The sequence below is a fragment of the Falco rusticolus genome, chromosome 8, assembly GCF_015220075.1.
Source record: "Falco rusticolus isolate bFalRus1 chromosome 8, bFalRus1.pri, whole genome shotgun sequence".
Lineage (NCBI taxonomy): Eukaryota > Metazoa > Chordata > Aves > Falconiformes > Falconidae > Falco > Falco rusticolus.
The window spans coordinates 1-59,017 of NC_051194.1; the positions used below are offsets into that span (position 1 = coordinate 1).

Consider the following 59,017-nt stretch of genomic DNA (forward strand, 5'->3'; position numbering starts at 1 on the left):
TCGCAAGGTGGCAGCAGCGCTCCACCAACCGGGCGGCTGCAGCACCCAATTACATTTCGCTAGATGGCAGCAGCGCTCCATTAAGGGCGGCTGCAGTACGCAATTATATTTCGCTAGATGGCAGCAGCGTCCACCAACCGGGCCGGCTGTAGTACCCAAATATTTCGCTAGGTGGAAGCAGTGATCCACCAACAGGGCCGGCTGCAGTACCCAATTATTTCGCTAGGTGGCAGCAGCGATCCACCAACAGGGCCGCCTGCAGTACCCAAATATATTTCGCTAGATGGCAGCAGCGATCCACCAACCGGGCCGGCTGCAGTACCCAATATCTTTCGCTAGGTGGCAGCAGCGCTCCACCAACAGGGCCGGACGCAGTACCCCACTTATATTTCGCTAGATGGCAGCAGCGCTCCAACAACCGGGCGGCTGCAGTACCCAAATATCTTTCGCTAGGTGGCAGCAGCGCTCCACCAACAGGGCCGGTTGCAGTACCCATTTTTATTTCGCTAGGTGGCAGCAGCGATCCACCAACAGGGTCAGTTGCAGTACCCATTTTTATTTCGCTAGAGGGCAGCAGAGATCCACCAACAGGGCCGGCTGCAGTACCCAATTATATTTCGCTAGATGGCAGCAGCGCTCCACCAACAGGGCCGGCTGCAGTACCCATTTTTATTTCGCTAGGTGGCAGCAGCGATCCACCAACAGGGCCAACTGCAGTACCCAAATATATTTCGCTAGGTGGCAGCAGCGCTCCACCAACAGGGCCGGCTGCAGTACCCAAATATATTTCGCTAGAGGGCAGCAGCGCTCCACCAACAGGGCCGGTTGCAGTACCCATTTATATTTCGCTAGGTGGCAGCAGCGATCCACCAACAGGGCCGGCTGCAGTACCCAAATATATTTCGCTAGAGGGCAGCAGAGATCCACCAACCGGGCCGGCTGCAGTACCCTTTTATATTTCGCTAGATGGCAGCAGCGCTCCACCAACAGGGCCGGCTGCAGTACCCACTTTTATTTCGCTAGGTGGCAGCAGCGATCCACCAACAGCGCCGGACGCAGTACCCATTTTTATTTCGCTAGGTGGCAGCAGCGCTCCACCAACAGGGCCGGCTGCAGTACCCAATTAAGTTTCGCTAGGTGGCAGCAGCGCTCCACCAACCGGGTGGCTGCAGTACCCAAATATATTTCGCTAGATGGCAGCAGCGATCCACCAACAGGGCCGGCTGCAGTACCCATTTATATTTCGCTAGATGGCAGCAGCGATCCACCAACCGGGCCGGTTGCAGTACCCATATATATTTCGCTAGGTGGCAGCAGCGATCCACCAACCGGGCCGGCTGCAGTACCCAAATAATTTCGCTATGGCAGCAGCGATCCACCAACAGGGCCGGCTGCAGTACCCAATATATTTCGCTAGGTGGCAGCAGCGATCCACCAACGGGCCGGCTGCAGTACCCATATTTCGCTAGATGGCAGCAGATCCACCAACGGGCCGGCTGCAGTACCCAAATATATTTCGCTAGTGGCAGCAGAGCTCCACCAACAGGGCCGGCTGCAGTACCCATTTATTTCGCTAGGTGGCAGCAGCGCTCCACCAACAGGGCCGGCTGCAGTACCCAAATATATTCGCTAGAGGGCAGCAGAGATCCACCCAACCGGGCCGGCTGCAGTACCCAATTTTTATTTCGCTAGATGGCAGCAGCGCTGCCACCACAGGGCCGGCTGCAGTACCCATTAAGTTATTCGCTAGGTGGCAGCAGCGCTCCACCAACAGGGCCGGCTGCAGTACCCATATATTTCGCTAGGTGGCAGCAGAGATCCACCAACCGGGCCGGCTGCAGTACCCTTTTATATTTCGCTAGGTGGCAGCAGCGCTCCACCAACCGGGTGGCTGCAGTACCCAAATATATTTCGCTAGGTGGCAGCAGCGCTCCACCAACAGGGCCGGCTGCAGTACCCACTTTTATTTCGCTAGGTGGCAGCAGCGATCCACCAACAGGGCCGGCTGCAGTACCCATTAATTTCGCTAGTGGCAGCAGCGCTCCACCAACGGGCGGCTGCAGTACCCTTTTATTTCGCTAGATGGCAGCAGCGCTCCACCAACAGGGCCGGCTGCAGTACCCATTATTTTCGCTAGATGGCAGCAGCGCTCCAACTATGGCAGCGCATGCGCAGAAACGACGTGACGCCAAAGGGGCGGGGCTTCCGGCCTCGTACGTATGGGCTACGCATACGGCCCCGGAAGGTGGGTTCATTTCCGGCCCGCGCGGCGCGCTGGAGTGGCTGTGGGGTGCGGAGCCTTCGCCGGGAACCTGGAAGAGTTTCGGGCCGGGACGTGCGGCGGCGCGCTGGGTGAGCGCTCGGGCTGGGGGGCGGGGGCCGGCGGGCAGCGGCCGAGTCGGGGGGATGTGGCGGCCCGGCGCTCGGCCGCGGCAGGGAGCGCCTGGTGCCGGCGGCGGGCGGGCTGAGGCAGGCGGGCGGCCCGGCCCGGGACCGGCGGGGCTGCCGCCGGTTCTCGTCTCCCCGGCAGGGACGGTGGTCAGCGGGCTCCTCACGGGGCTGCCCTTTTTGGGTGGGTGGTTTTTTTTTTTTTTTTTTGTCTCTCGGAGCCGCGCCGCTACCTCGGCGAGGAGCGGCGGCGGGGCGGCCCCGGTGCTCGCTTGTGGCGGCGGCGCCCGGGAGAGGGGTCGGCCCGCAGCGCCTTGCCGCCCACCCGCCGCCTCTGGGCTGCCCGGGCAGTCGCTGCAGCCGCCGCAGCCCTGCGCGGGGCTTTGTCTTTCCCCCAGCCGCTGGCCTGAGCCGTGGCAGCCGGCTGGGGCTGCCGGCCCCCGCGGGCCGCAGAGGCTGCCTTGGGGCCTGCGGTAACGCTGTCGCGGGGTGGGTGGCTCAGGAGCCTCTTCCCGCCCCTGGGAGCGGCGCAAAGGCAAGAAAAAGAAGCCGGTAGCAGAATCCCCAGCCCGTCGCCCCCGACTGCTGATTTCTCCGCAAGCGTTTACCACCGGGATGGGCTGGGAGGCAGCAGCTACTCAGGTGTCTGGCTGATCTTGTGTCGTGACAGTCAGCTACGGGTTCCGGAGCAGCCGAGGGGAAGAGGCCTTTTGATTTGCTTCCCAGTGAAACGGGGGTCTTTTGTTTTTCCTTTGTCCCTAGGTTCGTCTGGAATTGTACATTGACAAATCAAGGGGAGCGGAACCGAAGGTCAGTCGAGATGTTACTTTTCCCGTGTGCCTTGTGCTTGTGAGTCGGACTGCTGACTACGGAGGGATAACCTTTGTACTTGCCGAGGGCCCGCGAGGCTCCGTGTGCCCGCTGCTTCCGAGTGCTGCGCTGCGGCTCGGGCAACGGCCGGGGAGGATTGTCGGTCCCTCGTGGTTACGCAGCCAGGCCTGCTAGGCGCTTGAAGCAGCGCGTCCGGTCGGGCAGTATTATTTTTCTAGATTGTAAATGAGCCCGAGGTATAAACCCACTTACGTTTCTGTATGGCGGTGTACTTTGTCAGAGAGCTCAGGTGTACTGATGGAGCTGGCACAGAGTTCCCTTGGGACTCCAGATTTGACGTCTTGTTGAAAGGCTCCAGAGCCTGCTTTGAAAGTCGCTTGACAAAGCACAGCTTTGCCGTGATTTTTATACTGGAATTCCGACTGTAACGCCCATGCCACGTGTTAGCCTTTCTCCAGCAGCTCTTCAAAGCCAGAATGAGCCTTAAGATCTGATTACTTTTAACTAAATTCAAAACAAAGTGCGGGGTGAAGCGGACTGGAAGCGTTCCTGCCAGTCTGACGTGGGTTATCGCTGCCGTGCGTGTTTTCTGCCTGTCTACTGATCGCTCCTGCCTCTTGTTCTGCTGTGGTAATTCCTTTGGGTAAGGCGTTGGGCTCTGACTGCAGCGCACCCCGACTCCCTCCTGACCCCTGCGAGACGTGATCGGTGTTTGCCTTCCTCCCCTTTCACAGGGCCTCGGCTGTTGCGTGCAGAGAAGCTGTCAGCCTTGTGAGAGAGCACGCAGCCGCAAGCGCATCGTGGGGCTTCGGTACGAGCTGAGACCGCCAGGCGTCCGTCTTTTGTTTGCGAAAAGGGATCGCGAGGAACGGTGCTGACTTGGAGGGGGAAAGGTGGCGGGAGAAACAGGTCGGAGGCAGCTTCACCGGTTTTAGGCTTAACTCCTGTGTTCCTGAGCAAGGTTCTGGGCTTCGAGGGGTTTGCTTTGGCTTTTTGCCTTCAGCGCGTCCTCCGTCACCGCTGTCGGCGCTGCGCTGAGCTGCTGCTTAGGGAACTGTGGCGATACAGACCTGTGTGCGTGCCAACCGTCCTCCAGGCTATCTCTGTATTCTACCCTAAAAAAAGCTTTCCGTAATACTATGCTTCCGTTAGGACGCAATTTTCTCGAGTTCCCCCCACCTCAGGGTGATTTTCCCACACCCCTAACCCCAACCCCTAAGCCCACCTGCAACACCCCATTTCTCCTAGGCTTTTAGGAGTGGCCTGAGAGGTGCTTGCAGGGTATTCCATTTTGCCTTAGACAGCTTAGGAGACCAACCACATGCCTGGAGATCTGTATCTATCCTTAGGCTCCTAGTGGGATTCACACAAAACCAGTATGTGTGGGCACGTTCTCCTAGCAGCTCGGTGTCTTTTTGCTGTTGCAGAGGTGATTTCCAGGCGGAGCTGACCAGTGGGGTTCTCTGGCTGAGGGGAAGACCAGCAGTCAGCTGGTGGATGTGCTTCTGGAAGAAATAGCAACGGGAGCTCTAAGAGAGGGAAATGGCTTCCCTGCATGGGTATGTGGAAGCTTTCTTCACTGCTTGTTTCCACTGAGATTAATTGGTAATAAATACCCATTAGGAAGGTGGGAGAATTACTTTCGTGGCCGGTGTCTTCAATTCACCTTCTTCTTAGTGTAAACACTGAAAACTTTAAAGCCAGGGAAACTCAGGTGCACTAGAAAAGCTGAAACGGTGAGCATACTGAAGACATAGCTGAAGTAGCCACACTTTACAATGATGCCACGTGAACCACGGACATGCAGGTATTTCTAGTGGGCTCGAGCCCCTGCTAATGCTGCGCTATATGGCCAAGCCAAAGTAACAGCTTCCTGCTGCTGAAAAGCCTCATCCTCCTCCCCTCTCCCTGCCCCGGTACTGGTGGCCGTGACCGGGAAGTGTCCAGCAGAGCAGTATTTGGGTTTCCCGGGTTACTCTCTGCTGACGAGATTAATGCAGACAAGCGCCTGAATGACTAAGTAGCAAGACTTACATGTAAGGAATGACTGCTTCTTGTGGCATGAGGAAGTTCCTTCAACCTCACAATGTCCATTGCACCGTACCCCAGCACATGGGGAAGCAGGCAATGATACAGGGACCAGGAAGCGTTGCAAGAATTCTTCACGTCATACTAAGCACGACTGTATCCGAGGTTCTCTCTGGGAGAGGTAGCATTCTTTGATCCTTCGACATCTTTTCCTCAGCCTTTCCAGAAGCTTGAGCCGGTTTCTCCTGCCATTCCTGAAAGGTATTTCCAGGAAGATCTTTCCTTTCTGGTTTTGTTGGGCAGACCCTCTCAGGAGAGTCCCATTTTTTTTCCACCCTGGAGCACTCGAGACACGTTTGCAAAGGTGCTGACAGATGTGTTTGTAGTACCTCGCGAGACCCACACAAATGACCTATCCCTAATTATCCCTAATCCCTAAACAAATGTAATCCTAATTCAATCTCTACTTTAATCCCTAAAACCTAAGTAACGTCAGTTTAATTCTTTGAATAAGGATAAGTTGTCAATGAGGTCTTCAGTGCTGTACCTCTTGCATCACTAGTTCTTGGATTGGCTCTTTCCTTTTAGGAGCATGGATTACATTAGGGATTAATTAGTTTTATAAGACTAGCTGGTTTATCAGACTAACAAGCTGGAGTGCCCACCACAAGCTCTAACACCTGAAGGCCCTCTGCAGACAATGGCAGTGCAAGCTTGTGCCTTTTCTGTGATGGAGTTTTCCCATATCTTTCTCTCTCTTTCCACTCTTTCACGTGGAATTCCCTTTCTAGGGAGCCGCGTTATTTTCGGCACGTTGAGAGGCAGCTCCTGTGCAGACCGGAACACATGTTCGGTGCTAACACAGCTGTAATTTCTTTCAGGAGGAGGCGGGGAGCGCTGAAGCTTTCGTGGCCAAGCCCGGAGCCAGGATGTCAGGGGGGAAGCAGGAGTTACTGAGCCAGCTGAAGAACAAGCTGGGAGATCTACTGTAAGTATGGAGGGAAGGGGGCTGATGGGACAGTAGCTCAGGACCGCGCGTGCAGAGGGAACCCCGCAGTGACGCAGTGTGCGTGGCCAGCGCAGGCCTCCCTGCGCTACAGGGCTGTGCCCGTTGCAGTGAATGCCGAGACCTGGCTGAGCCCGGCTCTGCGGAACACTGCGAGCAGCAGTCCCCGACCCAAAGAACTTGGCGTGGCAGACAGCGAGCAGAGATCAGTTTGTCCACTAATCCCCTTCGGTACAGTGCTCCTCTGTCCGCGACGGAGGGAAGACACAGTCAATCAATATGAGTGATCAGCAGACTTCGTTTATTGTGCCTTACAGTCACCTTTTATGCCTTGTTATAATTAGCTCATACGTATTACAAAAGTTAAGCTCATTATTGGTGAGTTGCCTAAATATCAGCCCACCCCTAGTTTCTCTTCTGTAGTTATCTGTTCCCACCTGCAACATCCCTTTTCCCACCGAAATCTTCCTGTTATTGTGTAACAAGAACAGCCAAAGGCAGCGTATTGTGCTTTACTTCAGATAAGCTGAGAGCGATGCGCATTTTTGTCCAGCCAGCTAGACTATGTTTATGTGAACTTTTCCAGCTAGCCAGTTATCCACACTCCTCAGCTCTCCAAAAATAGCGGTAAAATCCTGTACGTCTTCAGAGACTGGTTCTGAGGAGTGGGAAGAGCAAATAGGACTGACAACGGGTGCAAATCTGAGAAATAATTCCACCTCAAAACGAGAGGCAATTACTGCATTGAAAAAAAGTCTGGTGCCACACCGAGCACCGAGGAGAACGCCAGAGGTGGGCAGGTGCCTGTGAAGTGAAATCCTGTCCAACGTGGGCGCTGGATTAGCAAGAAGTACAGTTCTGTAATAAGGGATATCAATGCACAATAGAGTGAAATTAAGGTCTTCCCAGGTTATCCATCAATCTAAGATTTCTTAACTTCCGGTCAGTGTTAACGTTTAGCATTCACCAGTCTTTATTGCACATGTGTTTTAACAACGGATGCTAGTAGAGGCAGAGATGACTGTATCAAAAGACATCTCTGCTCTGCATTTCGGGCAACATGGATTCTCAGTGTGACACAAGTAAGTAATGTTCTTTTCACATACCACAACGTAATGGTGACTGTGTTGTTTTGGAACAGAGGGGGGAAGGCAGATGATCTGAAGACTGCTTTCTGTGCGATTGATCCCGGTATCGACGATCAGACGCTAGATACCTACGTTGACCTGCCGGATCAAGAAGATGTGCCTGTGGAAACTGCACTCGAGAGGCTGCTTGCTGGATATGCGAGACGAGTAGGGCCCTCGCCCAGGGAGGGAAGCACGACAGGCTTTGGAGGGAGGAAGGAGACTTCCAATAATAAGAATAAATGGACTGCTTGATCTACGGGTTTGGGTGCCAAGCCGAGAGTTGGAGTTACTGCGTTAAATACTTCTTCCCATGGCATATGGAGGTACAGCTCGTAAGAGCTGAGTGGGCGGCTAGCTTGAGCTATCGGAAGCACTTCATCTTAAGCAGCACAGCACTCCGAGACAATTTTACAGCCTCTGCAGAGTCATTTAGCTCAGCAAGACCTGTGGTGGGAGGCTGCCTGATCCCCAGACAGAGGCTTCACACCCCCGGGGCGCCGAGGCACTTCAGGGTGTCAGGCGCTCTGCTTGGTGACACAAGAGCTGTGCTCCACAGCCATTGCTGGAACCTGAGAAGCCACCGTCGGGCTCCAGGCTGCAGCGTGGCTGCTTTGGCCCTTGGCCCTTACAGTCCCTTGTCTCAAAGAAAGAGGGTTTCAAAGATTCCTTTGCAAAATAAGGTGCCGGTTGCAAGCAAAAGGTGAGGTCAGCCCACACGAAGTCTGCTATCGTGTCTGTCCCCGAGGAGACTTTTGTCTGGGTGTGGCTGCTGTTGTCCAGTATGGAATCACTCAACAGACGTTCAAGTGCTGCCCCACGAGTAGATTTAACCAAACTCTGAGCTGCGAAAGTCATCCAAGCATAGAAAAACTGAAATCAGTCCCTTGCTGCGAGGAAGGCACCACGGGCCCTTTGGTAACTTTACTCAGTCGTCCCTACTCATAGTGTCCGCTTTGCCCTGCACATAGCCCTCTCTAGGGAGGGGAGGGAGGATTCTGGAAACAAAAAAGACTGTAGGAAAACAGCTCTGCTGTGGTCATGCCTGAATTGCCGAGTAACTGGAGCAAACCTGAGAAGCAAACCCCTTTCTTTTTCTTGCGATGTAGGCATATGAAAAGTAGAAAGGGGTAAGCTGAAATCCAAAGACACCTTCCTGATAAAGCACTAGTTTTGTAAACTTGCCAAAACTGATTGCATTTGTAAAGCAGGAAGGCACCGTAGCTGGTGTGACACAGCATGTACCACCCAGAGGTACGAGGCCCTGGGGCTTTCTGCCTTAATACTCGAACCTGGTGCCAGGCACTTCCAACACAAGTCACAAAATAGCAGGAAAGGACCTCCACCAACCGGGCGGCTGCAGTACCCAATTATGTTTCGCTAGATGGCAGCAGCGCTTCACCAACAGGGCCGGCTGCAGTACCCAAATATCTTTCGCTAGGTGGCAGCAGCGATCCACCAACAGGGCCGGCTGCAGTACCCAAATATATTTCGCTAGATGGCAGCAGCGATCCACCAACAGGGCCGGTTGCAGTACCCATTTATATTTCGCTAGATGGCAGCAGAGATCCACCAACAGGGCCGGTTGCAGTACCCAAATATATTTCGCTAGATGGCAGCAGCGATCCACCAACAGGGCCGGCTGCAGTACCCATTTTTATTTCGCTAGGTGGCAGCAGCGATCCACCAACAGGGCCGGCTGCAGTACCCAAATATATTTCGCTAGAGGGCAGCAGAGATCCACCAACCGGGCCGGCTGCAGTACCCTTTTATATTTCGCTAGATGGCAGCAGCGCTCCACCAACAGGGCCGGCTGCAGTACCCATTTTTATTTCGCTAGGTGGCAGCAGCGATCCACCAACAGGGCCGGCTGCAGTACCCAATTAAGTTTCGCTAGGTGGCAGCAGCGCTCCACCAACAGGGCCGGTTGCAGTACCCTAATATATTTCGCTAGGTGGCAGCAGCGCTCCACCAACAGGGCCGGCTGCAGTACCCATTTTTATTTCGCTAGGTGGCAGCAGCGCTCCATCAACCGGGTGGCTGCAGTACCCAATTATATTTCGCTAGGTGGCAGCAGCGCTCCACCAACAGGGCCGGCTGCAGTACCCATTAAAATTTCGCTAGGTGGCAGCAGCGATCCACCAACAGGGCCGGCTGCAGTACCCAAATATATTTCGCTAGATGGCAGCAGCGATCCACCAACAGGGCCGGTTGCAGTACCCAAATATATTTCGCTAGATGGCAGCAGAGATCCACCAACCGGGCCGGCTGCAGTACCCATTTATATTTCGCTAGGTGGCAGCAGCGCTCCACCAACAGGGCCGGCTGCAGTACCCATTTTTATTTCGCTAGGTGGCAGCAGCGATCCACCAACAGGGCCGGCTGCAGTACCCAAATATATTTCGCTAGATGGCAGCAGCGCTCCAACAATCGGGCAGCGCATGCGCAGAAACGACGTGACGCCAAAGGGGCGGGGCTTTCGGCCTCGTACGTTTGGGCTACGCATACGGCCCCGGAAGGTGGGTTCATTTCCGGCCCGCGCGGCGCGCTGGAGTGGCCGTGGAGGTGCGGAGCCTTCGCCGGGAACCTGGAAGAGTTTCGGGCCGGGACGTGCGGCGGCGCGCTGGGTGAGCGCTCGGGCTGAAGGGCGGGCGGGGGCCGGCGGGCAGCGGCCCGGTCGGGGGGGATGTGGCGGCCTGGCGCTCGGCCGCGGCAGGGAGCGCCTGGTGCCGGCGGCGGGCGGGCTGAGGCAGGCGGGCGGCCCGGCCCGTGACCGGCGGGGCTGCCGCCGGTTCTCGTCTCCCCGGCAGTGACGGTGGTCAGCGGGCTCCTCACGGGGCTGCCCTTTTTGGGTGTTGTTTTTTTTTTTTTTTTCTCTCGGAGCTGCGCCGCTACCTCGGCGAGGAGCGGCGGCGGGGCGGCCCCGGTGCTCGCTTGTGGCGGCGGGGCCCGGGAGAGGGGTCGGCCCGCGGCGCCCCGCCGCCCACCCGCCGCCTCCGGGCTGCCCGGGCAGCCGCCGCAGCCCTGCGCGGGGCTTTGTCTTTCCCCCAGCCGCTGGCCTGAGCCGTGGCAGCCGGCTGGGGCTGCCGGCCCCCGCGGGCCGCAGAGGCTGCCTTGGGGCCTGCGGTAACGCTGTCGCAGGGGGGGTGGCTCAGGAGCCTCTTCCCGCCCCTGCGAGCGGGCAAGGGAAGGAAAAGAAAGCCAGCGATGGAATCCCCACCCCTCGCCCCTGACTGCTGATTTCTCTAAGAAGTATTACAAAGGGCAAGCGTTTAACTACCGGGGAGGGTTGGGAGGTAGCAGCTCAGGTGTCTTGCTGATCCTGTGTCTTAATAGTCAGCTCCTGGGCCAGAGCAGCCGAGGGGAAGAGTTGCCTTTGGATTTGCTTCCCAGTGAAACGGGGCTCTTTTGTTTTTTCTTTGAGCCTAGGTTCATCCGGAATTGTATGTTGACAAATCAAGGGGAGCTAAACTGAAGGTCAGTCTAGATGTTTCTTTTCCACATGTGCCTTGTGCTTGTGAGTCGGACTGCTGACTACGGAGGGATAACTATTGTACTTGCTGAGGGCCCACAAGGCTCCGTGTGCCCGCTGCTTCCGAGTGCTGCGCTGCGGCTTGGGCAGCAGCCAGGGAGGAATTGGTGGTCCCTGGTGGTTACGGAGCCAGGCCTGCTGGGCGCTTAAACCAGCGCATCCAGTCAAGCTGTATTATTTTTCTAGATTGTAAATGAGCCTGAGGTATAAACCCACTTACATTTCTGTACGGCGGTGTACTTTGTCAGAGAGCTCAGCCGTACTGACGGAGCTGGCACAGCTCTCTTGTGACTCCAGATTGGACTGTCTTGTTGAAAGGCTCAAGAGCCTGCTTTAGAAGTCACTTGACAAGGCACAGCTTTGCTGTGATTTTTGTACTTGAATTCTGACTGTAATGCCAATGCTACGTGTTAGCCTTCCTCCAGCACTTGTAAAAGCAGAATGAGCGTTAAGAATATGATTATCTTTTAACTAAATTCAAAACAAAGTTGAGGGATGAAGTGACTGGAAGTCCTGCAAGTCTGACTGGATATTACTGCCATGCATGTTATCTGCCTGTCTACTGATCGTTCCTGCCTCTTGTTCTGCTGTGGTAATTCCTTTGGGTAGTGTGTTGGGCTCTAGATGTAGTGCATCTTGACTTCCTCCAGAACCCCCCCGAGATGTTCTGGGTCTTTGCCTTCCTCACGTTTCACAGGGCGTGGGAAGGCCAGAGAGACTGGAAGCCTTGGCTGTTGTGTGCGGCGAAGCTGTCAGCCTTCTAAGAGAGCATGTAGCCAGCAAGTGCATTGTGGTGCTTCGGTACCAAGCTGATACCACAGGCCTCAATCCTTTTTTTGTGAAAAGGGATCACAAGGAAATGTGCTGATGTTGAAGGGGGAAAGGTGGCGGGGGAAGAGGTAGGAGGCAGCTTTCAACCAATTTTAGGCTTAACTCCTGTTCCTAAACATGGTTCTGGTCTTTGAGGGATTTGCTTTTGGCTTTTTGCCTTAAGTGTGTCTAGCTTTCAGGGTAACGTTTTCTTGGAAGTTGGAAACGGTCCTTCTGGGACGCCAAGGCAAACCCCATACCTGGGAGGGCCATTTAGCGTGCTGCACCGTGCGTTTTATTCCCTGTGGGTCACTTGGCCCTAGCTGAACACGCTCTCCCAGTATGGCACGTCCTTACCCTGCTGGCTGAAAAATTCTGTCTTTTAATTTCCTCAGGTTGCCACAGGCCATAACACTTGTGTGTTCATAGACCGCTTTCCTTGGTCGCTGCTTTCAGATTTGAGCGTCGATGCCATGGATGTAACAGGAGAGCAGCAGCAGGACGTAGAGCACAAGCCGTTTAAACAACGCTTGGATAAAGCTGCCAGTCTTTGGATAAAGTCGTGTGACTCCAGAAGCCGAGAGACACAGTAAGATGCTATTCTGCCATTCTTGGATGGATGCTCTCATAGCCTTTCCGTCACCGTATGCCTGCTATGATATTCATGGGAACAAGGGACGGCTCAATTTACAGCGTTTTACACACCACAAACTCTTGAAGAGTTTATAGGACAGAAATCTATTACACTGGCGGATCAGACAAGCTCCTCTGTGTGTGTGTGTGTATATTATACTCGGTACTTTTGCGAGGCAAGTCTTTGCCTCGTCCCTCTGAAACTGGGACAAGGACTCATTAATGCATTTCAGGAGCAAAGCTGCTGAGTGAACAGGCTTTTCCTACTAGAAATCAAGCAGCTGCTCTGGCAAAACTTGACTTTGGTTGCATCTTTGAATCCTAGGAGGCTGACAAACGGGACGAGCTGGTTAGAGGAAAGAGCCTCTCTCCAGGGAAGGCTCCACTGACTTGACCCTTAAGCCTAAACTTGTGTCTTACTACGTTTGCTTTGTGTGTGTTAATGCATACCCGATTAATAGATTTCAGTTGATTTATCAGTTACAAGTTGGAGTAAGGGGTCCTTGGCTACATAAACCTCTCCTCTGTATTTTTTAACATGTTATGGCTTACTGTTCTACTTAATACAAATCAGGAACAATTCTGGTAGTGTTGCAGTCTAACAGTAATACTGTCCTGACTTTGTCTTTCTAAAACGTGAGGTTCTTATTCTCTGTTCTGGGAGATAGTGTAGTTCTGTGTATTGGCATGAACTAAACTTGCTGATTTGTTGTAACTCAGATTTAGCTTTTCTGTTCTTAAAGCTGAAAGGCTAAACTAAGCCAGGAACTGAACAGTGGGTACGTACGAGAGCTTCTCCTGTTGTCACAGACGTGTGGTGATAACCTTCTTACTGTTAAGTCACTTAGCAGCCTTTCTGTATTCAGAGGCTGTGGTGTTAAGAATGTAAGGTCTGGGGACAAACCCTGCTTTTCTGTATCTAATTCTCTGTTACCACATGTAGGCCTCCTGCCTTAGTTGTGTTGCCAGCCTCCATTGGGATTACTTGGTCTGAACCAGTTGCTATCGCTCCTTATATTATCAACGGAGAGGAAGAGAAACTTGCAGGGAGCAGTCTCGTCCAGGAGAGGCATTTTGAAAGCGATCAAGTTGCGTTGCATGCAGCGAGCAATTTCTTCTGCTGTCTGGAAAAAGGACATGGCTAGTTTGATTTCCATCACCAGTGTGGCAAGTTGGATTGGAAGTGTCCACCCATCTTCATGAAACTCTACGCTTATCAAGTTTCTATTAGTAACACTTGATGTTCAGTCAGTTATTTAAATGGCAACTATAGCAGTATTGACTGTTAAAGGAAAAATTTACACAGATGTATGTACCGCTAGGCTTGATTTAGTCACAACTCAGAGCTGGGCCACCACCCCAGTGAGTGGCAGAGAAACAAGGGGTATGGCACAGCTTACACTTCTCAGATCAATAGTCAACATCTGAAGTTTTTAGAAGTTTCCTTTAGTCCTGTCAGTTCTGCGAATCCATCACCTGACTCTGTCCCAGTTGATTGATCTGTTCGGTTCCAGTCTCTGCCTCTGTTCCAGGCTCCTCCTTGGATCGTGATGTTCTTTCTGCCTGCTTTAACTCACACACTCCTTCAAGCGTGCTTAGTCTTTGAACAAGCAGTTCCTATTCACATATACCAATTTTTCTAAAAACACCTGTGTTTGAGAGCACCTCTGTGCACAAATTGATCATCTATTGTTTCTCTGTTCTCCCACTGATTAACTGGACTGGGTTTTAAACCAGCCTTGGATTAGGGCTATATGAGGGATGAGTCCTGGTTCTGCCATCTAGCAGCTTCGGCACTTTAAATTTCTTAATTCAAAATATGTTTTCTTTAACAACTTTCTGAATTACTCTTGCTCAGGCTAGATGGCCTAATTAAGCAGTGATTTGCCTCCAGCTGGCCCCAAAATGGCATCCACACAAACTGTTTCAGCAGTTCTTCAGGATACATTCCAGCATCTTTCCTGAGGACATGTACAGTTGCTTCTTATTTCAGTTGCTATGACACCTGCATTCCTCCCTGTATCTCCAGCGTTTCTCAGGGGTCACTCTTTGAGGATATTCCTGACTAAAATCATTTATGATTCCTGCTTCTCCTTCAACACGAGAACTGCGATGTTCACTCGTTTCACTAAGACATTGGTGAACTATATACTCCTGCGAAGGCAAAATACAGAAAAGAAAAAAAAACAACACCCCAACCTGATTGTGGTACTGAATAATGAGCACTGAGGCATGTATTTATGATGGAGTATGCAGGTCAAAACCATGCCCTGGGGCTTAAATGCTTGGAACTGAGTTTGCAGCTTGGAATCCCAGCAGGGCTGATTCAGCCTTCCTCATCCTAAAGCTGACATACTCGATTCTCACTGACCTTAGGGACTGATGTGGGTAGTTTTGTACCAGCCTGACTACAGTTGAACTACGCACATAGAAAATAAAGGTTCTACAAGCTGGAAAGTCTCTTAACCGATGTAATATTCATTGCAAAAACACTCTGAAAAACAAACTTCTATCTCTGCATGGTTTCCTACACATGCTTCTTCTGGAATGAGATTTTGAATCTGCAATCTCATCTGCTTTATGTGGGTATGAGAGATCTGATGCCACTTTTGGGGTTGGCCAACATGTCACATTTGCTTCAGCTGCAGTGCAGCATGCTGCAGGCCTCTTTGCCCATGCAGGTACGCTGCTAGGGACAGTGGTGTGGGCACATGTCAGCACAACAATGTGGTGTTGGTGATGGGCATTAGGTAATGGGTATATATCACAGATTCACAGGATGGTTTGGGTTGGAAGGGACCTTAAATATCATCCAGTCCAATGCCCTGCCACAGGGGCAGGCATGCCTCCCACTAGCCCAGGTTGCCCCCAGCCCCATCCAGCCTGGCCTTTGAGTGCTGCCAGGGGCGGGGCACGTACAGCTGCTCTGAGCAGCCTGTGCCAGCACCTCACTGCCCTTAGGGTAAATAACAAAGAGTATCACCAAGGCTTGGTTAACATGGCTCAAGACTGTACCAGTTTCTGTGAGTGCTGGCCCTGGTGGGTCCTCGCTGAGGCAGCATTGTTTTTCAGCCTGGGTCTATATCTGTTTTCTGACTCCCTGTGTTTCTTAACACTTTAAGTGAAAGCCTTTGCTCTGAATTAATTATACATGCAGTTCCATAAACTACACTATATGTAGCGCACAGAACTTGTGGGGTCACTGCTGCACTGCCACGAACTGCCAGGGAAGGTGCTTGGGGCAGAGCTGCCTCGGGCCCCTCACGCTCTCACCCGCGGCCCGCTCCGCCTCTCGGTCCGGAGCCGGGCCCCCGCAGCTGGCTGCGGGCTGCTTTCAGTCTCCCTCCAGGCAGTCAGCGGAGCCGGCCCTGGGGCCACCCCGCCGCCGAGAGCGGCCTCGGCCCCGCGGCAGTTCCCGCTGCTGTGGGGACGCGCCAGGCCCGGCCCCGCGGGGCGGCCCGGTAGGCAGGCGGGGCCGGGGGCGGGCGCGGACGCGACAGAGCGTGACGGGCGGAGGGCGGGAACGGAGCCGCAGCGAGGAGCGACCCGACTGCCGCCGCAGCGCCCGTCGGGAGGCGGCCGGGCAGTGCCGCCGCCTAGGTCCTCCGACTCCGCCGCTCGCTCTCTCCCCTGCGAGCGTCATGGCGGCCGCGGCCGCCGAGCCCAGCAGCGGCCGATACCAGCAGGTGAGGGGGGCGGCGGGCACGCGAGCGCCGCGGCTCTGTAGGCCGCGCAGGGGAGTGGTGGAGTCCAGGGCCGGGCGGGGACCTGCCGCCGCTGCGCTGTGGGGCAGGGTGACGCTGCCGCCTCCTGTGCCCCGCGGCTGTGTCCCGGGGAGTCAGGCGGTGGCTCGGCCCTGGCCCGAGGCAGGGCGTCTCCCGGGGCGGCGGGCGGGCCGGGGCCCGGCCTGCGGGCGCCGCTGTCCCGCTGCGGAGGGAAGGTGGAGAGCGGGGCGGTGAATGGACTCGCGGCCTGCGGAGGCGGCGGCAGCAGCGCCTGGGGCGGAGGCCTGGGCTGCCCGCAGGGGCGCGGCGGGCCCCGCCGGCGGCCGGGCCGGGCTCATGTTGCGGTGCTGTTCACCGCCGGCTGCGGGGCCGCGCCGCCGCAGGCCTCACGCCGGGGCCGGTGTCTGCCGGGGCCGGCCTTGGCGGGAGGCGCGGCGGAGGGGCCGGAGCGACCTGGCGCGCAGGGGTCCGGCCCTGCCGGCCGTTTTCCTCTCTGGCCTCCAGCGATGCTGCGGAGACGCTCCGCGGCCCCGGTTCCAGCCCGCAGGTGAGCGAACTTGCTGTGTTGTCTCTAGATCACTGTCAGTTTTACTTTATGTTTTACATGAGATGCATATGAAATCCCCGTAGGCCGGAGGCTGCCCTTAAAGAGCTCTCCCATAAATTTGAGGTTGTTCTTCCTTCCCTGCTTCCTGAAGGAAAGGATGTGTCTTTCCAAGAGCGTCAGCCTCACAGAATTTGGGGTCATTTGGGCCCCGCTGTGTGACCCAGCTCCCACTGGCACGCATTTCTGATGTGCAGACGTGGAGGCTTTTCTGCTTAAAGTAAGGGAGAAATCCCTTAAAATGGTACCCATTTCTCTCGTGTTTAACCAAGGCTCTTGTGAGGAATAGCTGTGTTATGACTCTGTCTTGGTAGCAATTTCAACTGTGGGTGGGCTCGCTCCTTTTAGCATACAAGATGCCCCTTCCCATTGGGATTATGACAGCTGGAGGCTTCTGCTTTTTACGTACTAGAAAGTTAAGTAAAACTTAGGGGGTTTGGTTTTTTTTTTTTATATTCTCTGCAAAACAGATGTGTTCGCTTACAAAGACAAATCTCTTTGTGGTTGTTCTCGGAAATGATAGGTACAAATAAGCAGGTCTCTTTACTAATCATCTTTCCCATTGGAGTCCTGTGACCCTGACAAACATTTTCACAAATGTCTTTTACAAAGGGATCTAGCTTTGTGTCCAGTCACCTTGTGGCTGTGGAAATTGGTGACAAAATGTGCTGAAGGACTTTCTTGCGTTGCTCTTCAGTGACTCTGTACCTGACCGATAAGCACAATCCTGGTTTCCTTAAAGAGAAATGTGTAAAGCTGTTGTTTCACCAGATCCCACTGACACATCAGGCAGACACACAGCAGACATCACTGTTGCTCTAGAGCATAACTGCATGGTACTGCAGAGATCAGGGAGGCAGGCTGTGCCCCAGAGGATTTATACTGCTAAAGACAAACAGGTAACGGAGGCCCCACAAAACGAGTGGTTTAGCTGGAGTGTGGAATCAGAAACTCGCATGTAAATAAATATATTTTTATGTAGCTATTTAGAAATTGCTGTTTTTCCCTCACCCTCTGCCAGAACCATGGTATTTGTATGTGTTGTAAAGTGTGTTATTGCTGAACTGGCTCCTAATGCTTGTGTTGCTCCAATAAACCCTGCAAGCTGTGAAACTAAAGATGTGGATTTGGTATTTAGATGAAGAGGAGATGAGAGGGTGGGAGAGTCTCTCTAGCATTAAATGTATCTATTTTCTTTCCATACATTGAAACCTGTTGTGTGTATGCATGTACAATTAATGAGTGCATCATGTGCCAGCAAATAAAGACTTGCAGTGAATTGGTAACTGTAAGGACTAGTGCTGAGTTACAGGGTCCAGTGTGTGCTGGAGGTAGCCTGTAGAAATTCAGAACAAGCTCATTTAATCTTCTAAATTATTGGATTCAGAGGCAGTGGAGGAGAACTGAGAATTTTACAACTTGATAGTTTGTGTGTGTGTGTGTGTGGGTGATAAGGGTAATACATTAGCAGATTTTGTTACATAGTTAGGCGATTCCTGTACAGCTAAATGGGACCTACCATCCGAGCATGCCAGGGTCACATAGCTCCTGCTCTGGAAAGTGTTACTAGTGTATTGACCTGTGTGTAGGAGCGGCACTGTTGAGGTGTGGGCACTATTTGAATGTGTACATTATTTGTAGGATTCCCTGAATGTGTGTATTTTCAGGGGAAAAAAAAAAGGTGTTAGTTAATGAGGATGACCTCAGGACAACGGAAATTGATAACTGAGTTTGAAACCTGTGTGTTTCTTCTTCCACCCTGTTCCGCAGCCCGTGCTGCCCTGCAGATGGGGGGTGCTGCCCCAGCACCCCAGCAGCCTCTTTTGCTGCAAACTCACAACCTGTGTCCGTTCACTAATACATGCAGTGTTAAAAGGGTGTTCAGTGGCATAGGATTTATTTTCTAAAGCTGGCTTTCTAGCACTTGTGCTTTGTTTTGGCATTAGATAATCTGATAAAAAATAGCCTGTGATGACGCCTATCGATGGATGTGGCAGTCTGATCTAATATACTGAGGAAGCGCAGCTTGATGAAGAGTAAAGCTAAGACTCCAGAGAAGAGAGCTCTGCTTTTCCAGCCCCTTTCTGTCAGGAGCGCAGGCTGGGGCAGTGTGCAGGAGCCAAGCAAGGTGGCAAGGTGGACCAGGGCAGACTGCTGGTTTTGGTTCCTCCTCTGTGGACTGGCTAATGGGGCCTTGGTGGGAATGGGAGATATTTGGGAGGAAGAAAGGCTGCAGCATGCCCTGGTAGTGTTATTCTGGGTGGTGTTGCATCCCAAAAAGGGACACTGGGAGGCTGTTGTCATTTAGACCTGCCTTTGGGAAAGCTGAACAAAGATGTTGCTGGGATTTGGTGGCTTAATGTCTTTTGAGGATAACCCCTGGATTGTGAATTCAGTGGCAGAACTGCATGTCGTCCTTAGCATAGAGACTAGTCTCCATTCTGCAAAAAACAGCCAGACTTTTAATAGGTTTATTTACACTGTGTGTTAACAGAGGCATGTTTTTTACTTGAAGCATTTGAAAATGTATGTGATTTATGTAATGTAAACCCACCTAGAAAAGGTAGGTGTGTTAAGTAATGAAGGTGTACTCCTTTTTAAAGTGGCATTTCTTCCTGTTCCACTTGTTGAAGGTTTACATGGATCAATTATCATTTTGTAAGGGGAGGTGTCTATGAGAAACATAAGGAAGAAAAATTTTGCCACTTGCTTGGTTTTCTTTCAGTGAAACTGTAGAAGAAATATGTTTCTGAAGATCTAGTGTGAATACGGTTTAAATCCATGAAGGATCTCAATACTTACTCAGTATCTGGGAAAGCAGGGGAGCAGACATCAGTTGCCACCTTGTGCTTACCTTAAGCTTGTATTTAATTTTTCAGTTGCAAAGGGGCACACAGATTGAAACTAAAAGATTAAAATATACCAAATCTTATAATGTCAGCAGTTAGAATTAGTGATGTTAGTGGCTATTTTTTTCCAAGGTACTTGTAGTATGCAGAGATGTGCTTGCTAAAGATACAGGCAACTGATAAGAAAGGAAATTTTCAGGGTAGTTTGTTTTTACATTTTTTTTATTTTCTTGGTTTTTGTATTCAGACCAGTAGAATAGAAGATGTCAATTGACATAAAAACAGTAAAGATTTTTTTAAAAGTTGTGGAATAAAATCACATTTCTTGCACAGCTGCCACTCTGAGGTTCTGCTGCAGATTGTCTGAAGTGGCCCATGTGCAGGCTGATCTGAGCTCAGGTGACTAAAATCTCACCGCTTTGTTCTGAAACACCCATTCTGTAGGCAGCAATACCTGTCAGGTTGAGTTTGCACAGGTTTTAGTGATTCTGTGTGAAAAAGTAATTACAGAATTAAAACGCATTCTGTCTCTAAAACTCAAAGGACTCAGGACAGGCAGTGAAACGGTAGTAGTCCAGTATTACCACATAGCTAGTGTAACAGGAGAAAATAGCCTTGCATGCAACCTTTGTAATAAAATACTATCTCGAGTATGAGGATTGCGCTGGACTCTTAGTTGGACTTCTTTGGTGACTTTTTCTATCATCGCTAAAATTCAGTGGGGCTCTATCTCCATCTGGGGAGCAGATGTAGGAACAGGCCCTCAGGCCTTTGGGTTCTTAAGTGGCTGTCAGGAATGTGGTACCTCTTTATGCGGCCTTGGCATTGTGTCTTAAAAGTAATCATACCAAAAGCAAGTTGCAAAGGTTCCATGTGTGTGTGAACTCTGCTTCTTTGTCATTGGGACTAATGAGAAAAATGCAATATTAAGGTATATCCATTCTGTTCTTACTGCCTCTTGTGAAATTTCCAAATTTGATACATAGTGCCACAATGGGATTTTTTTTTTCATGAAGGTAATGTAACATTCTTCATATGACAGTTAAAAAATGTGATATTTTAAAATGCCTAAAAGATGCAGAGGTTTTTCTGTTATGTCTTAGTCCAAAAATGTTAATCTGATCCTAAATGTTATGGTATGGCCTTATGCTTTAAGTGGGGGAAATTGTTACAGCTATCTAAGATTAAAACCTACTTCTTCTGCATTAAGACCTTGAACACTCAAATCTAAGGACAGTATGTAGGCGCAGGTTTGTGCTGGCCCAAGTGCTTGTTTATGGTCTAGCCAGACCAGTATAATTCCCCGTTTAAACAGAGGCAAGGGAATTGGATCACTCTGTTTCCCAGGTCTGAGGTGTTATTTCCATGTTGTCAGGCCATTAACTGCAGTGAGTCAGTGAATAACAACACCCTCGTGGGTTGTATTTTGTTGGACACAAAATACATTTTGATTTGTGTTTTTTACCTTGGTAGCTGGGAGGGTTGTTGCAAACATACCCTTCAGGTGGATGCTCCCTCTGGTTTCTGGTCCTTGCCCCGTGCCGTGCGTCCTGCTGTAGCTGTGTGCTCACTGTGTGGCAGGGAGCTGGTCCAGCTGGAGGAGGGGGGGGGGGGGGCGGGATGGGGAAGGTATGTTTTGGGAAGGGGAGTGGGGAGTGGAGGCATGGTTTTCAGTGCTTTATTAAAATGGAGTAGCTCAGGTTGGCAGGGACCTCAGAAGGCGCCCCCCAGAGCTGGGCTGTGCTTGGGGCCCTGGGGAGAATCAGTTCCCCAGCACAAGGCTTGGGCAGGAGCATCAGCATTTCCCCAGTGTGGGGAGAAGCCAGGGAAGAGTTTGCTTAGACAGCATGCCCCCCGTCCCCTCGCCCTGACGGCCCGGCCCACCGTGCCCCGGTAACGGGTGAGTCACCTAAAACCTGCACAGCCCACCCCATGCGGTGGTGCCTGAGCGGCAGGGAGCTGGAGTAAACAACGCTATTTGGGGCTGTCACTCTCCTTTGGTTAAATGAACTGGAAGTGCCTACGGGAGAAAACAGTTATTTGCTTGTCAAGTAGAGGGCTGATGAATGTGGCTTGACTTGTGTAATAGCTTATCATTTTTCCTGCTGATTAATAAGCTGATATTAAGATATAGGAGTTTGCAACAGCATTGGGCAAAAGTCAGGATTTCGGATCGGGGTACGTTTAAAGTGAAGCTTAAGTCAGTAGAAATAATTCTCTTCTTCACAGTTGGTAGCAACTTTTTGTCTACTTCCGAAAGGTCAGAGACAGGGAAGGAAAGTAAGGGGTGTTGCAATGGGAATGAGTGGTGTAAGCTTTTTGTGGGCAGGCTGTTGTCTTGCTGGGGTACTCTCAGATTTAGTGGAGATACAGATTTTTATTTATTCTTTTTTTTATTTAACATTTGGCTTGCAAAGGTTACGATTTCATTGTTCTGAAAAAAATCAATTCTGACACCTTTTTTAAAAAATGGATTCTCTTTCTGTCATTAGCCTAAATATCTGGCTTTTTTAAATCTCAGAGAAACCATAGTAACAATAACAATGAGATCTGATTAGGGTTATCTTCATTCTAGAATTCCTGTGTGGGCTTTCGGTGCAGTTTTACTTTGCGTGCACAAAGAAAATAAGAACTGAAATGCAGTAAACATTGATGATGTGTGGCTGAGGTGACATTTACTGATGATACATTGCTAAAGGCGAAGCTTGTAGTAATGCTGATTTAGTGCAAAGAATTTTGTATGCAGCCTAGGACTTGGGGCAGGGAGAGGTTAAAAAAAATATCCAAAGCTGTGTCAGCAGCCCATGTGCTAAGTGTAGAAATTTGGAAGAAATAACAAATATATTTTTGGGAATGCTGTCCTCAACGTTTGCGTCGAAATTTTGAAACATTTTGTAAGTTTTGAACTTAATGCTACTGCGCTGCATGTATAAATGTGATACATCTCAGCCAGGGGGCAGTGGCAGACAAAGGCAATGTCTTACTCAGAGCCAAGCTTCAGATGGTGTTTTTTTTGAAAATAAATGTCCCTGGGTCTTACCCTGTTCTATCAGGCAACTTTCAACAGCCAGACTTTTGGTTTAATAACTGTATGCGTTGCTGTAAAGACTACCTTATTTTTTAATGCCACAAATACAAGAATCAGGCTTTAAAATCCATCAGTGAAATCAAAGAAAGAATACCCTTCAGCCTCAGCAAAATAGGCTGAAGTCAAACACTGCTTTAATCAGGTTCTCTGCGTTCTGTGATCTCTCAGCAGCGGCCTGGGGGGAGCTGCCCGCTACAAACCTGAGTAGCGAGTAGCGCAGCCTTCCTTGTTGTGTACCTGGTGCTGCATGGGGCAGGAGGCCATGGCAGCGGGGCCATGTGAGGCCTGATGAGTCATTCTTCCCCGTCACATGAACGCTTGCTGCTTTGATAATAAGCACTGAGTTGAATTTTAGAGGCCTGGAATCATTAGAAGGGCTGGAAGGCATTTGTGTACCTTGTCCTTCAGAGGAAAAATCTGTTTTCTGTAACTGTATACTTTCTATAGCCTCTAGCTCGACCTTAAAAAGTAACTGCGTTTTTTGTGTCATCACCTGAATTGTGATGGTTTGAAGCCAGCAGTGAGTTCAGCTTGGTTTCTCCCACATGATATTGTTATAAAATACACTCTTTTCCAATAGTAAAAAAGAAATACGTAAGAATTCCAGTGGTAGAAATTAATATTACACTTATCTGTGTCCTGTTTTGTTTCATCTCTTCCAGTGTTGTCATATCTAGTGCTTTCCTTCCCCCTCCTTGGTGTTGTACTTTTAGGCTGTATATGTAGTCTTTCTTAGAAACATTAGGGGTTTAATTTCTGCCAGCCCTGACTAAGGGATTAGGTAATGCAGAGCATGTGGTATCCGGGGAGTATCCCTAGCATGTCAGAGTCTTTCCTCCTTCGGTAATAGACTGGGTGCTGTGGAGGCAGAAGAAAAAAAAAAGGGGAGAAGTATTGAATTTTCATGGACAGACTGAAAATAAGCATGGTGGAGCATTTCTGAGTTATAGACTGAAGAGCTGGGAGACCGAATCAGCTTATTTCACTCTGGGTTTTACTGGGTTATTGCGCAGGTTGCCCCTCTCATGCGCGTGCAGGCTGCTCTTGAATTTCTGCAGCAGTGCTCTCTCTCTTTTTTTTTTAAAAAAATCTTTTTTTAAAGCTTATTAATAGGCAATTCACAAGTTTGCATTTTGTTCTAATGACTCAACTCCATGGGGTTTGTAAAATAAGGTATTTTTGTTTCTTTATAAGGGTTCATGCTGAGTTAGCTAGTTTGAAAAAGATGGAGACGCATTGTTGTTGTAGGAGTTACTGGAGCTTACCCTGTTAATTGCTCGGCGCCCTGAGGCTAATTAAAGGTGCTGCCATCGAAGCAGGTACCTGCCACCTCCGCAGCCTCGCTCCTGAGGCACGGGAAGGGATTGATCTGGTATGGGTTCACATCTGTCCGGGAGCCAGCATTTTTGATGCCTCCTGCTGACAGTCGCAGCATCTGTGCTAGGAGGTGCTTTTGGTGTAATACGGATTACATTTTCATCCGGATCACTAAATTTCTTCTTCAAGGAAGTAGTTCAGCTTTGTGCCATGTGGGGAGTTCTTATCCAGAAAGCTTGGGGCTGACCAGCTCGCTCCCTCTTTGGTTTTTTTATCACCTCTCCGGCTTGGAAAATGTGAATGGGGAGAGGATGGAGGCTTGCTCTTAGAGTAGCAAGGTGAGCTTTGTCGGATAGTGAAACAGAATGCAGTGCTGTGATGTTCTGTTGTTTTGGTACAGCTGAACTGGGTGACAGTGCTTATTGAATTTTTTCCAGTGCTTCCTCCTGTTGTTTCTTCCCCTCTCTGCCTCTCATCTGACCCCTTGGACCTGCCAGCAGAACCGCTAGTGTTGTTGCCTGCTCACACAACTAATGTAAATTAGTTTTTTTTAAATTAGTTTTAATTTAAATTGTTAGGTTAAACTCCTTTAACAGCAGGTGTGTTTAAAGTCTTTCTGGCGTAAGAGATGTGGGGAGCTGTGACACATCAGCTATACTGGCAGGATGGGGAGGAAAGTGGCCTCCTTACCTAGGAGGTGAAAAGCCAGCGGGGACATTGTGTCTGGCCGCAGTGCAATGAACCATGGACTTGCAGTTACTCCTTCTGTGTGTGCTCGCAGTTGTGCAGCTGATGGAAGCGTGCAGCAGTCTAGTTAATGGCAGAGAAAATGAAAGGATTCATGCTCTTCTCAGCAAACTTGTAGGACTTGGATGTGTCACGATTCAGACAGGCAGCTGTGGTTTGGATGCAAATGTCCAAATTGCACTTAAACATCTCAAAAAAGTTTTGGCTTTGACTTTCACGGAGAGCATGGATGTAGTCTGATCTTAGGCAGCAAAAGGAATAAAAACCTGAGACACACAACAGTTATGTATAAAACAAAACCTTCCTTTAGAAGTGTGAGCTGATTTTAATTTTTTTTCTTGGTAATACATACAAGTAAAACAACAGAACACATGCCCCCCCCTCACCCTCCTGCATTAAATGTTTGGTAATAACTTGAATGGCAACGTGCCTCTCCAAAGAAAAGAAAGCAAAATGTCATGGATGGCTTGAAGAATATTAGCACGGATGAGCAGGAGGGATAGTTCAAGAAGCTGTTGAAGAAGTTGCAGGGTTGCTATTGTTTAGTGGTGATTACAAAGGAGGAAGGTAGTACTCTTCTGTTCAGGCCAGTGGTTTAGTCCCAAGGTGCTCTTTTGAAATGAGTTGTCTTTCTGCATACAACCTCAGCATCTTTGTTGACGCGGTGATGAGAAGTGGAAAGAAGAAAAAAAAATTAAATTTCTCATTCCTTTCTGGTGCATTCTGCTTTGAATGCTTCTGGCCTGGTATTGCTGGCTTCTCTGATCAAAGCCTGGTGTGCCTACCTGCTTCATGTGGCACTGTATTTGATGAGCTGTTTGGTTATTTATACAGAACCTGTGGGAAGCACAGTGCACAAATAAACTTTCTCCTTTTCAGTAATGCAGTGTGAAAGTTTGAAGGGAAATGCCAAGATGCATGCTTGTATGTATCATATAATGTCTCCATGTACAAAAAAATACAGCAAAGCCACAGGCAGCAGTGGTTTTGGTGGGTATCTTGTGATATTTCTTTGACTAAAACAGATGCAACTGCAGCTCCTAAGCAGTGTGAGCTGAGGAATCTGAGGAAGTACCAGGGAAATGAAAAGGTATTGAGAAGGTATGTGCTGTGCTTTGTTGAAGTCCAGGTGTGTAGGATGCAATGTAAAAACACATTAAAACTGAGGTGGCATGTTGATTGTTTAAGTGGGAGTGCTTCAGAGAGAAGCTGCAGCTGCTCCTATGTCCTATGGTGTCATAGAACTCTTCTTCTTCCAGAAGAGTCTGTTGTGTGCAAATAAAACTGGGGGGGGTGGGTGGGTGGGTGGGAATTTTTGCAGAACTCGAGAAACCCTGTTAACCTCTCCTCTGTGTGGGTCTGTTCAGCTGCAGAATGAAGAGGAGCCAGGCGAGTCTGCATCAGTGGTGAATGACGCCCCTCCACCTTACAGCAGCATTTCTGCAGAAAACACAGGTAAATTCAACTGCAAGGAAACAGCTACGTTTGCTCTGTTTTTCCTTCTTACTTGTTTTTATTACTGACAGATGGCATTGTAGCATCCTTACCAAGGCTGCGAAGGATCAGAATTGATCCAGAGAGACTGTTGTTACTTGGGTTTAGAAGATGCATTTTGGCTACATTCATCTGATGTCATACCATCAAGTGGTGTTCAAGTTACATTTCACAGTGTTCTTGGTAGATCGAAGACAGTTCAAATCAAAGTGCTATGAAGATTTGTGGTTCCCCTCTCATTATTTGGCATTTGGATGATGCTGTGCTCCTTCCAAAAGGACTTGTTACTTAAAAGGGATTAAAGAATTCATCTTCTGTAGTTCTCAGCAACTGAGTACTTGGTCATAAGAATTATACTTATTCTGAGTCATTATACTGTCATGTCACTCGTAGCTTTAGCAAACCAGCTTGTTTTGTGCTGATTATGTATCAGGGTATTTTGGCTGAGGTAAATCTTGCAATTTATTTTTTCCCCTCCAGTACTTTCAGAGTCAGCTGTTTAAATAAGATTTGTGAATAAAATGCAGCGTACTGTCAGCCTCTCAAATAGCCAGCTGGCTTTGGATAGAAGTTTGAATACTGTGTTTCTTGAGCTGCTTGTTGAGTGTCCTGCCTTGGCACAGTAACCATAAAGATGTCCCATCAGTTCTGGTTCCTTAGTGTGTGTCAGCAAGTGGTGCTCAGAAATGCTATGTTTGATTTTTGCTCCAATCCCTTTCCCCTCCATCAGAAAACAGTTTGAAGTCTGTCTCTGGACAGATTGGTCACCAGTGGCCTGAGGCTTGCAGTGATCCTTTGACTCACTCAAACCTCTTGGATTTGAAAATACGACTACTTCTGTTTATTGAAGTTAGGAGAGACACAGCATGTATCACTGTTTTAAAAAATTAAGTACAGCCAGGTATGTTAAAGCAGTGCTTTGTATATTACTTGGTATTACAAGGTACTCCTGTTTTTCACTTTCTGTTTTAGGATGGGAAGAGGCTAGAAGGGTGGGTAGGGAACAGAAGGGGCAGGCTTCAGCAGTATGGGATACTGGGGTCTTTTGAAGTCATCTGAAACCCTTCTTATTCCCCACGTGGCGTTCTTAAGGAACCGACGAGTTACCTTCTATATAACGGGGTTTTTTTCAGCTTATTTTGACTACAAGGATGAGTCAGGATTTCCTAAGCCTCCATCTTACAATGTGGCCACAACACTGCCTAGTTATGATGAGGCAGAGAGAACCAAGGCTGAAGCCGCAATTCCCTTGGTTCCTGGAAGGGTGAGTATGCTGGCTGTATGTCTTCCACATTTCTTGTGTAGAGTTTCTGGTTTAACTCCTGCTGATCAAGTGTCATGACTTTTTTCTTTCTTCTTGATTTTTGTTGTTTTGTTGGGGTTTTTTTAAGCTTTCTGGGGTGGTGATATTGCATACTCCTAAGAGTTCTGTAGCAATTTTTTTTTGTTTTGGTTGTTGGTTTTTTAATTTTCCTCTGGCTATGATGATGTAAAACATCTCAGTAATGCCAGCATGTGCTATCCAGATTACTTTGGCAACTGACAGAGGCACTGTACTGTAGCCATGTGCACTGCCACTGGTTGGGGTTTTTCTTGTTTTTAATTTCTTTTATTAAGAGACTTAGGATTATTTGTTCCACCATCTAGCATATCTACCTTGATACTCCTGCTGCTTCCTTACTTGACTTTTCCAGAGGTCAGTGTAGCTGGTACAAGGATGATAAAACCATTCTGTCAGAATGATATTTTTAAATTTTTTTTTAATTTCTTTTTGTTTTTTCAACACTGTCTTGTTCAGTCTCTTCTTCTGCCCTGCTAGCATTAGATGTTCACTGTTCGTTGTACTTCTGTGTAGAAGCCAAATTCCTTGCTGAGATGAAGTTTAATTTTTTTATGAGTAGGGGAATTCCTTACAGTAAGCAACGAATATCCTGGATCTTGACTATCCTAAAAATAAACAAGCACATACATAACATTTGTTATGTATATAGTTCATGCCTTGCCTCATCTCAGGATGAGAAGCAGGAATTTTTCCTCCTTGCATTTGTAGCCTTTTGAGATTCAGGATTCCAGGCCCCTGCCCCATGGAGGAATTCCCTTAAATGTAAATGAAGCATTTTGTATCCCTCCATTGTATGCTGCTTTTTGAGGGTTATACAATTTGCTGGCCCTTTCTTGAAGAGCCACATGCAGAATTGGGATTGCCATATGGGTTGGACTGATTTAAATCCACCCATGTCTTGTCTCGCTTTAATTTGCAGGATGATGACTTTGTGACACGGGATGACTTTGACGACACCGACCAGTTGAGGATAGGAAATGACGGCATTTTCATGCTAACTTTCTTCAGTAAGTACATGGTGGAACTCAAGTGTTTTTAGGGAGTGACCCAAAATAGCTGTTTTCACACTTAATGCTTATGTAGCACCAGGAAAAACCTGTGTGTGAGGATTTTATGGTTTTCCTTTTTTCCTTTGAATGTAAGGAGGGCTTAACCTGCAGCTTTATCCTACTTTCTCAGTGGCATTCCTCTTCAATGGATTGGATTTTTCCTGTCTTTCTGTCTGATACTTCAGCTGCAGGACGATACGGGGCCATTTCTGGGTTTGGTCTGTCTCTTATTAAGTGGATCCTTATTGTCAGGGTAAGTAGTGTAGTGCAAAACACACAGATGGTGGTACTTTTTTTTAATTATTATTTATCCCCCCCCCCCCCCCCCCCCAGCTTGTTTTTATGTTCCTTATACCAAAGTTACATATGTAGCTGTTTATAACACAATAGATTGAGCCCCTTATTTACTAAGAACAGTGGTTTTTTCATCATGCTGCCCTGTTTATGTGCTGGAATTATTATAATAATTAAATAATATAAAGAGAATAAAGAGTCCACACCCAAGTATGGTGCTGTCTGATAGAGCCATTGTATTGGTTCAGAATGTGTTTGTGTGTTGAGCAGTAACAATGATCTGATCTTTGTAAAATGTTTATCCAGGTAAATCAGCTCTGCTGTTAGCACAGGGACGTTTGTCTCCAGTGTGCTGTTCCTTAGGTGCTCCTTGGAGGGGGCGGGGGGGAAGTCTCTAAAACGTGGGATATCGGATGAGGAGAGGGGAAATAGGGACTTAGGCATTAGGAGGGGTGAGGTTCGCTTCTTTTGGCTGGAAGAGGCAGGTACCGTTTGGTCTGTGACACGGATGGGAGAAGCCCACTGGTGCCCTCTGGTGCAACGTGCCGGCGACAAGCAGGAGAGGATCAGGGGAGGCACACTTTTCTGTTTTATTTCCACAAAACTCGAGGCATATCCAGGCTGTTAAAATATCCACTGTGCTCCCCTCCACCAGATCACACGGGGAGAGGAAGGGAAGGACTGATCAGAGCCTAATTCCAGAGAAACCTTTTTAGAAGGGGGATGTGGGGTGTGGGATGTAAAGGTGCTGATGCCAGAATAAATGGGGAAAAAAAGGCCAAAATATTTTTTGGGGACTGGGAGAAATACTTCTATCAGAAAGGCTTTATCTGGGGCCTGTGAAAATGGCATGCAGAGATCCTGGGCTGAAAGTTTTAATTTCAAGCAAAAAGGCTTGTTAGCTTTGAGTAAGTAGAAGCAGAGAGCGTTAGTGTTAGGGCTGGCACTTCATACCTAATCTTTGAGGCTAGGAGTTAAATTTGAAATACAGCATGTTAACTGTTTCTGTAGAAGTTAAGCTTTTTGGGGTCATCTTTTAAAGTGGTTGTTAAGAACCATTTGCTGGACTAGGAGGTGTGACAGAAACAGGTGACCTTAACTGGATTTAATTTAAACTTTGATAACAGGCTTACCTTTTGTTAGGTTTTTAAGCTTGAATAGAACGAAACCACAAAAAATTACACTGTATTTACCACCGACATAGTGAACTTAAGTGCTCTGATAGTGCCAGTGCCTTTCATTTCAATATGCAGTAATTTTCCCAATAGAAAATCTTGTCAAAGGGTTCCGCAGATGTGGAATTTCTTTTTCAACCGTACTTTTGTTTGCAGTCCAACCTTACAGTGTTGTAATTACTATGATGCACTGCTGCAAACCTGGTTTTCCCTTTCAGAAACTGCAACTGAGGTTGTATCAGACACACGAGGGAAAATAGTATTTTACCAGTAGCGTTTGTCTGCTCCACTGATGGCAAGAGTTTGTGGCTGAGTGTTGAATCTGTTCCATTCCCCTTGGTTGGAGTTGGTCTGATGTGTGTAGAAAAACCTTAAATGAGAGTTCGTGGAGGTAGTTTGTTCCTTGCAGTCCTCATGCAGTGTCTTGTATGCAGTGGGCTTGATCTGGTTACTGCTGAAATTGTTGAGAAAAGGGGTCTTTTTTATTTTTTTTTGGTTTTTTTTTAGTTCTCCATTTTCCTGGTTACTTTGATGGCCAGTATTGGCTTTGGTGGGTCTTCCTTGTACTAGGTGAGTATTTGGGACAGTGAGAGGGAATGCATGCTTAAAAACTTTGTAAAGTGCAATTAGGGCTTTTGTGAGCGTAGCTTTACTGGCTATTAAAATGCATGTGTACAGATGTAAAACTGAAATGTAACCCTCACAGTACTGCTCTTACTGAATGCCTTCTAGGTTTTAAAGGTACACAAAACGGCTGTCCTTTTGTTGTTTCTTGGTGGCAGCATCCCATTTATCTCGCAGAAGAAGTAAAGAACAAACAATGCTTGTCTCAATAGTAACTGATATTGTATCTGTTCTAATATCTTAAATGGAAGAGTGGGTTGTGGTCTTTATTTTTTTTCTCTTCTTTTTTCCTCCCTTGGACGTGACATGATCTCATTTGGAGTCAAAAGTTTTGTGATTACCTAAGGAAAGGTTGTTTATGAGTTTCTGAAACTGTCATTGATTAAGTGTTATCGATAGCAAAAAAGCCTTGCATTTAGTCGGCTGTTGTGTGTCCTAGAAACTTAGGTCCTCTGTACTGGTAATGGTGAGTTGAACCGCTTCCTCTCTAGTTGAAGAAGCAACACCTGTGTTAACTGGACAAATGTGTTTCTTCCATCTAGGTTTTCTGCTGTTCCTCAGAGGATTTATTAATTATGCAAAGGTTAGGAAAGATGCCAGATACTTTTTCCACTCTCCCCAGGACCAGAGTTCTCTTTATTTACTGAAGGTAAACTTTCTGCTTTTCTCAGTTTGTTCTGTTTTCATTTTTACTCTACTTAGTGACCTCTTTTAGGCTAGACTTGAGTTTGCTTCAATGTTTTTAGAACACAAGGCAGCAGAAAACAGTTGTTTCTTGGTATCGCACGCAGAGCTGCTGTTTCACAGAGTCCAGACTGGCCTTGGTAGAGAGCAGAGGAATACCTGACATTAGTCCAGAGTTTTTGCTTTGAGGAGTTTGTATATTCATTAGATTCCATGACTTGAATTGTAAGAACAAATCTCTGCCCCTTGGTATGGCAATGTGTTTGGCAAGTGTGCACTTTCAGAATAAATCACGTGCCTGAAACACGTGGTATGTCCTAAATGTGAGGTAAAGGTCACAGAATATTGTTAGAAGATTGTGCCAGTGTCTTTGGCTTATGTCCCAGAAACAACAATTTGTCTGAATTTGCGTGCTGTTTGAATTTTCTGCCAGTTCCTGAAGAAATTAAAACTCGCACACCTTGCTCTTTGAACAACCCCTCCCATATATTTGAACATACCAGCTTGCCTGAAATCTCAAAAATCTTAAGGCCTGAAGTCTTTCTCTTTAACGTTTCAGCTTTTCTATGGGACTTTAAAGGAGGCTTAGGTAGTTGAACACTTCCTCGCATAATTCCCTGCTTACAGCAGATAAGGCCATGCCTTAACTGGCCTCTCTCCCTCAGGGGAAGGAAATCCTCTAATGGTTGCTTTCCCAAATGGTGAATGCAACATGATGCTCCTTTAGAACATCATATATAAACACTAGATTTCTCCAAGACAGGACTGAATCCATTGCAGCTGGGACAGCAGCTATAAAGAAACCGAACAAACCCAGCTTTAAATTGGGGGTCATTAATGTTCAGCTTCTAAAACCGAGGCTTTGATTTTTCCAAATGCATTTTCCTTTTATTAGAAACTGCAAACTGCCTAAGATTCTGCTTCCATTTCTAGTCTGTATGAGAACATGCCTACATAAAACGGCATTTGTGCAGTGTTTTTTAGCTTGAGTTTTCCACTGGTGATAGCGTGTAAAAGTAGTTGAGTCAATTCATTGAAGTGTTCCAGTTCCGTTTAATAAAGTTATGTTTTATGACCTCCTCCAGATTTGTAATATCCTCTCAAATTCCTGCTGGAGTCACTAGAGGGTTTATTTCCCACAGTTGTATGGTCATGTAATGTGAGGTTTTAAGCATCAGCTTACCATCAGTTTGTTCTCACTGAACAATTTATATTTTTTTTTGCTGCTTTACTGAAACCTATTTTTTTCACTTATTAAAGAAACCTGTGTGGTTTCTTGTTGCACAGGCTTGAAATTTTTAATTTTGAGACCTTGCTTATGAGGATGGAGGTGTAAAGTTGTTTAATTTTTTTTTATTATGTATTTGTTGGGGGGGGAGGGGGTTGTCATTTTACAGCTTTCAAAAAGCACTCTCTCTTTTATATATGTTGAGATAAATATCCAGACTACTTCTAAATATTACAACTTTGGCACTTCCCCTCCATAAATCTTTAATCCTAAATTCTGAGCAGGGAAACCACCAAAGACTTGGATTTTCAGCATGTTATTGTTCTTAAGATTAGATTTCCACTGTAGGGCATAATGAAAAGCGTATGGTGAATGATCATTTTCATTTTAGACCAGGGATAGTTTTTAGAAAACTAGGAGGGGAAGAATAATTAGTGCAAATAATATTTATGCAATAAATTATACAAATAAATCAGTGAAAATAGGAACGGGTAAAGATTAAACTAATCAAAAGGTTTGTGTTTACTGTTCGGTCTGCGTGTGCTAGTAATCGGCATTATCCTTGGCAGTGTCTCAGCACAGTACATCAGCTGTATGACAAGTGGAGGTGGTTTATGTTGGATCTCAGATTTAAACAGCTCTAGCCAGTATGGCCGGAATAGACGGTTTGTGAGAGCTTTTGTCATGTTCGCACCAGAACACTTGACAGGAAGATACAATACTCATAATCATCCTGCGTGGATGCAGCAACTAAAGACTGAGTCAGATTTTGTTCTCATAGTGTAAATGCACTTAATTCCATGCACCCATAGGTTTTTATGCCAGTGTTTCTAAGAGCATCATCTGGTTTAGTTTCTGTGTTCCCCTAAGGAATTTTAACTCTTCAGAACTGTAAAATATGCAGAAAACTACAGAGCGTTTTGATAGAGTTAGTCATTGTGTACTGAGATACTTGATAAGCTTTAGACATCCTGCACTCTTTGTGAGCTACATCCTTCTGTTATCTAAAATAACAATCTAACTATAGTTTCAGTATTCAATATCCTTCTCTGACAGATGTTTTCTGGAAAATGTCTTCCTGCATATAGTGAATACTCCCTCAAGAAGCAACAGCACACCTGCAGGAAGTGAATCAAGACTCTGGAGCAGAAGAAAAATAATCACCTGCTTTAAAATAAATAAACGTACTGTTGGAAAACAAAACAAACAAACAAAAAAAGAGATGCATTTCTTTCTATTGGTTTCTAGGTGTAAAATTTTAATAATTAATGCTGAATTCTGTAATCATTAACTCATTAGTGGCTAATGTTTGAAAAAGCTGTTGCAGTTGAGTCTGTGGCGTGCTAATAAAGCCTTATATAGATTGTTTCTGTAGTGATTTTGGTAGCATGAGCCATGCCCAGGAGCCAGCAGGGGCCAGGCTTGCTTTATTTCCTCCTCTATCCTGGGAGCCAGTTTGGGCTCTGGTCTGTCCTGTACAGCCTGTGTAATGCTGAGGGCCCAAAGGGATGACCTCAAAACTTGAAGTGGCTTTGCTATGGTTACACATCTTTCTGCTGTGTAAATCCGATAGCATCTGCACTGTTGAGGGCTGAATGGAAAAAAATGGGCCTATGCGGTACAGATTCTTGAGGTGTAAAACAGGTATTAATTTTTTGATAGTCTATATTCAATGTTGTAGTATACTTTACTTTCATACTGCCTACTTTTTTGGGCTATATAGGGATTTTCACGGTACACATTGGTAGTGTAAAAATGAAAGATCACGTTGCAACTTTGTATAAAAAATTACCTTGCAAAACAAAGGCTTCCCCCCCCCCCCCCCCCCCTTTGGCTTGAGACTTGAGACAACTCCTAACATACCTGTAATTCTTGCTTTTGTAATTTGTGTTAGCAGAGACTATGATAGGTTATAAATGTAGATTTAATGTGCACTTCTGTGCTTTCTGCCAAGTGGTAATTCACTTCAGAGTTTTACTATGTTGAAACTGTAAATATAGCAAAACGTTAATAAATATCACTTATGTAGCAGTTTTTGCTGTAGAGCAGTGTTTAATTTGGTTTCAATGCTTTGTTGCACCTGGTTATCGATTACATATGCAGATTATCTATGGGAATTTCATTGCTTTTCCACAGCAAGTGTACCGCAGATCTCCACTCCAAGGTGTCTTCCTTTTTGTAACCAGGTTTTCAAACCCCAAGACAGTCCTCAATGCCAGCCTGGTGGGTCAGGAAATGGTAATTCCATACATTTTGGGGGGGGTGTTGGATTTTTTTTGTAGTTTCACATACAGAACTTATCTGCCTTATGACATGTTTTGTTCATGGTTTTGGTTCGTGGCTGAACTTCTCAGATGTGTCGTAGTCACAAACAACTGGTTGGGGCTGACAGAGTTAGACGGAGGTTACACAAAGACTTCCTTTTTAAACAAGGATGAGTGTACACAGAGGGAATTAAGTTTGTCCTGCAAGGCAGAAGATATGTAGCATTAGGGAACTCTTTGAGTCACGTTTGCCCAAACTTGGTACATGAGCCGTGTATTTACTCTTTTGGCATCTGGGCCTTATTTGGTCTTGTATATTCAGAGAACTTGAATATTTGGCATTCCTCTTTCTCTTCATTGGGTGGCCTGAAGCTGCAGACACCTGCTGCTCCGTCTTTCCTCTGCAGACAGCAGTTCTGGGAGTGCAGGGGAGGGATGTGTGTGCTGCCAAAAGCGGGTAGGTGACAAGACTCTGAAGAAATCCACGTTTGTGTTCAGTGTGGGTTAACACAGACTCCAAGCTCAAATAATTATTTTGGGTCTGTGTCAGCTCAGCCACTTTATACCATGTAAGTGGCAGGTCTGTGGTCATCTGCAGTAACCAAATAAATGCCTTCGGCCTTCCTGCTTGTGTCTTGTTAGCCAGGTTGGTTTTGCCTTCCAACATTGTAAGCATCTGAGCAGGTTCATACAGGATTCACACATAATCTCCCAGAAACGTATTTCATCTTTTGATTGGGGACCATTCTTCTCCAGAGAGGGGAGGTGGCCACGTTGGCTCAGCCCTTACAATGGGTAATACTTGTGATTTCCATGGAGGTTTTTAAATGTGCTGCCTCAAGGTGACCTTTGCAGAAGACCGAGCAATGTGGTTTTTTCTGAACCTTGCTTGAGTGGTAGGGTTTGCACTGCATCTCTGTACTGCATGCGCCTGAAATAGCAGCAATGCTACTCCCCCTTGGCCCCCCCCCATTTATATTAGTTTATGTTTTGATAACCCCAGGATTCCTTGACTGTGACGACCTATATGAATCTTACTCGGGCCAGCTGTGTTTAGCACATTGGCATGTTGGGTGCAGCCTCTGAGTGAGGGAGTGATCAAGCAACACTGACCTCTTCTTAGCCGTTGGCCCGGAGGGGATAACAAGAAATGCTAATAGAGATGGAGATTCTGTAGCAAATCACTCTAAATTTAATAAGTCTCACCAATTTCTATGCAAGAAGCATTAAGCTGTCTAGTATTCATTTTAGCTAATGGTGCCTGGAAGAGGGATGAGGGCTTCAATGGGCTGTGGCAGGGCTGCAGAGCGGCTGTGCATGGTAGGAAGAGAGGTCCAGCAGACACAGGCATTCCTGCCTGTATTAGGGCTTGTGCTTGGCCTGGGCCCAGCGCTCGCCGTTCCTTACAAAGCCAGCGCTGAAACACTTTGGGAGTTTCCAGGTCTCTCCTGCGGCTGTGGGCTTTTTGCAGCCATCCTTGTGCAGGACACTGGGGTGAGCAGGCTTCCCTGCAAAAATGACAGTTGTTCTCAATGAAGCCAGAGATTGGTGTGTGCGAGGTGGGGAGCTGCCAGCTGGGACGTGGCTGCTGGCATGGCTTGTTGCACAGCAAGTCTCAAAATGATTAAACTATTTTGCATCTGTAAAAGTCTTATGCAGAAAAGCTCAGCTGTGATAGCAGAGGAGCCACTTTACTTTGTTCAAATACCAGAATTGTTTATACCAATAATTTTTTAAAAACATTTTGCAATCATTTGAAAGTTGCTCTAAAGTTCTTTTCCCAGGTATTATAGGAAGCACATCTTGAGATCTTATTTCCAGTTCCCATGAAAGAAGGAAAAGCAGTCCAAGGGGAGAAGGATCAGATAAAGGGACAACAGCGTGTGCTGGAGGAAATGAAATTTGCCTACAGAGAAGGTAGGACTGCCACAGAGGAAACAAATAGGATCTGTCCATTGTCTGTGCTCTTCTGCCCACTCCAGTGGGAGCTCAGCCTCCAGTGAAAAGATTGGTGCTAATTGTCCATGGCATCCATGTGAAACAGAAGCTTAAGCTGAGGAATAAAACCACTAAATAGGAGACCTCCCAGTTACTTAAAACTTACCCCTCTTCTCTTGCTCTAGGTGATACGTCGTCGTATTTCCAAGAAGTTGATAAATTCCACTAGATTTAGGAATGATTTCTATAAACCTTTTAGCTTTACTGCAAAAGTCCTTTCTGACAAGAATAATGCTGCAAAGAATTGATTGCTTTTTGTTTTGGCCCCATACGGCCAACAAGCCAACAACTGAGTCATTTTCGGTGTCTTCATTAGTGGAAATGATTCAGGGACTGGATTACCATGACCTCTTCTCTGGGCTGGGGCACTCTCCTCTTTTAAGATACTTGTGGCGGCAGAGGGGATGGCCCAGAGATCCTGAAGCAGAGGATGGTAGGAAGCACCTGAAAGGATCAGAAAACATAATTCAGCCGAAAGCTCCAACACAGCACATTTTGTAGTGCCTCCGTCTACCCAGACCATGTCTGGAGGGGCTGTGGTATTTGCTGCTGTCTTTTTACATAATAAAGTAAGTTTTCGTAGTACCTACTGTTGTTCGCATTGCCTTGTGTTTAAAAGATGGCATAGCTTTAATTGGATTGAAAGAGAAGCAATGCGAAAATACATACCGTAAGCCAAACCTGGTAGCAGTTGGATTACTGAACCTTTTTTAAAAACTCCTTGAACCCTGAACATTTAAAAGGCCGTTTTAGTGGTGATGCTTATTACTCGCCACATAAAAACATTTCACAGTGGGGGTACTGACAGGGTGGTTATGCTCACCCAGCCCGATTCTGTTAAGTGTCCAAGTCCATTCACTGCTCCAAGTAGGAAGTTTACATCAGTTCAGCATCTCTGACTCAACAGTTGGTCAGTAAAGTTACATATATATTCATTTTAGGTACCTCTTTTCTTGAAAGGGTCATTTTAGGAGTTATCACATGTATTGCTGAGAAGATACTATGATGAGAGTTACCATGACCTTGGACTGTGGAGTTTCTCTCTCCTGCAAATAGTTCTTAGCTGGTTTCCTTGCAAAATAATTGTATACAATTTTTGGGGTGATCTCGTGTATGTAAACACCAATGAACTTTTTGGGTGTTTCGTGGGGGTTTTTAAGTGCAAACCAACAAAAGTCATGCTCAGAGTGTCAGCTGAGTGTGAATTTTTGTGATTTATCTAGTCAGGCATGTTTGTAGAGCAGTGGAGCTCACTGGGAGCAAGGAGAGTGTATTGGCTTTGTCCCCACGGCTGAGCATGCTGCGTGCATGCAGGTGTCTCAGCATCATGCCTGAGTGCCCTGTGCTCTGTGATCAAACTTTATAATTAATATCCTAGGCTTGCTTTACCTTCATGAGTCTCACAGATGTATGAAAACGCAAGAGAAATTAAAATGAGCATTCACAGTTTTCTCTTTTTTTTCATTAACTGTTGGGTCTCCATAGCAACTTCCTGTTCACATGAGGTCCCGGGCTTCCAGAGACACCTCAAGCCCCAGCACAGACATCTTCATCAGTGTTCCCATGGGAAAGGCAGAGTGTTTTCCGGTCGATACCAGCATCCCCAGAAGCAGCTCGGGGCTGGTACAGCTTCCTCCTGCAGTGCCTTGGTCCCCTCACAGCATCTTGTCTGCGAGCACGTGTGTGCCATAACCACTGCACATCTGCACCAGGGCTTTGCCCAATGCAAAAATTACAGTCAGCTGGCTGCAAAGGCATGGCTCTGGATGAGGATTCAGTTTACAGAGTCTGGGTAATGGAAAAGAGGTGCAGAAGTGATCACTCAGAGGCTTCCCCATATAACAGTGTTCCCATCGTGTGGCTACCAGAGGCAATTGGAGACAATCCAGGTGATCAAGCCAGTCAGATTTTGCTGAGGTTTACAGTAAAATCTAAGGCTTATAAAAGCACTACACAATGTGGCTGTACTTGTAGTCAACCTGCCTCAGGCTGTGGTTTGCTTATGCCCTATCCCAGAGCTGCGGGTCTGGGCACAGAGCCTCTCCTGGCATGGCACTCTGCTGCCCTGCTCCACCTCTGCAGTAAAGTTCCTGTGACGACGGCAACTGGGGAGGGGAATTGAGGTGCCAAAGCGTGAATTTAATCCACAAGCAGTGAAATAACCCAGTCTCCTGGTAAATGGGACTCAACTATGGTGCGAGAGCCATGCCCAGCTGGGGGCAGATTCCTCCAGGCATTTAAAAAAAACCAGCCCGTACACTTGTCTGGCCTTTGGGGTTTTTCTCTGCCTCAGTGAACTGAATCTTCCAGGGAACAGGGAAGGGCTGCAGGGGGGCAGGTCAAGGTGCTTTTGGCATCCCCAGGTAAGGGAGAAACTGGGGTAAAAGAAAGCACCTTTGGGAAACATGACCATGGCCCTAGTGCTGCCAGGGAGGGGCCCTGCATGACCGTGGCTGCTCTGACCCTGGAAGGATAAGCTGTTCCCAGGAGAGGTGGGCAGGGTAGCTGCCCCCATGGGATCCCTTGCACTCAGCTGCTTGTACCTGCACTGCTGCAATGCTCAGGATGAGCATTTCATTTTGGGTTTTTTTTCCTGCTGTTTTTTGGGAAATGGACAAAAGCCGGTCGGGGAAGAAACATAGATCACAAGGGTTTAGTCATTGTTTAATGTAAAAAATCAATCACAGGATTTATCCTGGAAACTATTTTCTAAATCGTAGGACTTAGACAGACACAAGCCCTATTTTGCTGAGTTTAAAATACATTGATTAAACCTAATAGCAATGGATACAAGAAATGAGGCAAAAAGTGGGGATCTCTGCCCAGGGTCTGGAATGTCAGAAAGGGTCTGTGCCAGGAGCAAAAAGTGCTGTGGTCCCAGGGCAAGTAAAACACTATCAGTGTCCCAGGGCCAAATGGAGCAGAGTACAAGAGCTCTCTGGACTGTGTTTTTTAAAAATGGAATTAGTAGAAATTACACGAGGTAAGAAATCAGTGTTTCCAAAAAATATATCATCTCTCAGTGAGTTCTAACGGGCCCCTGAACTGCAACCTTGGGTGTTTGTCGGCTGGAGCCAGCGGGCACCAGGAGATGAGACTTGGAGCATCCTTTGGGTACCAGTAGGTGGTGTGCCAGGGTGGTGGGCAGGGGCAGCGTGCCTCCTGCCCATGGGCATTGCCCCGGAGTGGTGTAGCCTGCGGCAGCTGTGGGATACAGAGGCAGCACGAGGGGCAAAATGCCCCACGCCCACAGTCATGCAGCACACAGACAAAGTAGGTGGCAGATCCAATGAGAAAAAAAGCCCATCTTGGACCACTTCTTATGTTTGTTTTTGTTGTTGCTTCAACCAAAGTGGCTGGAGTGCGGTAATTAAAGGCTCAGTGGCTCTAATTGGAATAGGTTTAAGCTGGAGGTCAAAATCCCTTCTGGCACTTCCTCTGCCTAATAACCATCAACAGAAATCAAACAAATCCAACTGGCTCCAGCCCCTAATCTGCAACCAGGAAAGGTCATGGTGGTGATAAGGGAGCTCAGCAGCTGCAAACAGCCCTGCATGAAAACACAGACTCCAGCAGATCAAACAGCCGAGTGCTGAGGGGCACAGTGCCCAGGCCTGCTTGGTGTGGATGGGGATGGTTTGATGGCCACGTGTCAGTGCTGGGGGACAAGTAAGGGCAGTCCCTGGCTGCATGTGATGAGTTGGACCCGGTGCTGCCCATGGGGCATCTTGTGCATGAGTGAGCCGTGCCAGTGCAGTACATGGGACAGAGACGGGGCTGGCGCCCAGCAGCACTCAGCATGTCTATTTCACCAAAATGCCTGTTTTCTTTGAGCAGATGAAGAAAGTGAGGCTGTGATGGGGATTAGAGAAGGAGCTTTTGCAACCAAGTGCTAGTTTTGGGGCACCCGTCAGGTGCTGTGCACAGTGTGGGTGTGGGGCTGCACCCCCAGCCCACCCACTGCTGCGGCTTCCTGCTGCTGCCAAAGGTCACTGCCCTCGCCAGGCCACCGCTTTAACTGCTTTTCTAACTATGCCCTAATCTGGACCTTTAAAGTGAAAGGGGGTTGGGAGTGGGGCAGGGAAGAGAGAGGAAAGGAAAGGGGTTGCAGATGTGCAATGATCAAACACCACAGGGCAGGGACGCAGCTGGCTGTGCACTGGGCCATCCCTCCCTGCTGCAGATCTGCCAGTCCTCACTGGGATGCCTCCAGTAACTTTTGTCTACAGAGTGCATTGTTTTAATGTTTTTGTGCTCTTTGTCACTGCTCCCCTCTCTGCCAGCCCACTCACATGCATTGCACTGGGCTCAAAGGGATCTGGTGGTGAGTTACTGCACTGTGCCCCACATTTAATTTGGAGGGTTTACTTTTCATGCAAAGACAGCACCTGCACTGCAACCAGCTGAAAGCCAGGGCTGACCCAAGCTTGCCACAGCAGCTGTTTTACCAAACACACTCCTCCTGCATGGGATGGAAACACAAGGTCCTGGGCTGGGAACAAGGTGGTGGCTACCCCAGCTGCTCTGTCAGGGTGTGGCTTATGGCTCCTTCATGCAGCGTTTTCCTGCCTCAAAACCAGCCACTCCTGCTGTGGGTGTCAGGGGACAGAGAAACTGAGGCTGCCCTCCCACTGCCACTTTTCAAAAGCTCTGGTGCCAAAAGGAGCACAGTGTGGTGCTGGGGCTGGTGCTAGCGGGCAGCGCTGCAACTGCAGATGCGACTCCTGCCACTGGCTTTGCCACTTCTGATGGGTGCACAGAGCAGGCAAAAAAAACAGCATGAGAATGCTGCTGCCATATGAGGCCATTCAGTGCCATGGGAGGCTGTGCAGTGCTGCAGGATGCTGTGCTACAGGATGCCATACAAGGCTGTGCAGTGCCATGGCTGGCAGGCAGAGCTGCAGCTGCCCTAGCTGAGCCCGCAGCGCTCCCTGGGCAGCAGCTCTGGCTGGAGCTGCCCGGGCCCCATGGGAGGCTGCATTGCAGCTGCAATCACTGCTCACTCCCTCCCACAGATGTGACCAGGGCAGGAGTGTCCAAAAGCCCTGGCCATGCCTGGGTGTTACTTGTTCTAGTGCTTCCATGCCTGCAGTAGGTGATGGGAGCCCTGTCTTGGGGAAAGCTGTCTCCCGTATGCCCCAGCCCTGCTCTGGGGCCCCCAAATAGGCTGTAAACTGCAGCAGCACCATCATTTGCCCTGCGGTGTGCTCCTGATTTGTGCAAGGATGTGTTTGAGTTCCTGCTTTTTTTCTCCAAGTTGCATAGAAGTAAGTGGGACCAGCACAAAATCTTACTGCTAATGTGAAGCTTCGTTAGGATTCGTCCGTCTGCATGGGAGCTGGTTTGGCTGGTGAAGCTGTTGATGGGGCTGGGTTACTGCTGGAGGGAGCAACTTGTGGCAGCACACCATAGCTCAGGAGAGTGGCAGCAAAAATACACTAACTGAACTGTAACCAAAGCCCTAATCCTGACTTTGCAAAAAAAAAACCCAAACCCCCCAAAACCCAACCTGACAATGCTAAGCAAATCTAAAGATTGGTTGAAGTCCTGCAGGTGCAATCAGTAATGCAAAGATTAACACAGAGCTCATCTTTGACAAGATGATGTTTTAAAACTCCCAAAAGAAAAGTAAATTCAAACCACTGAAACAGCTGTAGGTTAAAATGTGCATGAGCTGGTTCTCCTGAGTTTGTCTGGGAGCCCATCATGCCACTGCTCTGGTTCGTAACTGGGTCTGGTCTCCCCTCAGGCTAGCCCTTGGTTTCAGGATCAGGGGACTGGGCACAGGTGGACTGCAGAGTCTGGAAGGGTAAATCCTCTTTGGTTTTGGGTGCCTCTGCATCCCCATGAAATGTGACAGCTGGGTCACAGCTGTGGAGGCTGCAGACCTGCCTGGCTTTGCCAAATCCTGCTGAGCCAGTGAAGGTGAGCACAACACTGATGCAGAGGGACCTAAATGTCTTGTTCATATCTCAGGGCAGTTGTTGCTGGTAATGCCTGCATTAAGGCAAATTAGTTGGCTTTAGGGCTAGGGTTTAAGAAAAGTGGAACTACAGACACTGCAGCATTTTGTGAGTGCCCAAGGTGAGTGGGAACCAGTTGCTTCAGTGCAATGACGGATCTGTGGCTTCTAGCTGGGTGCAGGACCCAGTGTCTGCAGCTCTGAGCTGCCCTTCAGGTCCTTTGTGAAAATCCATTTCTCTACTCCATCAAGACTGGGTAGCATGAGTTCGGATGTAGATATTCCTGATTCAGTGAAGTGATTTTGTCTGTTATAGTGGAATACTTTTTTCAGGGAACTGAGAAGCACATTCAGGTAAAATGTATCATCACCTTTCCCTAGGACAAGAAGCTGAGGTGCAAGCTGGCACGGTGAGGCAGGGACAGTCCCCATAGCCTTGTCCAGCTGCTACTTCCTTAGCCCAGGGTCCACAGGGCGTTGGGATCAAAAAGCAAAGGTCTCAGTGCTGTGTTCTGATGGCGGGCTGGTTCAGTGGGTGGGCAGCGAGCGCCCAGGGCAAGGGCTGCCCTGGTTGAAAGGAGCTGCTGCTCAGTGTGGGCAGGAGTTTCAGTTTTAAATGGTTCCTGGGGAATGGTTTTCCCGTGGTGTGGGATGCAGAGCCCTGTATCCAGGCTTCTGGATGAGATGCTTGTGTTTAAGTCCTATGGTTTGTGTGGGTGTTTATGTCTGTGTCCTCATCTCTTGCTGGTTTTAGTTTGTTTGGAGCAAAAGCTAAATTCTTGGAGAAATTTTACTGCCCTCTCAATCTGCAGCTCAAAGGACACAAAGCAGCTCCAAAACACTTGGGATAAGTCCAGTGATGGGTTCTGGCATGGGGCAGTGAAGTGGAGAGCAGATGTACCGGGTACCAGCAGCCCCTTATCCTTTGGTCCTACCAGTTTTATGGAAAGGCTTTTATCAGACATTCCAGACCTATTACTCCAAACATTCCAGCTGGAAATGGCGAGGTGGGAAGAAGCACTTTACAGGCCCAAACTTCCTGAAACTGCTAGGAATGACCTTATCCATACGTTCAGCAAAGCCTGAGCCAGATGACGGCAGGTGAAAGCAGTGCAGGCAGGGCTCTGCCAGGAGGAGGAGGAGGCTGAGGAAGGCTCTGCCTGCTGCCTTTACCTCAGCTATCTCCTCTTTGGCCCCACCTGTCCTCCTTATTGGGACACAGTTTAAAACTCCCTCTGTGCCCGTGTTGCTCTGCTGAAGGTGTGTTTGCACAGCAGGCAGGACTGACTGACAGCCGAAGGGTTATTTCAACCTGTCTCTCACAGAACAGGCTTTGAAAGTTCAGCAAGTGCCAAGAAGAGAGGTGCAATTAAGGGAGATTGCTTTTTTGGAGATGCAACACTTCTATTAAGCAAGTGCTCTGTTTATGTCCTTGCTAATTGAAGTAAATTGCTTTCTGCAATCAAATTGGGAAGTTCCTCTTCTGATCACGATGCAAGTTAACGCTTTACTACATGATTTCCAGTATTTAGTCTGCTTTTAGTGTTCTCCCTTTAATTATCCAGTTGATTTCTGCAAGCCTGCAGTGGTGGTATTTGAAGGGCTCTGTTGCTTCCTAGAAACGAAGGGGAACAGGAGGGATTTCTTTGTCTTGCATTTCTTTTTCTTGTCCCCCAGCCTGTGTTTCCCGGTGCATCACTGAAGTAGAGCTCGGATAATTTTGAGGCTGGCTTTGTTCACCTATTAAACCAAAGAAGTGGCCGGTGCTCTGAGTGTGGGCTGCTGGATCCCTCTGGGCTATGGGCTCAGCAGGAGGAGAAATATTTTTAATCTGGTCCAGCAGAAAATTACTATTCCGGAGTAGAAATTAAGACCATCAAGTGGGCATGAGTCATTCTATTTGCTGTGGTCACAGTTTTTCCTCTCATTAATCTTACAGCCTGTTTTCACTGCTGCACTCTGAATGGGAGAGAAGACTGCTAACCATAATGTAAATGCCGTCTCCCCAGTCCACCAGCTCTCGTCTGCTGCTCCTCAGGCCATGCACAATTGCCAGTATCTTTTTTTTTTTTTTTTAATTATTTCCATTCTGTAGAGTATCCCAATGTTGTCCCAAGTGTTTTGCAATAACTGTGTTGAAAAACAAGGCCTTATCTACAAGCAAAAATATACCATTTTAATTTAACTAGTGCAAAACCCCATTTCAGATGAATACTGTTTCATTTTAGTTAAATTTAAACCAATTTTGTACTCATGACTTAAAGACATTAGACTTAAAGGAAAAAAGCATTCGAACTAGAGATAAGAAAAAGCACAAAAGACTTCACACCTGCACAACTAACTCAATTGCTTTTGCTTCTGAAGATAAAGCGGTGTCTGTCTTTGAGGATGCAAAACTCTGACACAGATGGGCTCAGCGGGGTGAACCATCATGGGGGAGCAGCAAGACCAAGCCATGGAGGGGACAGTACCCCAGCTCATGGTCCTCCAGCCTGGGCAGTGGGGGTACCAAGTCATCAGCACGATTACAGGGGTTTGCAATAGCAGCAAATAAAACAACAATAAAGTGTATTTAAAACATGGTAAACGCAAACAGGGTGGCTCAGGTTGTGCCCGGAGACTGCCCAAATGATGCAGAGCCTTGCTGAGCCCTCAGGTGCCCCGCCAGTGCCAGTCCCCAGGTTGGCACAAGGGTACACCCAGGTGCAAGGTAGGAGCCACGTCTCTTGGCAGCATCAGTTCCATTAATAGTGCTGGGAGGCTGAAGAGTGCCCATGACAGCATCTCCAAAATCTCAGGGGATGTAGGTATGGCTGTCTCACCAACCCAGTAACAGGCAGGCATTCACCTGTCTGTCCCACAAACAGTTCTTCTTGGAGCATTTACACTCTTCAGTGGGTAGGATAATTTAGAAAAGGGGCAGGGCAGTTTGCTGGGCTGGGGTCAGTTCTGCAACCAGCGCTGGCTTTGCGTTTCTCCTCTGGCTTTCTCAGCTCATTAGGGCACTTGTGGAGCCACGTGAGATCTCGGTCCACCTTACAAAGCAGGTTGTGTGAATTGAGGAGTTTGGTTTTGTCCTGCGGTTTCAAATTCTAAAGCCAAATCCATCCCTGAGACAAGCCCACCGTAGGCATCAATGTTGAATAGGCACATCCCAGGTTTTTGCTTTTGCTTGCGGTAAGAGCAGATTTGGGTTGTTTGTGGTGACTTGAATTACCATCTTTGTGGCCAGTAGTCAGAAGAGAGGAGCCAGCTGTATTCTGGACTGCAACAGCTCTGTACTGTGATGACATGATCAAAACATTAAGGATCCTGCTTCTTGGGGAAATGCAGGAATCCAAAACATCTGGTAAGTTTGTTTGTGCTTGTGTTGCCTTCCTTTGCGCCTTTGTTCATCCCTTCCAATTACTGCTTCTAAGTATAAACTTAAAACAGAGACTAGGCTGAGTTTGTGGGGAACATATGGACAGATGGAAAATAAACAGCATGAGGAATTCCTGCCTAATAAGCTCTTGGATGATAAGATACCACAAAAAAAAAAAAAAAAGAAAAAAAAAAAGAAAGAAAAAAACCGGTCTGAGCTTCAGCTCTGTTGTATCATGGGAAGAAAATTTCCTTAATGATGCCCAACAACACTGATGCTGTGCTGCAGCATATCTCTCTCTTACAGTCTATCAGGCTCTAGCCTGCTGAGGACATGACTGTCTGTTGCACTGGACCCATGCTTGGAGGCTTGTTCCAGCCACACAGGGCCACAGCTGGATTCAGGCCATGGCAATAGTCTTTGGCCACCAGCTCTGCTGGGCCAGGGCCCCCAGAGCTACAGCCAAGACGATGGGACAGCCATGCCTTCCCTGAGGCCATCCCACCAGCCCCAGCCGGTGGCATTGGTTCCATGCTGGCTTTCCACAAACAGCACGTGTTTCCCCTTTTGGCCTCCCTTGATACATATGCAATTAATTACTCCAGCTGAACAACAGGAACCTGGTCCTTCCTCCTCAAGTTCAAGGTTTGAGTCTCTCTTTCTTCCTGGCAGAAGAATAGATGTTTCCTTACACTTGAAGCAAGAACCACCCTAGCAGCTTTGCTATTTATTTGTGGTTAGGTGGCTGCTTGGATTATTTTTGGTTGTAGGGTTTCTGATTACGCTCACTGCAAGTCAAGGTGTTCATCTCTACTCAGGCACCCAGGTGTGATCCTCAGTGATTCTACAACTCCCTTGACTTTCTTTAATGATCAACAACTCCTGGAACAAACTGAACGCTAACATTTCCCATCTGAGTGTGTAACTTGTTTTTCAACACAATGATTTATACTGACAGATTCTTTCTAAGTTCAAGGAAACAACATTTTCCCATCCAAACATCACCGGGGACGCTGGAGGGGACAAACGCTGGGGCCACATGGGCACAAGCGCATCACCTGTTGGGTCCCATGTCCTCGCAGGGTGAGCAGGGACCACTGCTTTCATTCCCAGCTCCTTCCGCTGGCACCCAGAGCTTCCATGGCAGGTGGTCACAGACAGCAGTGGAGGAGGCTGTCCCTGCAGCTGGATCTCTGGCTACCGGGCAAGGGGATGGCCAGGATGCTGCCCACAGGCAGTGGGGACAGGAGCTGTTGGACAGTGGGGATGGGGGTTTTACTGGGGGACAAAGGGGCAGAGGATGTGCACGGGAATGTGAGCAGGAATCAAGCAAGCAGGTGGAGAGCTGGGCAGGGAAAGGGAGGTCTTAGAGGGCAGCAAGGGAAGACCCTGGGCAGCAGGAATCAGAGCAGGTGACACAGCAAGTGGAAAGGGGAGAGAAAAGAGCAAACACCCTGAAAATAAAAGCAAAGAGGCACAGAAACTTTTCCAAGGAGTGTGTATGAGTGTCAAGGAGTTTTTGCCCCAGCAGCTGGTGTGGGGCTGTAGGGCTGTACTGGGTACCACTGGGAGGCTGGCCGTGGTTTTGAGGAGAGGTGGTATATTTCAAGCTGCTTATGTGATCCAGAATAGCTGCTGCTCAATAAATGCAGCACTAGACCGTTTCCTTCCAGAGGGCAGGAATGCAGTTATAAATGCCTCTAATACTCTTTCCTCTTTGGCCAAAATACTATTTAAACATTAAACCACACTGACCAGAATGAGGTGGCAGGTTTTGATTCTACTCAAAAACAATTTGTTAAAAATCTAAGAAGCAAGCGCATTGTTTGTTACCGGTTTATGCTTTTTTTCCAGGGGAAATCAGGATTCTTTAATTGGCTCGGCTGGAGAAAGAAAACCTGGATCAAACAGTGAGTGAGCTGGAACAACAAAGGAATGTCCTGGTATTTCTTTTTCCAAGTTTAGAAATGGAAGTCAGGGCAGCCTTGGGATTTGTGGAAATTCCTCTGTGCATTGTTAGGAGGTAGAGGAAGTGGTTTAGAATTTAGCTACTGGATTCTGCATTGCAAAGTGGGGGCCAGTTTCTACTTACCCAATTCAGGTTGCCCCTGGCTTGGCTGGTAAGGCTGCAAGTGGCTGCCTGCTGCTTCGAAGGCAAGATGCTGTAAACATTTACCTCCTGACCAAGACAATTGTGCAAGCACGTGTGTGTGTGTGTGGGGGTGGGGGGTGTCTCGCCATGCCCACTGCCCTGCTCCAGAGGCTCTGCAGTGGCAGGCGGCCTAGGAAAACAAGCGGAAACATTATTCCATTCCTGCTGGTATTTCTTTATTGCAGCTGCTTGGCACAATCAGAGTTGGAAAAGGTTGTTTTCAGTCCACTATCAGCTTCTCAAAGAATTTTTCCCATTTTTATATGAAACTGTTCATGTAGATACGAATTACACTTTTAAATTTGTCTGTCTGTTTCCCAAGGCCATTAAGGTCATTAGATAACGAAAAAGCCTACAAGACCCCCAGATAGATTATAAATATATTGGGGGGAAGGGAAGAGAAGACAGATCCTGGTTTAAAGCACGTGCTGTTCATTTTCCCTCTTACAGTATATTTTGTTGGTGGGTTTTGGTAGGGGTTTTTTTGTTTGGTTTGTTTTTTTTTTGACAGTGTGCCCATGCAGCTGGAGGGTAGAGCCTGTTCTCTGCCGGCTGGGCTGGAGTCATGTGAGGCCAAGAGGCAGGACATGAAATGGGATGCTCTGACCCAGTGGCCTTGGGGTCCCCTGGGGGAGAACATCCCCCCACCAGGCAGGAAGCGAGAGCCCCATCGGCTCCTGCCAAGAAAAACCTCTCCAGAACATCCTCCCCACTCTGCTGAGACCGGATGATTTTCACTCCATCATGACCCTGCTCTCCCCTGCAGGACGGGTGCTATTTTCCCATGAGGGCTGTCCCCAGGCCAGGGACAGGGATTGCTCATGTCCCCCAGGCCATGCTTCTGCTCTGTGTTGGGGGGGTTTATAGCTGTTGCCTCTTGCTGCTAGCATTTAGTGGGGTGATGCCCTGGGGAGCAGTTCCCAAAATGTGGTCTCCCTAGGTGGGTCACACTAACCAAATGTGGGGCACAAGGGGATGATGGCCCCAGCTATGGGGCAGGAGGTGGTGAGCTACATGGGCTGTGCAGGGCTGTGGGATTATGGTGGACAGGCCCATCTCAGCATTGCTACCCTTATGCCAAGTACCAAGTGGGCACACCAGGACAGGGAGGGGTGGCCCCTGGCCCCATTGTGGGGACCTAGTGCTTTTCCAGGGTCCTGTTGTGGCAGCTTGGGAGTCAGGGGAGAACTTGGATCTGCTGAGTTGGCTGGGGCCAAAACTGCAGCATCTAGCAGCTGCCCGTGGGGCTGCCCAAAGAAAGCAGCCCTGGCCATCGCTACGTTATCCTTCCCTGCACGCAGACACTGCCTCCTGCATCGGGGCTGAACATGTTTCCCACCTAACCCCTGCAAAGGCTCTTGGCGAGGCTTTCCGCAGACCAGACAGGGTGTTGGCATGGCTGTACCACTGTGCCAAGACTCATGAGGGCTCCTCCGTCCGCAGGTGCTCCTCAGAGCATCTCCTGCCCTGACATCTGCCCCAGCTTCGAAGCCCAACCTCCCAGCTGCAGCCAAGTGAAGCAGGAGTGGCTCAAGAGCATGAGCCCTCTGGCCAAATAAGGGCTCTGGGTGAAGCAGAGCTCTTGATGGATGAGCAAGCAGGTTTTTTGTCTTTTTTTTCCTAAATTTCTTGTGCTCATGGGCCCTGCTGGAGGGCAGCAGCGTTGCAGCTGCCAGAATCTGTGTCTCCAGATCAAAGCCACCCTTGCACAAAGATGCCCCAAGAGCAGCTCTGCCTACTACAATACATTTGCTCGTTGTCAACTCCATACCAGTGGAAGATTTTTAAATGAACATTTTTACATATATATTTTTCCATATGTAGTTGAATTTTTTGTTCTTGTGCTTTAATACAGTTTCTTCCTACAGTCAGTGAAGTGCTTTGGAAGTTAATATGAAACAATGTTACATTTTTGTGTGTTTTGGGTTTTTTGTTGAGGCTTTTATTAGGCTTGTCATGCAAGTCATCATGCAAAAATGTGAAAGAAAAAATTGTGTGTGTGTGTGTTAGTACTGGGGACCAGACCCAAGACCCATCAATACATGATGCAGGGAATTGTTCTTTGTTTCTCAGAGAAATAAGTCCTGGTATGAGGAAGCCCTCAGGATGATGAGTGGTACCTATTGTTTTATTCATGCTTTCTGTCAGCCCTGCCTTTCCCAGTGCCCACCACATGCTCTGCGTTACGGAGGTACTGAAATTGGGATGTGTCTGATGCCGTGTGTGAGGAGCAGCTTTGAGACACCAGCAGATCCCAGGGGACCCACATCAGGATTTTTTTTCACAGGGTTACATATAAATCTAGGACTTAGGAGCCAGTCTGGCCTGGCCAGTGCAGGCACAGCCAGCACAGCCTGTGGGCATGGCCCTGGCATTGATTGCAGACTGGCCCAGGGACAGCTCGAGCGGAACAAGCTCGATGCCTTTGGCAAGGATCTCCAGCAATGCCACCCTCATGTCTGCGTCACATGGATGATGTCATCCTCTTCCTTGCTGAGGAAGAAGATGATGTGTTTTTGTGTGGGCAAGATTCCCGGCACTTTTGCTGTGGGACCAATGCGTGATCAGGTTTGTAGGAAACAGGAAAAAAGCAAATAAAACCTAGAAGATGAGGAGGAGGGTTGTTTTGTGTACAGGTAGTGCCTCAGCTCCCCTGACTCTGGCTGAGGCTGGGAGGTGGAAGAGAGAATTATTTTGTTCCCACACCTTAAAAGTAGGTGGATGTGTCAGGAGCTGCTGGTAAGGCTGTTGCTCGGTGCCCAGCAGCACAGCGCCTGCCCCAGGGCTGTGCCCACATCTGCTGCTGGTGGCCAGAGATGGGGCGCATGAGCATGCCTGGCCTGACCTTGTGAAACATGTGCATTACAATGCCCCAGAAATTGCAACTTGGTGGATGCTGAAAAAATTATAATTTGGGTTTATTTTAAATATCTCTTCAATATTCATGAGGAAATGGAGAGGTTTCTGTAGCATTTCCCAATAACTGACAGTCTATATCATGCTGAAAGTTTCAAACACCACTGCTGACTCTTTGGCAAACGTGCGTCTGCAGCTGCAGCACTGCTTATTGTGTTGGGGCACCAGGCTGGATGCCAAGGCTGTTTCTGCAGTAAATTGTACCCACCTAGGAGCTCTCAAGCTGTGGTAGATTTTTACAGTGTATATATGACTGAAAGAGACTTGTTGATGCAAAAGGTACAACTTGCTGAATGATTCAATGTGAACAAAAAATTCAGCTCCAGGCAGCCATCTCACGGAGGCACCGTCCTCACTTTGGATACAGCAGATTCAGCACCCACAAGATGCTCTGCTTCTTCTGCAGCCCTTTGCAGTGGTACAAAATAGCTGTAAAAATCCTGGTTTGGTTCCACTCCATATCTCACACCGTTATTACTGAAGTCTTTTTCTGGTGGTGCTTTTAGGCTTGCCAGCAGCGGAGTCCCTGCCTCTCCGCACAGCTGCCGCCCTGGGCACAGGGCTCTTCAGGCAGCGAGGCAGGGGAGATGTTACTGGTGATGAAAGTGACTGCTGAAGCATGTCCTCTAGTTAGCACAACATACAATTATAACACTTATGGTTGACATTCTAGGGTTTTTAACTCCTTTGTTTTTTCCAAAATATGTAATTTTGGGGGTAGCCTTTTTGTTGTAGCATAATCATTATTATAATAGTTTTATTTCCAGTGCTTGTGATGTGGAAACCAAGAAATCCAGAGGGAGCAGGAAAACCATTTGCTGAACTGCCAGAAGGAATTGTGTGGATTGAACAGAAATTTCAGTGAAGGTGTGCTGCTGAGAGCTCCTGACTCATGGGAACTGCTCCAGGCTAAGGAAGCAGCACAGCTCCTGCTCCCATCTGTCCTTCCATTAAAGCTCTAGAAACTACATATCTGGTTAGTGGCCGGCAGTGTTTCCTCAGGAAAAAGGCAAGGAGGGAATTTTGATACTAAACATACAAGATTTAGTCTCCCTCAAGCTTTCAGCAGCGCTTGATGCCATCATGTTGAAGTGCTGTGCAGGGTTGCGTACTGTTCTGCCAAAGGCTGGGTATTGCATTTTAGTACCAAATAACACTTTAGAGCATCTTACAGTCCTTATTCGTATTTTTATCTCTACATGCAAAGCTGGTACTGAGAGACCCTAAATAAACAAATCTGTTCACCCAGTGTTTTACTTGCCACTTGGATGAGCTGTTCGAGGCTGGCCCTGGTTTGAGTGAGTCTGGGGTGGCTTCTCTTGGAGCCATCTTGGCTTCAAGAAATAGCACCTTGGTGATTTTCAAGGAGAAGATGGACAACAGCAGATCCCCACAATTTATAAGAGGAGACAGGAAGGCCTTAGTGACTCATAAACAATAACAGATTCTGTGTATGATTTTCTCTTTGTTGTTTGTTATCCTTAATTTGATGGTTTTCCTTCTTTTGAGCATGTTTGTGTATTTTAGAGAACGCCATCATTTTGTCAGGACACTTTGTGTGTGGTTCCCACACAGGAGCAATGCTGTCTGTCTGACGGCTGTGTTCAGAAATATTAAAAAAGCAGCCAGTGGAAACCCCTGAGGGCTCCATTTGGTGCCACTTCCTGACATGTGGATCCTGGGACAGTAAGACGGAGCAGGAGGGCTGTTTCCTTGGTGTGTGTCAGCCGTTGCTTTGCACCGAGGGGGTCAGGACCTCGCGAACAGGAGCAGCTTGGAGCTTGCTCTCAAAGCTCCCCAGCTGAACAATGCTAAGTCCACCACTCCATTGTAATTCATAGGGTGCTGGGAGGGTAAGGGCACCGTAGCCAACAGGAACCAGGCACTTAACCATCCCTCCTAGGATGGCTGTGCCCTGCCACAGCTCCTGGAGCTGTACCACGTCAGTCCCGGCTTCTCTGAAAGCACCTGAAGGTTGGGTACATCTCCATGTGTTCCCGAAGGCTGGGTGGGGAGGTGCTTGTCCCAGCAAAGAGCAGAGTTTCCTGTTTTATTTGTCAGAGGGATGGGATAAATTTCCCTTGAGCAAGGAGGTCTTTATTGCTTTGTATGGACATTTGTGTTGTTGGGTACATCTGGCCTTAGACAGGGTGCCTGTCTTCTTTTCCCCTTGTCCTCCCACCAAAATCTTCTACTATTGCAACATGCATGAGTTGATATCCACACTTCGTCTCAGAGCTGGAGGTAGTTTAATCCTGCGGGGAAGCCAGCATGTTATAAGGCATGTAGAGGCTCCTTTTCAGGTGAGACATTTCATTGGTGCAAGATACTATTTAATTGACATAGCCGTCTGCTGTTGGGATCGCTGAGCTGCAATGGGCACATCCCTGGGCGTTAGGAGCAGCTCTCAGCCACTGATGTGTCTCTGCGTATGCAGGAGTCTGAAAGGCCTTTTCATGCTCTCCCCTGGACTTGAGGACAATAACAGCACAGCTGTTTAAATATGCACAAAATTTCAGAAACACAAAAGTAAGCGCTAAACTTTCCCAAGGTGGCTGAGTAATCTTGTTTGCTTTAGCATTTTAGTCCCCCAATTACAGAAGTTGAGGATATTGCCTCTTTAAACAGAGTTCAAAAAGCACAAGATTTTTTTATAAATAGCTCACATCCTCTTGATAACAACCAGGCTGCTATTTATTGCCAACTTCCCCTCAGACAGACAGGTTGGAGTATTTAAAATTGTACTTCCCATGAAATCCATAGGAACTTGGTTTTTCAGGTTCCTACAATTGTCATTCTGGGTTTCCTTTGGACTTTACGGCGTACAGCCAGGCTAACCCTGAAAAGGAGGTGGCCGAGGGATTGGTAAGATACATTGCTGGAGTCCTAACTCACATTTTCCACTCACTTCTTTGGGACCAGCAAAAAAGTCCATTGCTTCCCAGCAGCATGGTTTCTTTCCAATTCTTTCCGTTTTTTTTTTTTTGGTTTTTTTTTTTTTTTTTTTTTAATCTCCAGACTTCAGCAAGCACTCTCTGGCCTTTACAGCTCCACCTCCTATTAACTCAGAAACTGTGCAGCCAAAACTCTCTCTCCTGGCTGACAGTGGGTGGGTGCTACTTCCTGATGATCCCCTGGCTCCAGGGAGGAGGGAGCGCTGTGGGTTACAGGGACCTTGCCAGGGGTCCCATGTCTGTCGAGGTGCTGTTGCTTTTGTCAGAGTTTTAGACAGATCTGTGCTGGTGACCTAGGAATTGTCCTGTCCATAATTCACAGCAACTAAATCCCACCTGGCTAGGTGCAAGTCCTTTGCTGCACTTCCGTTGCTTTGAAATGTGGCTGGAGGTTCCTTAACAGTGGCTACGGATGTCCATGTAAAGGAAAAAAATATCTGATAGTTGTGTTTCTAAGAATTATTTACAGGAGTATCAGGAGAGCTGGTTCATGCCTGCCTGGAAGATATTTGCAATAGTGCAGCAGCGTGATGAGGCTGCTGCAGAGGGAAGAGGCAGCTGGTGAAAAGAGAATTGCATCTCCTTGTCCTTGAACATGGAAGAGGATAAAAATTTGATTTTGGTGAGGCCCTAGACACTTTAGAACATAGACCCCTGTTTAGACCCCTGTATGATCTAAAGTGGTGAATCTGTGTTAATAGCTTGCTCTGTTCACAAAAAGCAATTAAATACTGTATCAACAATAATGGATTTTTTATTCATACATCCATGCTTTGGCATCTGTTTGGATAAGACAGCTCCACTGAGGAGGCAACGTGAACTGTTCCCTTCCCAGCTCAGAGCAGGACACTTCTTAGCGGAGAATGCCCACCCTGCCCAAGTCCCTCGCTGGGGCTGCAGCCTAGGGATGCTGCCCCACTGTCTGTGTAGGTTGGTGGGGTAACGGTCTGGCAGAAGCAAACAGAAACTTAGTGGCTTGAAATCCTGGTTGGCTCATTCAGAAACTGTCCATGAAACTGTCCTCTTCAATAAGATGCCCAGGGAGGTGGTGGTATTGCCATCCCCAGAGGGATTTAAAAAACACATAGATGCGGTGCTTAGGGACATGGTTTAGTGGTGTGCTTGACAGTGCTGGGTTAACGGTTGGACTTGGTGATCTTACAGGTCTTTTCCAGCCTAAATGATTCAATTAACTCCTTTGCTATTTTCTGGGTTTAATAGGCGGTGGGGTTTGCTGGTTGGGGGTGAGCTCTGAGTCTTGAGCCATCATTCAGCCCAAGTGCTGCTGACTGAGCCTGTGTAATATAGATGCAGCTCTCTTGACACCAGGGAGACCTGAAGGATTGTGGTTTGGGTTTTTTTTGTTTAATAAAGAAACACTTATGAAGAATATGTCCTCCAGTCATGCCTTTGACTGCCATTTCTCAGCTTGCTGGTTGTTTTTTTCACCTGCCATAACAGCCCTAAAGCAAGCAGAAGCCTTGGTGTGCCCAGGGCTGCTTTCCCTGGGGTCATGATGGGCTCCAGTGGCCTGGGCATGACCAGCAGCTTCTGTGAACCCCCTTCAGCCCTCTTCTGCCTCAAAACCCAGCATCTGACTCGGGGTCCCCAGGCTCTGTTTGGGGTGTGGGTGGCTCTAAGCCCCTCCACCCTGAAGCCTGTCAAGGCTGAGCCCCGAGCTAGTGTGGAGTGCGAGAGGAGGGGTGAGACCTGCATCTCCCTGATGACAGGTTTTGCTTTGACCTTTATAACCATCTGGTTATTTCCCTGAAAAGGAAGCATTTGCTTTGTGTGGGAGTACAGGTGCCCTCTGAAGGGTTGTGGTCCTTCTCAGCTCTTTGAGTAGATCCCTAAATTTTTACAGCATTTCATGGGGGTTGGAGTGGGCAGCCCACTCTGCCTCACATGGGAGTTTATTATCATTAGGAAGTAAAACAAAATGCAAAAGCAATTTACCTTTGTCCTGGCCATTTGTCTGCCACTCACAAACGGCCAAACTTCATCCATGGGTGATGTGCTGGTGTTTGGATCTCCTGTAAGGAGCCAGTGCCTCGTCTGTGCAGGGCATGGGGCTTCTCTCCTGGCACAGCCCCCCATCAGAGAATCGTTTGGGTAGGAACAGACCTTGAAGATCAGATCATCGAGTCCAACCGTTAACCTGGCACTGCCAAGTCCACCATTAAACCATGTCCCTCAGTGCCACATCATCTTTTAAATCCCTCCAGGGATGGTGACTCTACCACCTCCCTGAGCAGTTGGTTCCAGTGCTAGACAAGCCTTTTGGGGAAGATTTTTTCCCTAATATCCCATCTAAACCTCCCTTGGTGCAATTTGAGGCCGTTTCCCCATTCACACACCACTGGTGTCTAATCCCTGCAACAGAAATTATTGCTGGGAAAGAGGTGCTGTGGGAGGCAGTACACACATGAGAGCAGCACAGCCCTCTCGTGCCACAGCCGGGCTTCTGCTGACCACGCTTGCCTCAGCATCACACCTGGAAATTCAAGAAATGAAAGGAAAGCTCCTGTATCAGAAGCATGATCATGGATATGGATCTGCTGACTTGTAATAGCTTCTTTTTTTTTTTTTAAGTAAAGACAGACCAGGCCTTGAATCCCTTATCTAGTTTCCATATAAACATAACAGAGGTGCTCGCTAAAGGGAAGAGCACCAAATAATCCTGCTCTGGCTCTGTGTGTGTGTGCATCCATATCTGTGTACCTGCAAGCATGTGTACACACAGTGGGAAAACATTTGTATAATTGCAAAGAATTTGAAAAAATCCTTTACTGGAGAAGTTTAGGCACGCTGGTGTTACGGGCTTTGAAGAGCTGCGCGTGGGGGACAGATTCTGCCTTGGTCCCAGGGTTGAGAGCGAGTGGTGCTGCACACATGGCCTGGGAGGGCTGGATCCTGCTGGGTCCACCATGGCAGGGTGCTGAGCCATCCCTGCACCGCCTAAGCCTCAGCTTTCAAACTGGGCATCTGATGCCCGCTGCAGTTACTGTCTTTTCCTGGATCACATCGTGTCTATTGTTCCCCTAGCTCTTGCAGAGATGTCTCACCATGGAAGAATGCATGCTGCTCCCCAGCCAAAAAAAAGCCCCACCCACCTCAGAGCTTCCAGGGAATGAAAAGCCCCATCTTCAAGGCTTTATATCATTTTTGGTGTGAAGCTGTATTATCACAGTGTTTGTCTTCAAGGATGGATGCAACTTTTGCCCAACATTGCTTATTTCCTGTCCCCATCCCCTCCTCCTGGTGCTGGCAAAGCTGGCAGATGTCACATCTCAGGAAGGGTGTTTTTTAAACCCTTGGAAAAATCTCAGCATTTTTATTAAGCACATATTTTAGTAAAATAGTTTTAAAGGAAATTTCAAAATTAGCTTTTTACCTCATTCCTATAACCTTCAGCCCATTCATTCAGAACTAACACATTGCTTAATGGGTGTTTTGGATGCTTTAGTTCACTAGAAATTCTCTTTCTGGCCTGACCTCCAAGAGCTGTGGTTGCTTTGGACCCGGTAGTGAACTGAGAAGTCTGTTATACTTTCAGCTCTATATATCTCTTTGCCATTTCATAACCTGTGCTCATGGTGTTGGATGTGATTTCCTTCACTGGTCAATTATTGAAAATGGTGTAAAAAAAAATATTACTTTAACATCTACTAGTCAAATCAACAAGAGTGCTCTGATTTGTTTCCAGCAGAGAGATGTGAACACTGAGTTGATATTTTTAAAGCTTTATGTGCAAGACATCAGTCAGTGTTGCCAAACTCTGATCTAAATTTATACATCCTGGCTCAGTCTGTTTGTTTAAAAAAAAACACAAACACAAACCCATGACCAGCATAACAAATTCAGCATCTTTTCCTTACTGCAAATTTTTTTGCATCAGATGTCATGATCTGTACAGTGCAGTTATTGTCTCTTTATCTGATCCAGTGACTAATTCAACATTATTGTTTCAATAATATTATTTCAGGCCAGGTAAAGTACTTGGGTTACCTTTGCTGATGGCACAAAAGACGGCATGTCTTTTAATGAGTCATAGCTCTATAGTGCATGCAAATAAATAACAGAATGGTGAAAAATAACCAGAGATTTTATTTTTAGCAGTCTAATGTGATGCTGGTGACACATAAGGCAGCAGCCAAAGCTGGGGGGGGAGGGGGGGAGGAGGGGGAAGGGTGGTGTGTGCCTATGGATGGGAGCTGGGGGACCCACAATGTGGCTTGGGGGCCAGGCAGGGCAAGCAGGGGCATCTCTGACTCGCATAAGGGCAAAAAAGGGCAAAATACCTCCAGTGAATTGGTCCTTGCCAGCTCCTTGTGCTTTTCGAGCCCTCTCTACTGTGGGGCGTCAGAGAGTTTTGGCTGCCCTGAGGCATGGGGTCTTGGAGAGACCTCAGAGGGGGCTGGCCAGTGCTGGAGGATGCTCCAAATCCAGCCAGGGCCCCAGCGGTGCCCATTGCCAGTGTTGGCAGCACAGCCCCACCTGGGTAAATCACACCATAGAAGCAGCTTCAGCTTTTTGTCTCTAAAAATAAATAACTGAAGGAAACAATGCCCTGCTCTTTGGTGAGGCAGCTGTAAGCGAGCGGCCGCTTGCATTCGCACATGAGTGACTCAGTGTTGTCCTTGGCAGGCTCTGTGCTTGGCGCCAGCTACTGCATCCTACCCTGTGCCACTAGTAAATGGGGCTGGGGTTCTCATCCTGCACCGCGTTGCCCTCCCTGGGGAGGAGTTTGGGTCATGGCTGTAGCTGCAGAGGGCTAACACCACTGTCAATGGGAAGAGTTTCTAATGACTTGGGGAAACAAGGAGACGTTT

General features: G+C 48.0%; 2 protein-coding genes and 1 long non-coding RNA gene across 5 annotated transcripts; all 3 read left to right on the forward strand.

Moving 5' to 3' along the window:
* The first annotated feature begins 2,196 nt into the window (after window positions 1-2,196).
* Window positions 2,197-6,190, forward strand: LOC119152125. 2 transcript variants are annotated; one of them, XR_005105683.1, is made up of 5 exons: window positions 2,197-2,352; window positions 3,151-3,198; window positions 3,954-3,990; window positions 4,647-4,778; window positions 6,129-6,190. It is a non-coding gene; the product is annotated as an uncharacterized LOC119152125 (long non-coding RNA). The 2 variants fall into 2 exon arrangements; XR_005105684.1 differs by lacking the exon at window positions 3,954-3,990 and having other exon boundaries at window positions 2,201-2,352.
* A 3,605-nt stretch (window positions 6,191-9,795) lies between these two features.
* Window positions 9,796-14,821, forward strand: LOC119152122. 2 transcript variants are annotated; one of them, XM_037396905.1, is made up of 4 exons: window positions 9,796-10,007; window positions 10,810-10,857; window positions 12,118-12,311; window positions 13,299-14,821. In XM_037396905.1, exons 1-4 carry the CDS (start codon window positions 9,822-9,824, stop codon window positions 13,498-13,500), a joined length of 630 nt encoding a protein of 209 aa, XP_037252802.1. In that variant the 5' UTR covers window positions 9,796-9,821; the 3' UTR covers window positions 13,501-14,821. The 2 variants fall into 2 exon arrangements, with proteins under 2 accessions (XP_037252802.1, XP_037252803.1); XM_037396906.1 differs by lacking the exon at window positions 10,810-10,857.
* A 1,025-nt stretch (window positions 14,822-15,846) lies between these two features.
* NDFIP1 (Nedd4 family interacting protein 1) lies at window positions 15,847-34,606 on the forward strand. The gene is given in 10 exon segments (XM_037396907.1): window positions 15,847-16,041; window positions 26,053-26,140; window positions 27,313-27,443; window positions 28,441-28,528; window positions 28,701-28,712; window positions 28,715-28,744; window positions 28,747-28,823; window positions 30,547-30,609; window positions 31,206-31,312; window positions 33,632-34,606. Coding segments are annotated over 8 exon segments (534 nt in total). The 5' UTR covers window positions 15,847-15,996; the 3' UTR covers window positions 31,206-31,312; window positions 33,632-34,606.
* Window positions 34,607-59,017: the final 24,411 nt, after the last annotated feature.

Coding starts and splice junctions, on each gene's coding strand:
- LOC119152122 (XM_037396905.1), top strand. CDS start 9,822: ATGCGCAGAAACGACGTGACGCCAAAGGGGCGGGGCTTTCGGCCTCGT. Junction 10,858..12,117: donor CAAGGGGAGCTAAACTGAAG/GTCAGTCTAGAT, acceptor TAATTTCCTCAG/GTTGCCACAGGCCATAACAC. Junction 12,312..13,298: donor TCCAGAAGCCGAGAGACACA/GTAAGATGCTAT, acceptor TACCACATGTAG/GCCTCCTGCCTTAGTTGTGT.